Here is a 63,599-nt window from a genome sequence, read left to right on the forward strand (position 1 = left end):
GCTGGGAAACAGCTGTTTGCAGCGAGCGGTAGGCCTTAGGAGGCATTGATTCGCGGGGCCCGCCAGCAGGCGGAAGGTGCTAGGGAGAGTGGAGGGAGCTGATCAGGGGGCTTCCAGTGCTTGCTCAGCACCCATCGTTTTTCCCCTGTGAGTGCTCCCGCCCCAGAGCACGCACCGAGTCAGTGCCTATGTTAACATCACCTACTTTTATTTCTTTGCCTAGGGAGCTTACAATTATAGCATCCGGGTTTATTCCTTGCTTTTTTGCTAATAGCATCAGATTCTACTTCTACTTTTTTCTCCTCCATTGCTTTGTATTCATTCCCCTCTCTAATAGACTTTTCTTCAGTTTCCAGAGTGACCTCACGCAGGGGTCAGAAAATCACCCCCCCTTTCTTCTTCCTGAGACAGCTGGCTCCTCTTATAGGAAGCCCAGGCTGCTATCATCTGACACTTGGTCACCTGACCCAACCACTGGCCCAAATCCATCACCTGGGTCACCGATGACTGCACAGGTGGGACTGAGCCCAACTCCCCTTAAAGGAACAGTCCATCTGTGACAGCCGGCCACTGAAGTCAATGGCAAAGCTTTCATTGATTTCAATGCAAGCAGGGCCATAACCCTATGAAGACTAGAAGGAAACAAAAGACAATTCTCTAGCCAGGCCTGAAGGGAACTTTGCAGTGTGCTTAGCTGGCTGTCAAGGGTGAGGTTGAAGAGTGTCCAGTTTTTGACCAGAACACCTGGTTGAAAAGGGATCCTGGCAGCACCGGTCTGCACTGCTGACCGGGCCATTAAAAGTCTGGTTGGCAACACAGCAGGGCTGGCAGACTCCCTGCCCAGCTCCGCGCAGCTCCCAGGAAGCAGCCAGCATGTCCCTCCAGCTTGGGGGTGGCCCTGGGGCACTGTGATCTGACCCCGCCCTGAGCGCCAGCTCCCATTGGCCAGGAACCGCGGCCAATGGGAGCTGCTGGGGCAGTGCCTGTGTGTGGGGGCAGCGCACAAAGGCCCATGGCCCCTCCACCTAGGAGCTGGAGGGATTTGACACTGCTTCTCAAGAGCTGCCTGAGGTAAGAGCCACCTGGAGCTCCCACCCTGCACTTCCTCCCACGCCCCTGCCTCAGCTTGGAACCCCCTCCCGCACCCAAACTCAGCACAAAGGGGCCCAATTTCCAGAGGGTGGATGCTCAGCATTTCCTACAACACCCCGCCCCCCCCCCAAATAAATCAAAACACATATATAACCCAAGCCAGGTCACAGCTCTTTGTTCAAACAACAGGGTGGCTTTGGAGTGAAAATGACTTCATTTTCACTGAAAATTGATCCTTACCATATTTTGTAGGGGTGGTGGTAGAGGAAATCAACTTGCATGGAAAAAGAGGTACATACTTTCAACATCCCAAACATTTTCACCGGGAGAATGGCCACAGGGCACAAACATTTCACACAAATGACAATTTCTGGGCTGCAAACTGGCCTGGAATTAAATGAGGACTCTTCACAGGTGACACCGCTTTCACACAGCTGTAAGAAATGCCATCAGAGTGTCACTGTACAGTAATGGAATTTAATAGCCTGGGTGAATTTCCCTCTCTGCAGAGAGCATGCAAAGCTTATGCCCCTATTCTGAGGGCCTCAGTGGCATATAGAGCTTCTGCTCCCCTTCTGCATGGTGGCACAGTAACCCTTGCAAAGGTGGTCGGAGCAATATCAATGGGGTTAGCTTATAAATCATACACTTAAAAAAACCCACCCTCCAGTGTTTAAAAAATCCCTTGCAGTTCACCTTGCAATCAGAGCTATGGGGCAGCTTGCCGCATTGTGGAAGTCCTACACCCCCAGGTCAATCACCCCTAAACCTTGTCCAACTCATGCCCTTTTTGTAGCTTTAGGCTATTTATCTTCACTGGAGCTTTATGGGACAGGGTTTTTCATCCTCTGATGGCTCAAGGGGTGACAGTCCTTCTGCTTTAATCCTATCTCCAGCACTCCCTTGCAGAGCTTTGTGGAAGAAAGAACACACAGTCAAAGGGGCTGGGAGAAGCGGTTATAGCAACCACATTTTAAATTAACTTTTCCTTCCTAATAGATGGGCAGGGTGTATATTTCAGCAGCAAGTAGTGTCTGAAGGCACAGTCTCACAAAGAATGTCTGAACAGTCCCCTGGGAATTCCCCCATCAGAATTCTGGGGCACTTTATTCTCTGAATGAGGTACATGCCCATCACGAGTGTCAGGGGTGTCCTGGTTTTGCTATTGCTGACTGAGATGAATGTTTCAGAGTAACAGCCATGTTAGTCTGTATTCGCAAAAAGAAAAGGAGTACTTGTGGCACCTTAGAGACTAACCAATTTATTAGAGCATAAGCTTTCGTGAGCTACAGCTCACTTCAAGTGAAAGCTTATGCTCTAATAAATTGGTTAGTCTCTAAGGTGCCACAAGTACTCCTTTTCTTTTTGAGATGAATGTGTAATCTACTGACTTTGTGAGTAGGAGAGATGCTGGCCTCTAGTGGCAGAAAGATTTTCTTCAGGTCAGGAAATGCCTGTGGTTTTGGAGCTGGAGGAGAAAAATTGCACGTGAAAGACTGGAACCTACCTAGCAATTGTGTCTGATGTCTGCAGAGGCGTCTGCGTGCAGATTTGGTCGTCCCAGCTCAAAAAAGAGATATCAGAATCGGAAAAGGTACAGAGAAGGGCATAAAAAATTCTTAAGGAATGGAACGGCTTCCGTATGAGGAGAGATTAAAAAGACTAGGACTTTTCAGCTTGGAAAAGAGACGACTAAGAGGGAATATATTAGAGGTCTATAAAATCTTGACTGGTGTGGAGAAAGTGAATAACGAAGTGTTATTTACTCCTTCTCCTAACACAAGAACTAGGGGTCACCCAATATATTAATAGGCAGCAGGTTTAAAACAAAAGGAAGTATTTCTTCACACAACACATGGACAACCTGTAGAACTCATTGCCAGGGGATGTTGTGAACGGCAAACCTATAACAGGGTCCAAAAAAGAACTAGATAAGTTCATGGAGGCTAGGTCCATCAATGGCTATTAGCCGGATGGGCAGGGATGCAACCCCATGCTCTGGGTATCCTCAGCCTCTGTTTGCCAGATGCTGGGAATGGGCGATCGGGAGTGGGCCACTTGATGATTACCTGTTCTGTTCATTCCCTCTGAATCACCTGGCCACTGTCAGTAGACAGGATACTGGGCTAGATGGACCATTGCTCTGACCCAGTATGGCTGTTCTTATGTTCTAGAAAGCCATGAGGCTACTGCCTGCCAGACCTCTTGAGGTGGGATGGCCCATGGTCTGTGTCCACATTGGGTCATGGATAGTAGAGGGCAAGCTGGTTGCTGCTGCTTCTGGGTGTCAGTGCGGCGGTGTTGCTATCTAACAGTACTGCAAGCCCAGGTTCAAGCCCTGCTGGCCCTTACATAGACTAGGATACAGGAGGCCTGGCTTGAATGCCTGTCCCAGTCACAGACTCTCCGGGTGACACTGTGCATTTCACTGCTAAGTGGGGATAATATTTCCCTACATCAGAGGGGGTGGAAAGGATAAAATCCATCAGTAACAGTGAGATGGTGTGGTGGTGATGGCTAGATACAAACAGCTTTGTCAAGCTGCTGTTGACATGAAGCCAGCTTGATTGTGGTGTTTACTATTAATGACCCTAACTGTGTAAGCTAGGTTGTCATCCATGAACTCTTTTAGCGGCATCCCAGCCTGGACAAAGCCCTCTCTCCTTTTGTAAGTGTGGTTCATTACATGCATGCAGTGAAAGTTTATTTGTATATACACTGTGGGGAGCGCCTCTCTATTAGGGTCTGAGTGGCTTTTGGCTCAGGCCATAAGAGTGTTCCCACTCTCTGAGCTTCCTGTTCACTTCTGAGTGACTGATCGACTGTAGGGGCAGCTTCTTCTGGGCTGGAAAACACCTAGGGTTACCAACTTTCTACTTGCACAAAACCAAACACACTTGCCCTGCCCCTGCCCTGCCCCTTCTCTGAGGCCCCGCCCCCATGCACTCCATTCCCCCCCCCCCCCCCCATGTCGCTCACTCTCCCCACCCTCACTCACTTGTTCATTTTCACCAGGCTGTCTCAGGAGGTTGGGACGCGGGAGGCGGTGTGGGCTGAGGCAGGGGTTGGGATGCGAGAAGGGATGAGGGCTCTGGGCTGGGGGTGCAGGTTCCGGGATGGGGCCAGAAATGTGGGGTTCAGGAAGGGGCTCCGGGTGGGGGTAGAGGATGGAGTGTGGGGGGGCTTTGGCTGGGGGTGCAGTCTCTGGTGTGGGGTTGGGGATGAGGGATTTGGGGTGCAGGAGGGTGCTCCAGGGTGGCGCCAAGGGGTTCGGAGGGCAGGAGGGGGATCAGGGCTGGGGCAGGGTGTTGGGGCATGGGGGGGGACTCCCTCTGGGAATGAGGGGTTTGGGGTGCAGAAGGGTGCTCCAGGCTGGGACCGAGGGGTTTGGAGGGGGATCAGGGCTGGGACAGAGGGAGTTGAGGCATGGGGGAGTGAGGGCTGCGGCTAGGGGTGCAGATTCTGCAGTGCAGCTGGGTTTGGGGTGCAGGAGGGTGCTCTGGGCTGGGGCCAAGGGGTTTAGAGGGTGGGAGAGGGTCAGGGGTGCAGGCTCCAGGCGGTGCTTACCTCAGGCAGCTCTTGGAAGCAGTGGCATGTCCCCGCTCCAGCTCCTATGCAGAGGCATGGCCAGGCAACTCTGCACTCCACCCTGTCCCCAGGCACTGCCCCAACAGCTCCCATTGGCTGAGGTTCCCAGCCAATGGGAGCTGTGGAGCTGGTGTTTGGGCCTGGGGCAGCGCACGGAGCCCTCTGGTTGCCCCTATGCTGCTGCTTCTGGGAGCCACGTGGAGCCATGGTAGGCAGGGAGCCCGCCTTAGCTCCACTGCACTGCTGACCGGACTTTTAGCAGGCTGGTCAGCAGTGCTGACCGGAGCCGCCAGGGTCCCTTTTCGACTGGGTGTTCCGGTTAAAAACCGGACACCTGGCAACCCTAAAAACACCCCCTCTGTGAGTGTTACACCTCAGTAAGGCCTTCCCTGGCGTGACCTAACCCTGATCTGTGGTAAACCTGCATCAGGCAGCGCTAGACCTGCTACCCAACAACAGGCCTAGGCCAATCTCACTTATTGTTCAAACAAAAATGGCCACCTTGGGCTGTTTGTTCAGCTTGACAGAAGGTCAGGGGTCCGAAGACAGGGAGCCCCCTCAGCATTTCCACAGCAGACATCATTTGTGACTCTCACTCAGAATTTCGGAGGGGCACTGGCTCTGGCTTTGCCAGCAGTGCTATTTGTAGAGTGTATTTCATAATGAATGTTAACTTTGGCTGCACTGCTGCTGTGTCTTCATCTCAGTCTGTGACCCAGACACCAGTCAAAGTCCTCACTGGGTGGGTTTATTGGAGATTACTGGACTGGACATTTGGCAGAAGAGACCGACTGATTCATCAGTTCCGGCTGGTGTGAATGACAGCGGTGAGCGCTTGAAGTTCATGTTATCAGCAGCACGAAGAGCTGGCTCCCGTATTAACGAAAGCTCTGTTGCATGGGGTTACATGCACAGTATTAACCCTCTGTGTAGATATTGTGCTTAGCAGGCTACTGGCTATGTGTTGCTACTGCCCTTTGCTGGACCAAATGCAGGCTGCTCAAGCATGCCCTATTCTGGGTGTAGTTAGCAAAGATTCTCCTTTAGCTTAGGTAATTGAGGCCAGTGCTTTTAGAACAGGAAGAGCTGAGTAATATTCCCATTGTTGTTATGAAGTTCTAGAAGCTAAGGGGTGACATTCAGTGGTTGTCTGGGTGACTATGGATTTTATTAGGGTACTTGCTGCAGTCCAGTGGATCCCAAAGCCCTTCCCAGGCTACAGTCTGATGCATATCACTGAATGTAGCCACTCCCTCAATGAAGCAACCAAAAGAGTACATTCATGGGGGAGGGGAGATTAAAGCCAACAGCAGCAGGGCAAAGATCTAGTCCAGGGGTGGCCAAACTGCGCATTCGGCTCTTTTACAATTAAAGTACAACTTGCGGAGCCACCCATGCCTTCCCCCCATTCTCCACCTACCAGACAGAGTGTGTGTGTGTGTGTGTGTGTGGAGCTTGGGGCTTCTGCCCTGCAGTGGGAAGGTGGTATAGGGGCTTCTGCCCAGCGGGCAGGGGGTCTTGGGGCTTCAGTTCCGTGAGGCGCGTCTGCCGGGGCTCAGGGCTTCAACAGGAACATGGAGCCAGAAACAATAAGCAGGAAGGCAACACACACAGCAGTCAGCACAATTTCCTTCTCTTTTCCCCCAAAGTTCAGTAGTACCTTGCTGGAGGCACCAGGTGAGCCCAGGGCCGTAGGTTATACCTCTGATTCAGCTCAGTGGGTGGATGCACCTTGCTGTGAACAACATATCCAAGATCATGCCGTGAGTATCGAAAGCGCTCCCAGACCCTGGCCTAATAGACGCTGCTTGTGCATGATAGGGCACATGGAGTCTCGCATGGATATGCTTGTTGTAACTCACATTTTCTCGTCATATCAGTTGGCTTTGAGGATGGCGAAGGGGTGGGATGAAGCTTTGCCATCAGCATAGACAAGTTGATCCTCCAAGGTTGGCTGAAGAGCTGACAGAATGGGGTTTCTCCAGTACTTTCATGAGGTGTACTCAAATATCATATAAGCATGACTCAGTACAATAGGAAAGAGTGCATCTCGAAGTTCCTCCAGTATGCGAGCTACACACTTCTTCAGAGTCCTAAACAGTCTCTCCACTGTCCCATTTCCTTGGGGATGGCACATAGCAGACTGATAATGTGCTGCACCGATACGCCTCAGAAAGCCTTCAAACTCTCTTGATACAAAAGGTGTCCCGTTTCCCGAAACAAGCCTCCCTGGTAGGCCAAACATGGCAAAGAAAGTGGTTAGGCACGAAATGAGCTCCTGCGAGGTGCCTTGTGAAACTGAATGCAAAGGGGTAATGTGAGTAATAGTCTGTAACAGTCACCAGCGGGTAGCCATGCAGTGCAGCTGAGGGACCAGCAATACCACTGCACTTCCCTGCCATGGTCTGTCTACGACTTTCGGTTTCAAAGGGGCTGGAACAGCAGTAGTTCTATGCACTGTGCAGGCTGAGCCTGCCTTCACATGATGCTCAGTGTCTGAGTGCAGCCCTGACCACCAAGCATAACTACGCAGCAGTTCCTTCATCTTCATAACTCCCAAATGTCCTTCCTGAGCCACATCATCCACTGCTTCTTGCCACACTGCTCATCCCCCCGAGATGATCACCCCCCAGACCACTTTGCATAGCACGTCTTCACCGTGAGCTCACAACAAATGTAGAGTGCAGACAAAGTTCTCTTGAGGATGGGGTCCATGCAATCCACTTGTACAGCACGGATCACCTTGCACAGTTCAGCACCTTGAAGAGAGGCATCAGTGGTCTGCTCTAAGTCTAGTGGCATGTTGTTCAGTAAAAACCATATGGTGTACTCTGCCATTTCTGCACACGAGGGTGCCAGCCCAGCAGAATTTCTCAAAAGAGCCTTGGCAAGTAAATTACACCTTCCTCTGATAGGTAAAGTCTTGCTGCAGCTGAATAAGCCAGTAAGCCAATGGCTTTATGGTAGAGGTCCCAAATAGGCAATCATCTGTTGCCCATGTGAAATGTTTTCCCACTAAGTAGCATAAAGACATAAAACAAAAAAAACACCGGCAAGTATTCTTGCAGAATCTGGGAATACTTTGCTTCTGTTAGGATGAGAGCACGAGATGCAAATATAACCAGCGATCCCTCCTGGAGCAGAGCTGCACCCAGGCCCCGATCACATGCATCAGTCTGAATCACTGTGGGCTTCCTTGGATCAAAATAAGCATGAGATTGGATCTGACAGAGGGCTTGATGCAGGGTTTCAAACCCTGTTTTGCTTCTTTAGTCTGAACCAACTGTCTCTGGCCCTGGGTTATATCCCAAAGTGACTTGGCAAGGGCACTAAAATGAGGCAGAGCATGGTCACCTATGTATTGAGCTAGGCCAAGGAATGAACATAAATGTCTACGATTAGTGGCTAATGGTAGCGAAGCACCAGCTTGTAGCCATTCAGGTGTTGGTTTCACTCCCTGGACCGACAAAGAACGTCCTAGAAACTCTACATCATCTTTTGCAAAACTGCACTTGGTCACATTAAACTTTATGCCAACTTGTTGGAGTTGGGTTAGCCCTGGTCCAGAATAGCATTATGCTCAGAAAGGGTCTTAGCAAAAAAATGAAAAGGTCATCCAAATAGCTGCACACACCATGGATATTATCAAGGAGCTGAAAGATCACTCTCTGAAACATCTCAGGCTCAGAAACTAAACCAAAAGGGAGTCATTGATAGTAATACCTCCCAAATGGTGTGCTGAAAGTCAACAACAACTGCAAACTTTCAGCCTCAGCTATGTATCAATAACTGGACCAGTAATCTAACACTGAGAAAATCCAAGATCCGTTAACCTGGCACGTCACCTCTTTGAAGGCTGGCAATTGAAATGATCCACTTTTCCCATATTTATTAAGTGCCCTAAAATCTGCATGTGAGGTGGTATAGCCGCGTCGGTCCCATGATATTAGAGAGACAAGGTGGGTGAGGTACTATCTATCAGGCCCAGACCCGAAGAAGAGCTCTGTGTTGATCGAAAGCTTGTCCCTCTCACCAACGGAAGTCGGTCCAATAAGACATTACCTCACCTGCCTTGTCTCTCTAAAATCTGTGCAAAGTCCTATGTCGCCATTCTTCTTGTATACAATCACCATGGGTGAGGGCCAAGCTGCAGGCCCTTCCCGCTCCCCAATGATACCACAATCTTTCATGTGCTTCAATTCTGCATGGATCTTGTCTCCAGGTGCAGGAGGTATGTGGCCTGGGGAGGCAGTGCAAAGGGCTGGGCGTTCAAATCCAACTGTGGAGAGTACACATATCCTGTGGACAGAACACTATCACTGTTGAATAAATCATGATGTCTCCAAATGAAACGTCAAGTATCCCCTTCTATTCTAGCCTATATAACCGCACCCGACTTCCTGAGTAATACCAAGCTGTAAGCACAGACTGTAGGACAATAATGGAACACCATTTGCAGCAGCGTCTTTAACAATGTAAAACTGTGCAGCCAAGGCTAGGCCTTTGTAGAGCACAGAGCACACAGCTTCATCCGCTGTCTGCAAAGTGTACAAATTCCAACCTTTTATAACCACTGTAGTCGAGCAAATTTCGAGATTATGACCTAACTCTGGGAGAGAACGTTAACCTCAGCTCTGTACCCACCATGCACTTCAGGGGTGTACTATTAATTTCTGCAATATGGGATACCAGTTCCAGTGCCTTGCCACATGAGAGATCATACCAAAGGAAACATCGGGGTCCCCTGGTAAAGGTGATCTCATGCAGCTCCACATTTACAGCACGCACTTCTGGCCTCCCATCACTGTGAACCAGTGCACCACGGTGTGCTAACAAAGTGTCCTTCCTTCCCACAAGCCCACACATAGCAGTTCTAGCTGGGCAGACAGCAAAATTGGCCAAGTGGCCCACACCACCACAGTGAAAAGAGTGAGGAGCTGAAGACTTTTGCCGTGGAGGTTGTAGAGCGGGAGTAGGTTGTGTCGTGTGACTCTGGGTGATGGAAGCAGGAGCAGCAGCTGACGGTTTAAATGTAGACACAAAGCTAGCAGCAGGCTGAGACATAGAACCCCTTTCAGCCTGAGCCCTCTCACATGCCTCACTCTTAGCAACCACGGCATCAGAATCATAGAATCATAGAATATCAGGGTTGGAAGGGACCCCAGAAGGTCATCTAGTCCAACCCCCTGCTCGAAGCAGGACCAATTCCCAGTTAAATCATCCCAGCCAGGGCTTTGTCAAGCCTGACCTTAAAAACCTCTAAGGAAGGAGATTCTACCACCTCCCTAGGTAACGCATTCCAGTGTTTCACCACCCTCTTAGTGAAAAAGTTTTTCCTAATATCCAATCTAAACCTCCCCCACTGCAACTTGAGACCATTACTCCTCGTTCTGTCATCTGCTACCATTGAGAACAGTCTAGAGCCATCCTCTTTGGAACCCCCTTTCAGGTAGTTGAAAGCAGCTATCAAATCCCCCCTCATTCTTCTCTTCTGCAGGCTAAACAATCCCAGCTCCCTCAGCCTCTCCTCATAACTCATGTGTTCCAGACCCCTAATCATTTTTGTTGCCCTTCGCTGGACTCTCTCCAATTTATCCACATCCTTCTTGAAGTGTGGGGCCCAAAACTGCACACAGTACTCCAGATGAGGCCTCACCAATGTCGAATAGAGGGGAACGATCACGTCCCTCGATCTGCTCGCTATGCCCCTACTTATACATCCCAAAATGCCATTGGCCTTCTTGGCAACAAGGGCACACTGCTGTCTCATATCCAGCTTCTCGTCCACTGTCACCCCTAGGTCCTTTTCTGCAGAACTGCTGCCTAGCCATTCGGTCCCTAGTCTGTAGCTGTGCATTGGGTTCTTCCGTCCTAAGTGCAGGACCCTGCACTTATCCTTATTGAACCTCATCAGATTCCTTTTGGCCCAATCTTCCAATTGGTCTAGGTCCTTCTGTATCCTATCCCTCCCCTCCAGCGTATCTACCACTCCTCCCAGTTTAGTATCATCCGCAAATTTGCTGAGAGTGCAATCCACACCATCCTCCAGATCATTTATGAAGATATTGAATAAAACCGGCCCCAAGACCGACCCTTGGGGCACTCCACTTGATACCGGCTGCCAACTAGACATGGAGCCATTGATCACTACCCGTTGAGCCCGACAATTTAGCCAGCTTTCTACCCACCTTATAGTGCATTCATCCAGCCCATACTTCCTTAACTTGCTGACAAGAATACTATGGGAGACCGTGTCAAAAGCTTTGCTAAAGTCAAGAAACAATACATCCACTGCTTTCCCTTCATCCACAGAACCAGTAATCTCATCATAAAAGGCGATTAGATTAGTCAGGCATGACCTTCCCTTGGTGAATCCATGCTGGCTGTTCCTGATCACTTTCCTCTCATGCAAGTGCTTCAGGATTGATTCTTTGAGGACCTGCTCCATGATTTTTCCAGGGACTGAGGTGAGGCTGACTGGCCTGTAGTTCCCAGGATCTTCCTTCTTCCCTTTTTTAAAGATTGGCACTACATTAGCCTTTTTCCAGTCATCCGGGACTTCCCCGGTTCGCCACGAGTTTTCAAAGATAATGGCCAGTGGCTCTGCAATCACAGCCGCCAATTCCTTCAGCACTCTCGGATGCAACTCGTCCGGCCCCATGGACTTGTGCACGTCCAGCTTTTCTAAATAGTCCCTAACCGCCTCTATCTCCACAGAGGGCTGGCCATCTCTTCCGCATTTTGTGATGCCCAGCGCAGCAGTCTGGGAGCTGACCTTGTTAGTGAAAACAGAGGCAAAAAAAGCATTGAGTACATTAGCTTTTTCCACATCCTCTGTCACTAGGTTGCCTCCCTCATTCAGTAAGGGGCCCACACATTCCTTGGCTTTCTTCTTGTTGCCAACATACCTGAAGAAACCCTTCTTGTTACTCTTGACATCTCTGGCTAGCTGCAGCTCCAGGTGCGATTTGGCCCTCCTGATAACATTCCTACATGCCCGAAGTTAGAAGTTAGAGTTGTAGCATCTTCAGTCAGTAATCGTTCACCCAGGTGCTCATTAGCTACAGCCATTCACAAAAACATCCCTGAGCATGATCATCATAACATCCCCAAATTTGCAGTCCTGGGGTAACCACCACAAAGGACATGCAAACTCACATGTGGTTTAGTTGGGCTGCTGGCAAGCTTCAAAAAATATTTTCCTCTTTAGCAGGCCGGAATTGCCAGTCCCAAAATACTTGTTGAGCCACAGCAAAGGAGGACTTGGGCTCCAGGAGTCCATCATACATATCAGTGCCATCCCGGTCGAAGCAGCTCTGCAGCAAGGGTAACCTAGCAGCATCGGAGAGTATCACCAGTCAACAGCCAAAGGATGTGCAGGGCCGCATGGGCTGCAGGATAGAAGCAATCGTTGCCATGATGTTACGTTCTCCTGCACCCCGGAACAGCAACCCCAAAACACAGGGAAATGGAAACAAGACACACAGGCAGGTGGTCAATCAAAACATGCAAAACCATGAACCAGTTAAGTCAGCACCAGTCTGAACCAAACATAACAGCAGCCCAAATGGCAGGTATGTAACAGCAGGCCTTGGGGATGGCACGCACCCAGCGCTATGTGCTCACAGAGCCAGGAATAGGAACTGGAACACTGAGTTCAGGGAGCAGGAACCAGGCAACAAACAGGAGCAGGAAGCAATATGCAGGAAGGCAACACACACACACCAGTCATCAGCTTTCATTTAAAAGAGTCAGGTTCTAGCCCTCCTGGGAGCAGAAAAAAGCCTGAAAATGGGACCTGAGTTCATCCTTGAGGCTCAGAAACCAAAAGATGTGAGAATGGAAAAATGATTATTTTCAAAACATAATGATTGTCAAGCCAGTCTCCTGATTTGGGGGCCTGACTCCTGGGAGCTGAAAGCTTTGGGCTGGCCCTTCTCCTTGTCCCTAGGAAGAGTAAAGCAGGAAGAATTGCACTGATGTTACACCAGGGCAAGTGGCAAAGGTGGCCCAGTTGTATCAGCTATGCAAAGATGGAGAGCTAAGTCTTTGATCTGCCTGCCTGGAAAACCCAGACCCGGAGAAGAGCTCTGTGGAAGCTCGAGAGCTTGTCTCTCTCACCAACAGAAGTTGGGCCAATAGAAGATATTACCTCCACCACACTGTCTGTGTGGAAAACCGAAATCTGTGGAGGAAATATGATCTTGAAGGGACAGAGGCTGTGTTCCCAGTCCTTTTCTTCAACCTATTGGGCATAGGACCGTCTCTTCTGGCCTCTAACCTTTGGGGAGTCTCCTAATTTGAGCCCATAGAAACAAGTTTTCAGGAGTGCTGACTTTCAACCAGCAGGCATTTGAATCTGGGACAAGACCCACTTCCGTTAGCCAAGCTGTCACAGGCTCATCAACCCCATCTGTGGCTCCACCACCCCTAGATGGGACTGAGTGCCATCCTGCGCGAGTGCGGGTTACATCTGCTATTTCCGAGTGCCTCAGGCGGGCACCCATCGGGATACAAGCCAGGATGTCAGGAGTCCTGAGCACCTGCAACACCCAGGGCGTTCAGCTGGAATATGGATGCAGCGCCCCTGAAAGTCATGCCCAGGATTCCTCAACTCGAGCAACAGCCAAAAGTCAGTGGGCTCGTCAGAAAGTTTTGGCCAGAGAGCGGGGTGGCAGCTTGGAGCCACACAGGCCTGGCGCGCCCTCTGGTGGCTGCAATAGTGATAGGCATGATAGTAAATATTGACATCCCTTGGGCCAGTTCCTATAAAACCACGGTTCTGAACTAGAGGTGCGTGTAAGCCAGGGGGTACACAGAGGTCTTCCAGGGAGTACATGAGCTCATCTAGATATTTGCCTAGTTTTACAACAGGCTACAGGAAAAGCACTAGCCAAGTCAGTACAAACTGAAATTCTATACAGACAATGACTTGTTTATGCTGCTCTATACACTGACATGGAAGCGCAATATTTATATTCCAATTGATTTATTTTATAATTATATGGTAAAAATGAGAAAGTCAGCAATGTTTCAGTACTAGTGAGCTGTGACACTTCTGTCTTGTTATGTCTGATTTTATAAGCAAGTACTTTAAGTGAGCTGAAACTTGGGGTACGCAAGACAAATCAGCCTCCTGCAAGGGGGACAGTAGTCTGGAAAGGTGGAGAGTCACAGCTGTAGAAATATGAACGTTCACAACAAAAATCCCCAGTCGCAGGCAGGGCTCCTCCACACCACTGCTGTCAGGAGCAAACCCGGCCCCAGATGAAGTTCTGCCCTTCTGTAGTACAAACCCAGCCGCAAACCGAACAGCTCTCCTCACTCTGCACCACAGCTCCCGCTCCTCCAGCCCTGTGGCCCCAGCTGCCCCTTCCTGCCTGGGGCCTAAGCAGCTGGGCCTGGCTGCCTGACACCTCCAGACCCTTCACCCTTCCCGCCCTGGGCCCCAATCCACCAGCAAGCACAGTCGGAAGGGTTGAGTCGGACTCTTCTTGGGTGGCCTCAAGCCCAGTGTCCAGACTCCTCTCAAGACCTAAATGAGGAGTATAGCACATTGCAGACCTATGAGGTGACATTCAGTTTGGTGCTCAGGTCCCAGCGCAGGGTGGTGCCCTACAGTATATTCCCCAGTCTGGTTAAAATGTCCCAGCACCAGGGCTCCTGCCATTCCCTTAAGAAACATTTCCATCTTCTGGTTCATCCGACCATCAACACTGAGGGAGTTTCCTGCTGCTTGGCCTAGAACGTGCCTTTGAGCCATTTTATCCCACCTCTCCCTAGTCGCACCCTGAGCAATTCCTCTCTCTCCCTCAGAGCGCACCTTAGCCTCCATTTCTTAGACCAGCGGTGGCCAACCTGTGGCCACATGTGACTCTTCAGAAGTTAATGTGCGGCTCCTTGTATGGGCACTGACTCCGGGGCTGGAGCGACAGGTGCCAACTTTCCAGTGTGCCGGAGGGTGCTCGCTGCTCAACCCCTGGCTCTGCCCCCACTCCACCCTTTCCCGCGCCCTCCCCTGAGCCTGCCGTGCTCTCGCTCCTCCCCCTTCCCCTCCCCCACGAGCCTCCTGCATGCCATGAAACAACTGATCGGGAGGTGGGGGAGGGAGGGGGGAGGTGCTGATTGGCAGGGCTGCCGGTGGGTGGGAAGCGCTGGGAGCGGAGTGCGGGAGCTGATGGGTGGCTGCTGACGTATTACTGTGGTTCTTTGGCAATGTACCTTGTTAAATTCTGGCTCCTTCTCAGGCTCAGGTTGGCCACCCATCTTAGACAATTCCGATTTGGCCAAAATGGTGGCCAAAACACAACTGGGTCCAAAAAAGAACTGGATAAGTTCATGGAGGATAGGTCCTGCCATGGCTATTAGCCAAAATGGTCAGGGATGGAACCCCCTGCTCGGGGCAGCCCTAAGCCTCTGCCTGCCAGAAGCTGGGAGCAGAAGAGAAGGGTGGAACCCTCCATCACTGCCCAGTTCTGTACAGTCCCCATGAAGCTCTGCTATGGGCTATGGTTGGAGACAGGATACTGGGCAAGACGGTCTATGGTCTGACCCAGTATGGTGGCTCTTCCCCCATCGGCAAATCCTGCCAGGCACATAATGATATCGTGCTACTTTATTTGCCATGATTCTTCAGCAGGTACTGAGCGGAGCAAGGGTCTGACACCAACTTGGGTCCCCTTTCTCCTGAGCTCCTATAATTTCTTTCCCTCTCTCTACTCGCTGCTTCCGTGCTCTGCTCTGGTGGCTCAGTCTGAGAGCCCCACCTGCTTCCTGGACTTTAATCTGGGGGAGAGCGTGGCCGTCCCTCCCTGTCAGTCTCCAAGGGAGGCCACTCCCACTTGCTCTCAGGTCCCTAGCAAGGCAAGGGTTATTGGGGAACTAGCACTCTCTAAGGCCTTGGCCCTCTAGGCAGGGCCAAGCAGCAAGAAGTCCAGGACTCTGGCCTCAGGCACAGCAGAGCAACCAATGGTCTAGTGTGCTCAGGCCCTTGGGTAGGGAGGAGCACCAAACAGTCTAGGACCTGATGTGCTCACTCTAGCAAATGTCAGACAAATGCAGGACTCTTGGCCTAAGGTGGGGGTGGGGCAGCCACAGGGGGTAGGGAGTCCCAGCACAGTACCCTAACAGTGGCAGATGATTCTGCCACTGGGATCCAGCGGGGATCCAGTCGAAACATGCTGACCTGTATTCAGGCAACAACCCAACCAGACTGTAGTCTAGTGTCCCTGGGCTACTTTCCTAGACTCCCCTCACGGTGTACCTGTGTCTCAGGGTCACCTTCCGTCTCCCAGAGGTACACCGCTAATGGCAGTCCCAGAAGCTTCTTGGCGTCCCTGGCAGCAGGCAGCTCTGGCAGCTCCTGCAGGTCCTCAGCGCTGTAGAGGTCTCTGTTGGGCTCAAGCCCCAGCAGTGTGCAGGAGTCATCAGTCTCCTCTGCTGGCTCCAGTCCAACTGAGCTGCAGGGCCCCTTTTATACTTCCTGTCCCACCCCTCTGCTTCCCTCTGCCCTGACTCCGCCAACCAGGGGGTAGGCGAGGGTTCCTCCCCATCAATCTTGGAGGGAGGCCGCACCCCCTCACTACATCATCCTAATCCAAAAGGTTTTCACACAACACAGTTAGCCTGTGGAATTCATTGCCACAACATATCATTGAGGTCAAATGCTCAGCAGGGATTTAACGTTATCGGGATAATATTAACAACCAGAATTATAATGGAAAGGATTAAAAACAACCTAGAGTTTGGGAAGGGATCTAAACCCTCTGGATTGAAGGCAGGAGCTGACCTCTAACTACTGAGGGTCCCTGGGGGCAGGCTACCCCCTAACTTACCCCTGCAGAGGTCTTGTACCTTCCTCAGAAGCAGCTGGTTCTGGCCACAGTCAGTGACAGGATTTGTACAGAACTTGGCTAGACAATGGACCCTAGGGGTAGGGTAATGGTTTGGGACTCGGGAGACCTCAGTTCTATTCCCAGGGCTGCCCTGTACCTGCTCCGTGCCTCAGTTTCCCCATCTGTAAGGAGGTGATGCTTACCTTTGTTATAAAGTGTCTTGAGCTCTGCAGAGGAAAAGTGCTGTATAAGAGCTGGGGTGAGCAGCCAGGGCCTGGCCTGATCCTGCCCTACTGTTGTAAGGTCACTTCCTCAGGCACAGGTTTTCTCCACATGCCCAGTAAGGAAATGAAAACCTGGTTCCAAGTCTGCCTCCCGCCGTCCACAGAGACCCAAGCTTTTCCCCCACAACAAGCGGGCAGCATCACAGTTCCCATGCAATCCATGCCCAATCACGTCAATAACACAGCCTTAGCCAGGGGGCTTGGGACTTTGCCCTTCCCGGCTGCCTAGTCAAATCCAAACCCTGGAAGTAGATATCGTCTGACAGCTGTCTGATGGTCTCTAGATGAAATCCACTTCCTACTGGACAGGTAGATGCCAGAGACACAGAAGACTGAATGGGCTGTGAAGCCTAGACCACCCCTCACCTCTAGAGGGGACTTCTTCCGTAACAGAGCCAAGACCCATGGACCTGTGCTACTGCTGTTTGCTTTGTCCCTCTTAAACCTGGGGTCAGGGAAGCACATCATAATAGATCCACAGAGTCCAAGGCCAGAAGGGAGCACTGTGATCTAGTCCAACCTGCACAGCACAGGCCAGAGAACTGCCACACAATAATTACTGGAGCAGATGTGTTACTAAACCATCCCGTGTTGATTTACGGAGACTGTCTCTTTGTGGAGCACTCCCCTTCCGTTTGCAATGGTGCAAACCCTCCTCACCCCTGGCAGGGGAGATAATGGACATCAGACCACCACCCTGGGGCACTGACAGCAGTTGCTCCCATGGAGAGAACTGGATGCCTTTGGAGTTTCTTTTACTGTGATTTGGCAACTAAAATGCAAGAGGAGAGGAAGCAACCAGCTCCCCACCAGCAAGTGCTCTGCAGAGCGGTGGTGAAACTGAAAGGGCCCAATCCCAGGATGGTGTAAATCAACCTACCGCTGGGGAGCTAGCCCATACACAGAGGAATTCATCTGCACCAAAATTTTACTATGAAGTTTTAAAGGTTTAACATATGGTGAGTGGGGAAGAAAAAACATTAAAGCTGGACTTCATTTAAGGAAAAGCAATCTCTAGGGGACTCCGTAAGGGGAGGAAGAGGCTAGACTGCTGCACTGTCAGGGCTCAGGTGCGTATCTGGGGAAAGACATAACCCATCTCCCAACCCTAGCAGCTGGGCTTATGGGAACTGCCCTGAATGGCCCTGGGAGAAAGGACATGAAAAGGCAGCTAGACCAGCATCAGAGAGCAGACAGACCTGGCTAGCACAAGGCTTTATCCCAGCATCTAGCACCATAGCTTCTGAGCACCTGCCCCATCAAAATTGCTAGCAACAGCAAAGTCCCTGTGGACTTTGTGGGGGTCTCTGGCTGGCACACCTTTCTTTTGGGACACAGGTGCTGCTTTGTGCTTTGCTCTCATTTGCCTCAGACTTGCTGATTGATTTCTGGGAGTTTGGGCCTGTGTGGTCCTGGGGAAGCTGGACACATCAGTGTTGCGAGTGCCACCCTTACTCTAAGGAAAGGAGAGAACTTTGAAAAGTGCCATGTTCTCCCAGCACCTGATCCCATGCCCTCGAGGTCAGGGAGCTTGGATTAGGGCCCTCCCCTATGCAACGGTCACCCTTAAAACTCAGCTTGCTTGTCTTACATAAATGGCCCTGGCTAGCTCCATCTGTGTAGGGTCTCTATGATGTCCTATAACTACTAGGGTCTGCAGGAAATAGTGAGGTCACATTCACTAGCTGAGACCCAGCGGCAGGTTTTAAGGGTGGCTGGTATGTGTGTGTATTACCCATGCACAAGAACTGTGTTAAAGAACATGAAGGTTGCAAAGTCAAGCTCCTGAAAGTTAAGAAATACCAGAACTGAGCTTACCCATGAAACTTTACTTCTCCCCTGGGGTGGGTGACGGTGTCTCCCCCTCCTGTCTTTGTTCTAGACAAAACCTGTGCAGAGACCTCCCTCTGGTCAAACACCCTGTGCCCCTGATTCACAGCATTCTCCCCACCACCACTACCAGTGGGGGCAGCTGTGTACTACTGACAAGCACACAGCTCACTCAGCCCAGGCATGGGGAGACAGAAGGTATCTTCCCCCTGAGAGATCCCTCCTGGCTCTGGTGTTCAAAAGCCAGCTTGCCTCTCTCTGCCCCCCAAGCACGTCCTTCCTGCGCCTTTCTGGGCTAATAGGTTATTAGCCTAGTGGCTCTCCCACCCAGTCCCAATCTATCAGTCAGGCCCAGCTCTGCCCCTCCAGTTTATTCTGTGGCTGTTTAACTCCTTGGTCAGACTGCTGCTGTTGCTAGCGCTCTGTCACAGTGTGTAGGCACCGAGAGAGAGTCTTTAATCACATGATCACATTTTTCCATGGGACCCTTGCCTCATTCACAAAAAGAGAAGGAGGACTTGTGGCACCTTAGAGACTAACAAATTTATTTCAGCACAAGCTTTCGTGGGCTACAGCTCACTTCATTGGATGCATTCAGTGCACCAGAGGGACAGTGCTCACTGTGTCAGTGTTTTGTCTGAGCCTCGTTGTTCAGTGGGTGGCCGTATTCACATAACATAAGGGAGGTATTTGTCCCTAATCTTGTTCTCGGAAATGGCTGACCCATTTTGGCTGAAACTTTCCAAAAGAGCTCTGCCTGAGGCAGACACCCAGTGAGGAAAATTTCAGCCAAAACAGTTGCAGTTTGGCAAAGTTATAAGCAACTGAAAACAGGGTCTTAAAATGGGAAACATTGGGTGACCTTAAATATAGGCAGTTTACATGACCATCTCTGCCTATGATAAATAGTTTATACCTAGGATTGCCAGGCATCTGTTTTTTTACTGGAATGCCCAGTCCAAAAGGGACCCAGGCAGCTCCAGTTAGCACTGCTGACTGGGCCTCTAGAGTCCAATTGGCAGGGCAGCAGAGCTAAGGCAGGCTCCCAGCCTGCCCTGGTTCCACGCGGCTCCTGGAAGGGACCAGCACGTGCAGCTCCTAGGCATAGAGGCGGCCATGGGGGTTCCGTGCACTGCCCCCGCCTCAAGCTGCAGCTCCGCGTCTCCCATTGGCCAGGAACCATGGCCAATGGGAACTGTGCAGGTGGCACCTGCAGATGCAGCCAGTATTCAGAGACCTCTGGCCATCCCTCCACCTAGAAGCCAGAAGGGGGACATGTAGTGCTGTGGACAAAGAGCCACCTGAGGTGAGCACCACCCAGCTGGAGCCTGCACCCCAACTCCCTGCCTCAGCACTGAGCCCCCTCCTGTACCCCAAACCCCTCATCCCCATCCCTACCCCCAGCTGGGGCCCTCTTCCCCTCTTGCACCCCACCCCCCTGCCCCAGGCCAGAACTCCTTCTCACACCCTGAATCCCTCATTTGTGGCTCCACCCCAGACCCCTCACCCCCAGCTGGAGCCCTCAACTTCTCCTGCACCCCAACTCCCTGCCCCAGCCCAGTGAAAGTGAGTGAGGATGAGAGAGAGCAAGCGAGGGAGGGAGGGAGGATGGAGTGAACGGGGCCTCGGAGAAGGGGCGGGTCCTTGGGGCGGGGGTGGGGCAAGGGTGTTCAATTTTGTGCAATAAGAAAGTTGGCACCCCTATTTATACCCCGTATTAAGAGCTGAGTGGCTAATTCACAGTAAGTACACTATTAGACAAACTGCCCCTGTCTATTGCTCTTTGTGATGAGTCTGTGAGCAGGTATATGACACAGCACCTCCATGGCTTGGAGCATTGAAAACTGGACAAAATACAGCTGTGGGGCAGGGCAGGGGTAGGAGAACTCCAGCTGAAGCTCAGCGCCTGTGAAAATCAGTCCCTAAAGGGAAATCCGGTCCTGGGGATAGGTCCATAGCATGTAGCTAGACGGTGTACCCCAGAACATCTGCAAATAGTACTGAAAGAGCCCTGTGAAGCTCCTTCTTGCAGCTGTTTTTAGAACATTTTGATGCTCTTTACACTCATTTTGGATTCCTGACGAGAACATTTTAGTCCCTATTTAGAACATTTTAGAACGCTGTTTGGGCTACTTTTAAACCCGCTCTAGACACTGTTTAGATCATTTGGGGGAACTCCCCCTGCCCTTTGCGAAGTTTTTTTGAATATTTAGGGGGAATTTTTTGGAACACATTTTAGACACTTTGGGTTTGTTTTGGGGAACGTTGTGGACACATTTTGGCACCTCTTTGGCACCTTTCAGGCCCTTTTGTGGTAAAGTTTGGACTCTTTTGGCCCTGGTTCAGGTCAGCAGTAAAGCAATATGCTTAAGTCATTGCAACCTATGAGACTTAAGCACCTGCTTCAGGTTTCGCAGGTGTTTAAGTACTGTCCTGAATTGGAGTCTAAAATGCATCCTGGGAGACCTCTTTCTGATACTTTTAAAACTGAATCTAAGCAATCTTTGGCCTCTTCCTGGGCATATTTTAGGCCTTTTGGAAACTTGTTGGGAACTTTCTGCGCTAATTTAACATTTTTCATCGGTCTGGGTGTATTTTGAGCCTCTTTTTTTTTGACATTTTGAGGCAGCTTTGACACCATGGATCAGATCCTCAGTTGGTGTAGATAGGTGTAGCTCTGCTGGAGTCAAAAGAACTAAGCTGATTTACATCAGCTGTGGATCTTGGCCCCTTTGATTCTTTCTTTGGTACTTTGGGGGTTGTTGGTTTTCACTTTTTACACTACTGGAGTTCATCGGGTCACTTTCAGAACCTTTCTAGAGACATTTGACAGCTGTTGGTGCAATTTCATACCCTGTTGTACCCTTTAAAGGCCCTTTTTAGATAACTTAATGGGAAAATTTTAATCCCTTATGAACAATTTGCTAAGACTTTTGGACCATTTGGGGCACTTTTTAGATCATTTGGGGTCAGTTGTTGACTTTTTAAAGACCTGCACTGGACACTTTTTGGACCCATTTTCCATACTTAGTGGGCACTTTGGGAAGCATTGAGAGCTCACCACTTTTTATCCCTTTTATAAACTGTTTGGGGCACTTTTAGGACTTTTCTGGACCCTGGAAATTCAAAGCAAATTCAAGAAGGCCCAGGTTTTTAACAGTGAGGGTGATTAACCTCTGGAAAATACTACCAAGGGAAGTGATAGATTCTCCATCTCGTGATGTCTTCAGATACTTTTCTGGAAGAGACACTTTAGCCAAATACAAGTTACAGGCTCAATATGGGTAACTGGTGTGACACCCTGACACCCCAATATTCATCACTGTCATGTAATTAGGATATGTTTTGTACAAAGTGTGCCTTGTGAGGTATCATTCTAAAAGTCTTGATCTGCTAGACAGCAATATCTCATTGGATTGTATGTGCTATTATTGTATGTGAAGTTATGAAGTTTGGCTAGGTATGTGTTACTGAAACATGTTGCGAAGTTGAGAACACCCACAAGCAGCCTTTCAGGTACAACAGTAAAAAGGTCAAACAATGTTAATGGCTCATTGAGGAAATGCACACAAGCACAAGGATTATCCCAGGAACTGTGTACGATAGAAACCTCTCAGAGATAGCACTACACAAGGGGAACTCTTTGACCCAGGTCACAGCAAAAGAGCTTTCCAGCAAGTGGGGAGAAGATATAAAAGGGGGAAAAGACATCATGATGGTACCTCACTCTCCCTACAACAACACCTGAGGAACAAAGACTGAATTGGGGGAAGTGATGGTCCCAGGCTAAAGGGATTTTTAGACTGTGAATGGAACACCTGGGGATTCCAAGCTGTAAGCAAGTCCACCTTGTCCATCTGTAGCCTGCTTCTATCATCTCTTTGGCTATGAATAGCAGATTCTCACCCTATCTATTTAGTATATTAAGTTTAGTTTGCATTTTTTGTTTATTTGCAAAGTAATCTGCTTTGATGTGTTTGCTTTTATAGTTAATAGTCTTGTTTTTGCTTTATCTAAACCAGTGTGTGGGAATCATAACTCGGGGGCAAAAGACTGTTGCATATTCCTCTCCACATTGAGGGAGGGGGCAAATTTTATTAACTTACACTGTACGGTTCCAAGTGCAGTGCAAGTTGGTATAATTTTGGGTTTATACTCCAGAAGGGTTGCGTGCCTGAGGAGCTGGTAGTTGCCCTAGCTGTAGCCTTCCTATGCAGGGGCTGGTCAGAGGGCCTGTATGTAACTGCAGCTGGGTGTGTCCCTATCTGTATGAATGCTGGTGATAGTGCAGACTGGAGGGATTTGCAGTTTGTCACAGCAGTACAGTGTAAGAGGGAGCCCAGGCTGGTGGGTCAGAGGCCTCAGTGGTACCCCAGTTCCAGGTGTAATTCTAAGGCCTGTTGTAGCAGAGTGACTCCCCAGCTGACTCCACCCCCTCATGGCTAGGTGTAGCATGCTCTCCCAGTCTGGTGCCCCAGGAAACAGCTGTTTCCACCTGCGGTGGTCTGCCTCTTCTTATGACTCAGCCAGGTCACAGTCAGTCCTGCAAACAATTGCCCCAGGACCTTCTGCTACTCTTCAGCCCTGATATTTTGATGTCCCTTTCCTCTGGGCTTTCAGTAGCACTTACATCTGGGGGCTTGGGTCATGCAACCTTCCTCGGAGCTGGCAGGGGAACCCAACTCACCCTTACCCCGGGTTCCAGCCCAGGGACCCTGCAGTGAGCTCCATCAGACTCCTGGCTGCCTCTCTGCACTACTCCCCATCCTGGCCTGCCTCTAGGCCCTTTCCCCTACCCCCTTCCCAGGCTCTGCAGAGCTCTTCCCAGCTTCTTGTACCAAACAAAGCCTTCCAGGGCTTTCTCCTTTTATCAGGGCTCTCCACAAGAGCTTGCCTCACAGGTTTCCCCTGGCCTGTCTCAGGGCGGATCCCAAGATTCTCTTCAATGCTGTGAGAGCTGGAGCATTTACGAAGAAGGCTCCCTTCCTCCCCAGCAGGGTCTGGTAATGAATCGATTCCCCACTTCCAGTTGCCACCTGGGGGATAATTAGGCTCCCGATAGTCCTCTTGCTGCCAGTGTGGGGCATACACCCCATCACACCTGTGTGATACAGGAGGTCAGACGAGCCCAGTGAATGGTCCCATCTGGTCTTCCACTCTGTGAATCTATCAGTTTTATACCCTTTTGAGCCCTTCTCAGCCACTGTGCAGAGCTTTTTCACACTTTTTTGACAAATTTGCAGCATTTTTAGACCCCCTTGAAAAACTATTTGAACCATGTTCGGTGCCTGGGCCCTCCAGATCCGTTTTGGTTGCTTTTTAAGGCACTTACTGGGCACTTTTCAGAGCTGTTTGCCCCCTTTGAGGGAAATATTTCTATAGGTCTTGGGGCATGGTGGTTTTAGGTTAGTGATTTCAGTGGTGTGACTCCTGATTTACACTGCAGTGAGAGAGAGGAGGTGAGGGCAACATTTCTGGCCATTGGTTTCACCAAATTGTTTTGGTTGAAAGGAAATGTTCTGATTTTTTAAATTTGAAATTACTTTTTGTTTGAAATTTTCATTCAATTTTATTTTTTTAAAAGGGTAGCAAACAGTAAATGAAACAGTGAATGAAATATTTGGCACTTTTTCAGTTCACCAAAAGCGTCAAAAAATTTTCATTTCTGCTCGACCCAAATGTATTGTTGTTGTTTTTGTTTTGCCAAGGAACCAAAACATGAGTTATTCACCCAGCAGCACTACTCAGTGTGCCATATGGCTAACTTCAAACATTCAAAATTCATATGCTGGACCCCCCCAACCATGAGATTGGCTTAATAATCATGAGATTATTACAAATAATAATACATTTGGGGGTGGTTTTCTCTGCTGCTCTGTTTCTGAACCCTTAAGGCACACTTGGGCCAAGTTTTTAGGCTTTTCTTTGCTGCTACATGGGTGAAAAACATACTTCCGTCTTAAACGATAGCTGAGTCTCTCCCCTAATGTCATGACTTCAGGAGCTAGGGCGCTAAGTTACATCATATATCATGAGACCAGTGGAAAAAATTAGGAGAACTTGCAACACTGGCCCAGGGATAAAGATCAAGATCCAGTGACTCTATTGATTGGTTTCTTCCTGGCTGGCTGGCTAAACAGAACTAAGCATATGCTCTCATGCTGTGAGCCAGGGGCTCTTGTGTGACAGCTGGGAGCCGGGCTGCCCCCTGGGCATATGCTGGGAGCTGTAGAGTGTCAGGCTTGCAGGGAGAATTCCACCTGCTGGGGCTGGGAGAGGGAGAGGCAGCATACTGGGATGGGAGCACTGGTCAGTTGGGGTAGGGGAGTGGGAGAAGGGGACAGCAGGATCAGGGGTGTCTGGGCTGGCTGGCCCTCTCAGCTCTGGCACTCTGCATGTCAGGCCCCAAGAGTGCAGAGCCCTACGAGGCTGCACATTCCCCTTGTGCCCATGGGATGCAGGACAGGGATGGTCTCGGGACCAGGAGCTCGGAGCGCCTCTTTGCAGGCTCCCAATCAGCATCATCCTTCTGAAGGGAGATGGAATCTTCCAGTCCATGCAGACGCCAGCAGCCTCAGCCCTGAGGTCGGGGAGGCTGCACGACTGCTATCCAGTGACCTAGGTCAGAGCTTATGTCTCTGTCTGAGATCATGGGACCCAGCCAAGAACGGTTTGTCTGTCTGAAGTGGCACTTAGCAAAATCCAGTTTCCAGCCAGCCTTCTCTGAACAGTCGCCTGCAGCTCTCACGCTCTTGTCGCACTCCTCGCCTCACGGGCACCGCTTCCAATTCTGCCCAGGGCAGTGAGGTGCTGACCGCTGCTGTAGCTACGGAATGAGTTTGACAGGTCCCAGTCCAGCTCCCTGCAGACAAGCCTCACAAAATCCTCCCTTGCAGCAGGGCCAGAGCTAGGGGGTCTGGACTAGCTTCTGGCCCCTAGAGGGGGATCCTCCAGGGTAGGTAAATGAGAGCAACAGTGGATGGGTAAAATGGAGGAAAAATTCTGTCCCCACAGTCGCTGAAAAGTTCAGAGTGGTCGTGGGGGCATAATGACATATGTGATATTCTAGGAGGCCAGGGAATTGTTACAAGTGTTTCAGAGCAGCTACTGAGTGAGCTATTTTGGACTCAGTCAGCCCCTGACATGCAGCTGTCCTTCAGTACTTCAGTAAGGGATCCGTATCTTGCCCGAGCTCTGATGTCTCTGGGTTGTGACATCCCCTCTTGCTGGACTTTGCAGGAAGACGTGAAGAGAAACAAATAGCAGGGAAGAAGGTGAGATGGGTGACTGCCAAGTCTGGTGGTGACCCCCAGGGGACGCCTCCCTGCCAGTCAAAGGAGGGCAGCTCCAAAAGGGGAGCTGGGATAGGCAGATCTGAGGGCAGGTCACCCTGAAAGAGGAAGGCCATCTGGCTCTAGGAATCGGTTCTATTTCCTCCTAGCTTGGCAGGGATATTTTTAATATACCCACATCCCAGCCTGGTCCGCAGACTCAGGGTGCCCCACTCTGACCTCCAGTTGAGTGGCCCCCACTCCCAGAAGCAGAGCACATTCTCTCTCTCCCGTGCACATGCATCTACACAACTCCTGGTTGCAAATGAAGTCTCTAAGGCAGGAGATCAAGGCGTGCAATCCAAGCCCTTCCCCGTTGCCTTTGGGGGGGATGGAGAGGCGGGGTGGTGCTGGTGGAGATTGCATCCAGTGATTATTTTGAGGGATTTGCTTTGTCTCTTTCTTTCTCTCTTTTTATTTTTCCCCCTCTTATCCCTTTCGTGGTGCATTTGTCTTCGAGGAACCTGGGGTGTTCTTTTGATCAGCTCAATCTCTCTCTGGCACTTGTGTCCTGATTGGCTGAAGGACTTAGGGAAAAAAAATCTTTAATTAAGTAGATAATCTCTTCTTCGGCAGTTCTGCAGCTCCATTTCACCACCCCCTTTAGCTCTCACTTTGGGATTGGTCACCCTCCATAGAAGTTGGGACTCAGGGGACATGCAGCTCCTTATTGTACTGGGAGTGCTGGGTGGAAAATAGCCCTATCCCTTCCTTATTTTGTTTTTGATAGCCCAGTATTTTAGGATCTCCTTTCTCCCCTCACCATTTGGATTATGTTTCACATGGACCCTTATCTATGCATCTTCCTTCTCATTTCCTTCCTCTGCTTCTGCCAGGCCTGGTAAGTAGAGCATCTCACTTTGTGCCATGGGCAGGTGGCTGGGACGCACCCCGAGAGACAGCTAATAATGTTCCCTTTTGCCTTCCTGAGAAATCATCCCTTCCTTCCCTGGCATTTTACTAAGGTCTGATACTGACTGAGTCCAAACTTTCTCATTGCCGGGCAGGTTTTATCTAGCAGAGAACGACTCTGTCCCTTTCTAAAACTCACTGGACTGCATTGTCAGCGGGGGTAAAGTAGTGTAGCTCCACTGAGGAGAGTCCAGGGGCACCTAGCCCATCATTTCCAAGTGGGTAGAAGACCTAAGCAGAGAACCAGGGACTTCTTCTTTGCCAGAGATTCACAGTCCGTGTGGTTCTTGTCTTAATCAACCAGGACTTTTCTTCCCCAGTAGAGCAGCCCGGGGCTAAAAGTTCAGGTTCTACACTGCGGTATAAATGCCTAGACAGATACATCGATAGGACCATGATGAAACCCAGATGTGGCTGAGCTGGCTCTGGGTAGGAGGGCTTATGGTCTGAAATGAGCATATTTGGATTGTCTGAGATGAAGATTTCACTGTAGAGCCTGCTGGAGTTTAGCTTTATGGTCTAATTACAGGTTCTGTGTCACTAATCATCCCCCATTGTCTGGACCCGGGCAGCCGAATTAAACCCAATCTCTCCTAACACGAACACGCAATCATTTCACTGGGGCCTAGTGCCCGGTCCTGTCAGTTTGTGTTTAATTTCCAGAAGTGTTCCGAAGAGGGTGCAAAGATTAAAGCTAGACTGGATGCAGCAGCATTCCATAGACAACAGGCACCTGCCTGGCCCTGGCAGGGGGATGGACTCCCATGACCTAGTTCTGGGGGTTCTTGTTCATCTGAAATTCCTATCAGGTGCCAAAGTCTCTGTCGGACCCTCTATTTCTGTTCCCCTTCTGGGGAATATGCTCTGCGAGTTACCGGCTCATTCCTACCCAAAAAGGAAGGCTTCTCCCGTTGATGGGTCAGAACCCACCTTCAGAGCCCTGGGCTCCGGAGCTATTCGTGTATAAATGAAAGAATATCAAACATACAGCCACCAGGACTCAGGAATACACCAAATTAACTGCCTGAGAGTTACTCCCGGTCTGCTGCAAACAAGGAGGGAATCCTCTTTCAGCTCCGACCTTCCCTCCTCCCTCACACACGGCAAACTCACAAATACTTTCCTATGCCAAACTAGAGGTAAATCCTTCCTGGATAGCAGGAAGAGGTATTATTCTGTAGTGACACTTCATAGCAAATCTTCCTATATGGGGCCAATCCCCTCCCCACCCCCCTTCTATATACATATTCCTCATCACCCAGTATGGACAGATTTAGAAGACGTTAAAGAAGAATATCGGAGTTTGTTAGGAAAAGCTCAAGGCACAAATGAGAGTTAAGGGCTCGTACCCCATTGATTTTCATGCCTAAATGCCCTCTGTGTCTTTGGAAACCTTCCACCTGATGGAAAAAGTTGTGGGCCCAGTAACGTCCTGCTTTGCTGAAAGGCTCACTGACAGCCTAAGAGACAGGGATTTTCAGAGACTATTTCCAGTTTAGTTTCTCCTCCCCTCCACCCTCACCCCCATTCCTAGCTGTTCTTCACCTGATCTGGTAGCTTTAAAAATAACAAGATTCCACTTTCTACTCATCAGAGCAGACAGGATATTGGGATTTTGGGGGGGTGGGGGGGGAGGGTTTGTGTCTGTATTTTTTAAAACTGATGCTGTTGCTAAAATGGCTGTGTTGGCTGGTGTTAGAACAAAACATTGGGGTTAAATTATTTTATAAGATATGGTAAGGGAGGGAAAGGAATAAAAAGTGGAAAAGAAAAAAAGTGAATGTAAAGACCCAAATGCTAAGAAGTCGCTTCTCCTTTTGCAGTCTTTGGGAATAATGTATCATTGCAACTTGCTCTTTACTCTTAAATTATGATTTTTGTCACTAATTTTCAGTGTCGCTGGTTTTACATTATTCCGAAGGTGGAAGGGAGGTTTCTTGCGTGTGAGTGGCTTTGGGAGTGAATTGGGTCCATTCTTTATTCTTGCAATAAATAAAATAAGAAATAAATATGAGTCAATCATTTATAGCCATTTTCTAAGCAAGTCCCTTCAGGAGCAGATATCAAAGAAATACCTTAAAACAAGATTGCCTCAGAATCCCCGGGCCCGATTTGCAGCGGGTGTAGCCCCATTAATCTCAATGCTGATTTGCACCACCTGAGGATCTGGGCCTATGTGTCTGGTCAGACAGAGAGTAAACATAATGAAAGCACCGAAGGCTTGTTTGCGTTATAGCCATGTAAAATGCACTGGACCAGATCCTCAGCTGGTGTAAATAGCCATAGGCTTCCACTGAGCAGCATCAGGTCATACCAGCTGAGGAGCTGGACTTCAGACTTATTTATTTTTTAATGTTATTATAATTTTGTAAAATATGATGAAACTAAGCACCATCACCTGCACCTTGTCCTGATTTTGTTTTTTAACCTAAATGAAAAGGAGGGATGCGCATCCGATGAAGTGAGCCGTAGTTCACGAAAGCTCATGCTCAAATAAATTGGTTAGTCTCTAAGGTGCCACAAGTCCTCCTGTTCTTTTTGCGGATACAGACTAACACGGCTGTTACTCTGAAACCTGACCTAAATGAATATGGCAGCATTTAGAGGAACAACTTGTACTAGTCCAGGGGTCAGGCATGGACTGACATCCAAGATCGGACTTTTCTCCTTCTAACTCCTGAGCTCTTTTGATTCTACTTTTTCCATGGCGTGCTCGCCTGGCACTTGAAGGAGGAATGAAAGGAGGAGTGTGAGGTACCTAGAAACAGCGGACAGTTTTGCTGCAGCATGGGAGTGATTACAGGAGCCGGCCTTTCTGTGTACATTGGGCCAGATCTTCAGCTAATGTAAATCGCCATAGCTCCTTTAAAGTCAGAGGAGCTGCGCTAATTTACACCTGCTGAGGATCCGGCCTAGTGCCACATTCTGCTCTCCTTTACAATGGGCGTGGATAAGTAGTAACTGAAGTTAGTGTAACATAGATGTATGCAAACGGGGAATGAGATCTGCAGCAGTTTGCATCTGCAAACAGTGAAGAAATGATTGAATGGGTATTGTCAATATCACATCACATTTCATCACCACTGGCAAATGGACTACATACCTCCCTGTGGTGTGTGGCCAGCACAGAGATGTGGTCTCATTAATCAGATCATACTGGCGAAGAAGAAGCACAAAGAATTTGGCTCTGGTATTAACCTTATTTGCTTCTCTGACTAAGCAATGAAGAGTGTCCAGTTACTCTCCCACCCATAGATTTGTCCATTCTGAAGCAAATCTTCCTCATAACCAAACCGTCTCATAGCCCTGCTACCAAATCCTCCGCAGCTTTAACAGTTACAGCTAGAGGCTGCTGGCACTAGAGAGTATATTATTATAATGGGTCTCTTCCATCCCTGACGGCTATGATCCTGTCCCGAGGCCATTCAAACCACTGAGCAGCCAGCACACACAAAAAATCTATCCCTTTAAATTAATAAAAGCATTTGGACTCTCCTGTTTGCTCAGCTGCAGATGGTGAATGGGAATATACGGCCTTTGTAGCAAACTCTGACTTGTCTCCTTAAAGGGACAGATCCTCAACACCAGTGGAGCTATGTTGATTGATCCAGCTGACGATCTGGTCTTTTATGTTTTAGATAAACTCTGAACTCGTGCATTACCATCCTCCTCTCCCAAAGCCACCTCCACTACAGTTCAGACACAGATGATGGTGGACCCTAAACAGAGATCACTGCAAGTAGCTTGCAAACTGATGACTCTTGAATAGGAAGTGTTTGGGGTTTCCTCCCAAGGAGATGGGAAGCAAAGTATCTAGCAATGCCAGAGAGGAGTTTCAGACTGGAGGCAGCTCTTCTGTTGATCCAAAAGGATGACAGGAGAGGATGGGCTTCCTTCCCTCTCCTAGGTCTGCCTCCACTGGGGAATTTTGTCTAAATATTCCCCCTGTTGCTACCATTGGATCAGCTTCACCCCTGGCAGCCCGGCTGAGTGAGCTGTATTCTATTCCTAGCCAGTGAAATCCTGGCTCAACCAAGTCGGTAAGAGTGTAACTAGCATTTCCCCCATGTCCTCGAGAACTGCGCTGAGCAGGATTAGGTGAGAGGGTGGTGCCCTGTTTACACTCACGCAACCCTGGACCTGAGCTGGTGGTAGGAGATTTTAACACAGCCCTAATCTTGCTCTGGTCTTCAAGAAGTGGGGACAAAGAAAGGGAGGGTGTCGTTTGCCCTGAAGGCCCACTAGGGCTTTCCATTGTGTTTGTATGTCCCCATCTGACGCACAAAACCATGCTGCAACCTCATTCACAATCTATGCCCTACTCTTGCTGAAGGACCATTAGTCCCAGGGGTTTTGTGAAGAGACATAGCCCTCCATACAGTGACGGAGAAGCCATGCTGGCTAGCTGAAAAGTACAGGGCAAGCAGTTTGGCACAGAGCTGTAGCTAGCAAACGTGAACCTGAGTTCAGTCAGACTCACTGCTTGGCAAGACTATACGCTTTAGTTACATTGCAGAAGCAACCAGCAGAGACCAAGCCCCCATTGTGCTCAGTGCTAGACATGCAAGTCATAGAATATCAGGGTTGGAAGGGACCTCAGGAGATCATCTAGTCCAACCCCCTGCTCAGAGCAGGACTAATCCCCAATTTTTGCCCCAGATCCCTAAATGGCCCCCTCAAGGATTGAACTCACAACCCTGGGTTTAACAGGCCAATGCTCAAACCACTGAGCTATCTCTACTTAATGAGTTTACAGACAAGGGTTTACAGACAGGGGTCCCTGCCTTAATGAGTTTACAGGCAAACTGGACAAAGGGCAGCAGAGGGAAAGGACTTGATTCACTCATGCAACAGGTGGAGCTGGGGCTAAACCCCAGGTTGCTGGATTCCCAGACCAGAGTCCTAGTCCTTGGCCTGTGAAATCCGAGTCCAGCTGACAGAGTTCCTGATTTCAGTGGAGGAAATGTCTGTTTCCTGGGGGTTGTTCATCGAGGGCTAGGTGATTGGTTGGGGCAGGACTCCTTGCCCGCTGGCACCAGCCGCGTCCTACTCTGTGGAAGCCAAACTGGTATCCTCCCTGCTCTGTTTGACAGGGGCCCACTCAGGGGCTTGTGCTACTGCCGGGTCCCAGTGCTGCCAAGGCTGGGATAACATTTGTGTTGGTGTTGTTAGGAGGTTGCCCCCAGCTATAATGAATGGCACTGCCTCTTGCGGTGTTTCTCAGGGAGCCTGAGGAGATGCCCAGCCAGGGTGGTCCCCAGCAGGCTCCATTTCCTCCTCACGCCAGGACAGCACCCTATACATTTCCACACGCCCCAAGGCTCACAGCACTAGGCGACCTGAATTGCAAACACACAGCGAGAAAAGACCCGTTGCTCTCACTCTACCCTCCTGGGAGCAGCGTGGCATGGGCAGGCCTGGCTGGGCCACGAGGCTCCAAGCACAGACCACAGGGCCTGTGCCCCTTTAGGACAGATCTCCCTGATCCTGCTGCCCAATGCAGCTCCCTTCACCCAACTGATAAATAGTCTGTATTTCAGACTGGTAAAAAGTGCAGGCTGTTCCCTGGAAGGCCAAGATGCTGGCAAGGGAGCTGCTCTGCCCCTGAGCTTTGTTCACCAGTTCTCCAGGGACCACTTCCCCTCATTGCTGCCAGGGCTTGGGGATCAGTGCTGAGAAGGGGAACTTTGCCAGGTCTCTGGCTAAAGCCCTTTGGATCCTGCATTTAAAAGCTGGGGGGCGAGCAGCTTTCCCGGAGTCCAGGCACAGTGGAAGAACAGAGCCCCTGGATCCCTTACCCCAGCAGCTGCTGAACACCCTCGACACCCACCAGTTCCAGTGGGCGTTAAGGGTGCTCAGCAGCAGGGTTGGCTCAGCACCAAGTACAGGGTGGTGGGGTGAGAGGGGGAGACGGCGACACTTGGCAAGCAGCCCTGTATAGCCGCTTTGCTTCTGTTGGGTCAGTGACGCTGCTGGCTGCACGTAATGCTGATGGAGGAAGTGGAAGCTGGTAGGCCAGAGGAGTGAGGCGCGTCGGCTCCATCTGCACCAGCGCTGGGAGGTTAGGTTCCCAGGTGGCGAAGAGGTACCCGCGCTCGCTCTGCTCCAGCTAGCTCACTAACCACGGCAGCGGGGCTGGGCTTGCATGGATGGTGGCTTGGGCCACCCAAGTATGTGGCCCCGCTGGGATGCGCTCCGCCAGCCAGCCCAAGACACCCCTGTGCTAGCCTGGCTGCAGTGGTACTTTGGTACGTGTATGCCAGTGGGGAACCTTGCCTGCCAGCTCCCCTGCAGACGCAGCCCTAGATCTCTGCAAGCTGCCCTGCGGCATGAGCCCACTCTTGGCTACAGGCAGCTCCTCGCTCCCCTCTGTTACATGGCCCAGATGGGGGGAAATGAATGAGGAGAGAAGGGCCATGGAAGGGCAGTGGGTGGGAAGCCAGCCAAAATTCAGGCTCATCCCCTCACAGCTGCATGATTCCACCCCACAAGCCTTCAGGGCTCCCTGGGTTTTCGAGGGCTAGGGCTGGGACATGCTCCCTGAGGAGCCTCCAACCTGCAATCTGAGCAGGTGCTTATGGCAGCATGAACTGCCAGAGAGCCCTGCTGTGGAATGTAGCATATAACCGGGCTGGGGGAGCACAGGACAGCAGCAGGGCGACCTCTGGATCTGCACGGGTAGAAGAGTTGTGGGGGGATCAGACCACCTGGGCTGTTCTCTGAATCCCTCATGGCTCCTTGGGATCTGATGAGTCCTCATTCTCCTCTGCACTGCTAAAACCACATTGTCCCCAAGAGGCTGATTGATGGGACTGCCACACCTACTACCTCACCGCCTTTTCCAGCTGAGTTCGACCCTCCCACAGGCTTAGCCCATGGAGAGAGGCACACAGCCCTGCTTCATTAGCTGCTAAAATACAGGGTTAGGAGAAAGTGGGGTTGTACGGCCCCTAGCACAATGGGCCCTGATCCATGGTACACAGCATCCACATCATTCATAAAACGGGACTGAGCTCTATTTTAAAAGGAATGGGATCCACGTAGTTAAAGATCATTGGAACAATTTACCAAGGGGTGTGGCAGATTCTCCATCACTGGCAATTTTTAAATCCAGATGGGATGTTTTTCTGGGTCTCTGGCCCGTGTTATATAGGGGGTCTGACATGATCCCAATGCTCCTGTCTGGCCTCGGAATCTAGCAATCTATAAATAATTTGATCGCCTGCCTGCCCAGGGGAGGAGATATGTCCTCTCCTGGGCGACCCAACTGAAGATACAGAAGCAAAGAGGTTGGCCGGAGAGAGATGGCATTTTGGCTTCTCTCCGTGCAAGATGCCACTGTCAGGTTTACTCTGTCACTGACTCATTTTGTGGCCTTGGTCAAGTCAACTGCTCGGTGCCTCAGTTTCCCCACCTGTAAAATGGAGAGTATTATGGCTACCCATCTTTCTAAAGCACTTTGAGATTGGCTGGTGAAAAGGTGACAGTGGTAGGTCTGATTGGGATTATTAGTTTGCAAATCCTTGGGAACAGAACCATTCCAGCCTGGATCAGACCAATGGCCCATGTAGCCCAGTGACTTGTCTCTGATGGCAGCGGGCACCAGCTGCTTTAGTGGAAGGGGCAAGAACCCCCTGCAGCAGGAAGTTCTTGCCCCTGTTATCTGAGGCTGGCTCATGCCCTGGAGCAGGAGAGGTTAGATCCCTTCCAGAAACTCGCCATTAAATCCTCAGCTGGGGTCAATCAGCATTGTTTCGTTGACTTTAATGGAGCCACGTTAGTTCACACAAGCTAAAGATCTGGCCGGATGCACTTAGACTGTCAGCTCTTTGGGGCAGAGACAGTCTTTCTGAGCTGTGTTTGTACAGTGCCTGGCGCAATTGGTCCTGGGCCATGCCGGGGGCTCAGGCGCTACCTCAATAATAATAATTCATTAATCAACAAGTCCCCAGCGGCACCGATATTTCCGCTAGCCAGTGGAGCACGAGCACAGAGAGCACTGAGAGCTCAGCACGGCCTCAGCCCACTAGCCCAGCTGCAACAGCACGTACATAACTTTAATAAAATGGGGCCTGATTCTGATCAGCAACAGAACACTGACTCCACTGGAGTTACGCCTGATTTACACCAGTGCCAGATCTAAACCAGCCCCATAATCCTGGCCAATCTCAGCTGTTTAGGCGGATTTCTTGTATGACAGTCGTTCCCTTGGGCCCCAATCAAGGCCCAGGGCCCAGCCCTGGTGGGCGCTGTACAGACGAGCAATAAGAAAGCAGTCCCTACCCCCGACAGTGCCCGGGCTGAATTTAGGACGAGACCCAGCAAGTGGGTGTGACACAGGTAGTGGTGACACGGGCACATTTTGCAGAGTAGGCTGTCATTTCAGCCTGGGATCAGCTGGCAGAGTCTGTAGGGACCCTGGCAGTCTGAAGGAGGGATGGCAAGCAGAGTAAGGTAGTGACTTTTCTCACACCTCCATGAGAGGCCGGGGGAAAGGGTGCAGGAGACGGCGGGAGAAGCAGACTAGCAGGAGATGGAGGCTGGCACGGCTGGCAGAGCAAAGGGAGGAGTCAGTGGCTGGAACGGCTCGGGTCAGGAAGGTGGGGTGAAAGGAAGGGCCTCCAAGGGGAGGATGGAAGGCCCGTGTTGGAGGCAGTGGAGAAGAGGGAGGCAGAGGGGGGGAGAGCTCAAAGCAGAAGGATGTTCCCAGAAGCAGCCTTTGAATAGACTGGAATGCCAGCCCTGAAAAGGGGAGATGACAGTATTCAAGGCACGAGATGAGAACACTCAGTTGCTCCCTTTCTGTTCACCCTGCCCGATCAGCTCGCCCTCCCCTGCACCCTGGCGCAATGTGCAGTTTGGATGGGGAAGGGGTTTTCAGTCACTTTCCTGCATTCCACCATTTCTCACACAAAGCTCCTTGAGTTCTACAGCACAAACACCGAGAAGGCTGGGGAAATTCAGCCACAATCAGCTACTGCAGCCTGGAAAACCCCCATGCAGCTGGATGCTTCAGGGAGCAGCCAGCCTTTGCTTTTCTCTGTCTCTACAAGGAGCAATTTCTAGTGCTGTATGGCTATTGAGAAGAAGGACAGACTCAGACTCAGAAGATCTGGGTTCAGTGTCTGGCTTTGCTACATGATCCCTCTGTGACCTCAGGCAAATCTCTAACTCTCTGTTTCCCCATCAGCAAAATAGAAATTATACTTCCTTTATCTGTCTCTTATGAAGTGTTTGTACAGCACCTAGCATAAAGGGGCCCTGAGCTCAGCTGAGGCTTGTTGGTGCTCCTAATAAAGCGCATAAAGTTTGCAGTCCAGATGTGAGCCCCTTAGCTCTCCCAAGCAAAGCAAGGGCAGGTTGGGTTGGTACTGAGCTGAAAACCCAGGGTGGTATTACTGATTCAGTAGGCAAGTATCAGAGGGGTAGACATGTCAGTCTGGATCTGTAAAAGCAGCAAAGATTCCTGTGGCACCTTATAGACTAACAGACGTATTGGAGCATAAGCTTTCGTGGGTGAATACGACGACGTGGGTATTCACCCACGAAAGCTTATGCTCCAATACGTCTGTTAGTCTATAAGGTGCCACAGGACTCTTTGCCGCTGATTCAGTAGGGGAGCTCTTCCTAACCGCAACCCGGCATCATGGAGAGCTGTACATTGGAGGTGCTGCCCTCTGGTATGAGACCTAAAGTTAAAATCCTGACTGTGTGTGTTCATTAAAGGTAACATGGAAACTGTTGCAAAATGAAGGGCAAATCTCCCTAATTCCTGGTGAAATCCCAGCTTTCGTCACATTAAAATCCCCCCTGTAGTTTCAGCTGGAAACAGCATTCTTAATTCCCTGTCATAAACCATGGTGTAGTGTGGTCAGGAGCCATTCACCAGCTGCCACGTTCTGCCCCAGAGCTGGCTGCATCTAACGGGAGGGTTAGGTGACTCCTGTGTGTTCGCTGGTTATATTGGTAAAGCACGTTAGGCTCTCTATAAAGGTAAGAAATTACTATCTGTGTTTAGCTAGCTGGAAGCAATAACACAGCAAATTGCAAAGTTGCATTGGATACCTTCTCATCTCAGTGCAATAAGGCAGAACACGAGGCACCATTGTACTGGATGCCTTGCCCATCTGAGGCAGTCACATACAGCAAGGTGCATGATTGTACTGGAAAGCTGCTCCCCTTGAGCAAAATGACACAGAAAGAGTTATGTCATTTTTCCAGGAGGCTAGATTGTAATCATGGGCTATCTTGTGACTATTGAGTACTTAACCATCCAATATTAACATGCATGCTCTTTACAGAGTTTTCTCTATGGAATTTCCTCGGGGAGACTGTTTGGTTTTTTTAATAGGAATTTTTTCCCCCCAAAGTACTTTCACTATTTTTCTAGACAATTTGTTAGCCAGCATCGGAACCCAAACAGCCAAATCCAGTTAGGAGGGCCCTGGACTCGGACAGCTGGATTCAATTTCTGACTCCCGCCATGTGTGGCCTTGGCCAGGTCATCACCTTTCTGTGCCTCAGTGTCCCCATGCTATAAAATGAGGATACTAATGCTTCCTTTCTGCCCCCTCCTCTTTGTCTACTTAGAGCATAAGCTCTTTGGGGCAGGGCCGGTCAATAAATATAGGTCTGTACACTGTCTAGCCCAGGGGGGCCTGGATCTTGATTAGACTGGAATGCAAGCCCTGAAAAGGGGAGATGACAGTATTCAAGGCACAAGATGAGAGGGGCGAACACTCAGTTGCTGCCTTCCTGCCCACCCTGCCCAATCAGCTCGCCCTCCCCTGCACCCTGGCGCAATGAGGCATCTGTCTTTCTACAGTAGAAATAAGGCTAGTGATGTATGTTTGCCTTTTTGATAAGGTAAGAATTGTTAAGCCTGTGAGGCACTTTGTTCTCTTTCTTTGGCTGGTGTAAGGTCTGCATTGAGGCTTAGGCTGTGGGCCTGATTCATTTCTCACTCCCACAGGGTTTCCCCTAAGCTGAAGACACTGTGTATATAGGTCTGTTGTCTTTAATGGCACTGCGCGGCTTGGCACCAGCTGAGGATCTGGCCCTGGGACTGCCAGAGTTGTTCCTGGTTTGCCAGGCTAAGGGAGAGGAGAATCAGACTCTGTCACTCTGAGATGATCACAGTTATTAAATACCAGCACGGGCCAGGCCGAGCGGAGGTTGTGCTGTGCTCAGTTCCTTGGTGTGTGGATTGCGAGTGACGTAATGAGGGTTTCCACTGATGTCGGCAGTAGTCGGATGGGGCTGCTGATTCACGAGGATAAGAGATGGGTTTGCATCGGTCTGTTACATAGTCTCTGTGCCCCTCTGTCTCTTCGCTCTCCCACTATAAAAACCCTACGGTATTTCACAGCCCTGGCCCCCCACCTGAACACCTGACATGGGCTCAGCCTGTGCCTGTAGAATGCACCAGTGTCTAATGGGTGATCTCTTTGTCTGTGGCTTTCACACTGTTTTTGCCTCTCTCACTTTCTCTTGTGTCTCTCTCTCCATTGTGCTGTCACTCCCTCCCTCCCTCCTCTTCAGCGCTCTGCCGTTCATTAACTCCCCGCTCTGTCTCACGTGCTCCCTGAGGGTCCTGTTCTCTTGTGGCCTGGTGGACAATGTGTTGGATTAGCAGCTGAGGACGGGGGTTCTGTTCCTGGAGCTATCCCAGAGCTGCTGTGTGACCCTCGGCAGATTGCTTCTTTTCTTTATTGCCTTATGTGAACTGTAAGCTCTTTGGGGCAGGACTGTCTTGGGGTATGTGTTTGCACAGTGTCTAGCACCATGGGGCCCTGATCTTGGTCTAGAGGCTGCTGTAATACACATCCAAATAGCTAATCCTGTGGGAGTTGGGGCAATGAAGGCAGACATGCCTCCTACTCTCCCCTGCTTCTACTTATGACATGGGAGGAACTGAAGTGTTTCAAAATCATGAGATGCAGTTACCGTATGTCTCCAGAGCAGCCTACTGGTAGGAAGCCCTTGAACCTCTCAAAGCAATGAATGCCTCCAGCCATGTCTTCTGCGATCTGATTAGAGCAGGAACTTCTGCTCTAAACTGTTGAGAGATCTGCTTGTGCATTCCAGGTGGACACCCTCCAGGCTTGTGTTTCTGCCTTCCCATTGCTCTGCTACCACCATCCTGCCAATGAAGGTGAAAGCTCTAGTCCTGCCTCAGTCGTCCCCAAATTCCACTTGCCCAACTTGTTCAAAAATAGGGCATTAGATGCAGGGGCCTGCTAGCTTTTTACTGAGGATTGACAGTGTTATGTTCACAGCATACACAGAGAATTTAAATAAAAACATCAAATACTCTTCCTGGAAGGTTGCAGCATAACACTACTTTACTTCTTAGAATCCAGAACGATAACACACAAGAGCCCCAAAACAGAGAGAGACAAAGCAGGCTGCTCCATAAAAGAGAGAGGCACAACTCACCCCCCCTTATTCTAGGCTGGCTGGCTGCAGACTGACTCTGATCCCATGCTTTCCCAGAGCCCACTAGCCTGCAAGCAGAATCAGGAAAACCCCTGAGAATTTAAAGTGATAGATCACAACTTTTACACAGTTTTCAATACACCATAGCCAGCTCCACAGCAGCAGTCAGACTATATTATAGTCTGTTCCTGGACTGACAGCAGCCAGTATCTGGGGATGCCACTGGGAGAACACCTTTGGGAAGGAGAAAATGTTCAAACCACTAACTCCAGCCCTTGGACCCTTCAGTCAATCAGAGTTCTGGCTATGAGTATTGTCTGTCCAAAGGATATACATGCCAGATTTCAGTAGATACAAAGACAAGACTGAGGTAACACAGGAGTGTTATAAGGCTACATACACTGAAGAAATTGTGAGGTGCTTGGATATGATAGTGATGGGGGCAATCTCTGTACCTTAGCTAGACAGGGTGTGACTGACAGAGTGTGACCGTCTCATTTTGGTTGTTGGATTTAGCGTGCAGGTGCTGGGTGGGGCTGGTGGCTTGTGAGATTAGGGAGGTTAGACTGGATCATCTGGTGGGCCTTTCTGGCCTCAAGCTCTATGACATTAGCAGCTAGGACAAGAGAGCTGGCTTCTATTTCTGGCTCTGGCTGGATCTCCTGTGGCAGGCATTGTGTCTCTGTTTCCGCTCCCACTCTCTGTCTGTCTTGACTGTAAGTGCTGCAGGGTTGTCTCTCACTATGGGTACGTACAGCGCCGAGCACAATGGGGACCTGGTCCTAGTTGCGGCCTCAAGAAGCTATAAATAAAGAGTGAGAAATTAGGTCAGGTTGGAGGAGTGGGTGTAGCAGAGGGAACAGAGCAATGGTGGGAGACTCTTGAAAGGCCTGATGGTTCCATTTGGAAAAGCCAGGCAGGACTTCCCTGAATAATCATTGAATCATGCCTGCCTCAAGTCAGGGAGAGCCAGATGAAAGCCGTATCAGGGCAAAGTGGCTTTATGACATTGAAGCTTCTTTCTACTTCCACATGAGCTGGGAGAATAGCTTTTCTCACGGTCTTTCATCATGTCTGATTCCCGTTCCAGCTAGAAGTGGGAGCCATGATACCAAGCACAGTAAAGCCACCCCTGAGCATTCAAAAAATCGTGAGTCTGGCCCAAGACAGTAAGAGATTAAAAGAAAGCTTATGATTTAAAAAAAACCCCAATATTGACGTTATTTGTATTTGCCTTCTGGCTTCGTAGCCATTGTTTTCAAGCTTTTCTCTGTAACTACAAGGGCTAGAACCTTACTGTTGTCTCACGAGGAGAGCCGAGATTCTCATAGTCACATGCCTCCAGGAGCTGGGGCCTTAAGACAACCCTAAATAGTGTCAGACAGAATAATATATAGAAGTTGACAACACTGCAGCTACTTACCCGGGTTCAAGTTGGATTAGATTAGAGGTAGCAGGGTCCAGCGGAACAAGGAGGTGGTTAGAGCATGAGCCTAGAACATAGGAATCCCTCCTTTCTGTCTGTCTGCTCGTGGAGCTAGATGTGTGCTACCTTCTGGTTTGGCTAGGTGGCGCTGGTGCGCATGGGACCAGATCCTAAGTATGCTGGGGCAGCATCCAGGGGTTGTGCAGTGGGGATGGATGGCTGGTCCCAGGGCAGGGGCTGGGCTCTGTTATGCACAGGAGGGTCATTCCCACCAAGGCCAGCTGGCCAAATGCCTGCAAATGGAAATCAAATGACTGGTAAAAGACTGGACGTGCAAGAAAGAGGGGGGTGGGATGGGAGGGCAGGAGTTGCCCCAGGGTGGGGGTGCGGTGATAAGGGGAGGGGGGCACTGCCCTAGAGTGGGGGCAATTATGAGGAGGGGGAGGAGGGTCCTGCCCCAGGCTGTGAAGAGGAGCGAGGGGGTCACAGCCCAGGATGGGCCAGCAGCGAGCAGGTGATTTCCCGATGTGGAGGGGCTCTTAGGAGGGGGAAGGGGCTTCTCTGCCCCAGGGGGAGGGGCTGGAAGGCCAATGCTGCTCCGAGCTGGTGAGGGCACTGCAGAATTCCTGGCATTCCCGTGGTCGGCATTGCGCTGATTCCTCACCACTGAGGGCCTGTTCTCTCTCTTCCAGGTCAGTGAATAATTTCCTGATGACCGGCCCGAAGGTAAGAGAAATCCCTTTGATCTGCACTTCGGATTCCAGTCAGTCCTCAGGGGCACCTCGTTCCTTTCCTCCACCTCCAGCCGCCTTGCTGGCCTCCCCACACAGCATGCCAGCCAGAGGGAACTTGGGGGAGGGTCGGGAGGAGATAAGGCTGCTTGTCCGGTGCCCATCACTGTGCTCTGGCCTGCGATCGGTTCTGCTCACAGGGAACACGGGCGTCTGTCTGGGGGGCCGGATCCCAGAGCTGTGCCCATGGACTCCAGGCTCTGGGGCCTCTAGCTCCCATGTAACCCAGGTTAGCTGGCTGTTCCCACAGGCCCCCCACTGCCTGGCCGCAGAGACAGGGTCCATTTGTCAACTGTTACAATGCCAGGCTCCCCCCCTGGAGAGCTAAGGGACATCAGGCACAGTCCCACCATGGGGGAGGGGTGGGGTCACCCGTCCTCAGGTGGGGCAGTCCCTTAGGCCTGGGATGAAGGGTGTTGCAATCTGGCCTGTAAGGACATGGGTCCTGGTGACACTAGAGTTACAGCCTGATGACCCACGGCATCACAACAGCATGACGTGAGGGCTTTGCCTTGAGCACAAGGCTCAGCGGGTGGCCCCGGAAGCAGTGTAGGGATGGGGAGAGGTGGATGAGGGTGGAGAAGATGATTCCTTTAGGCCAGACCCCTGCCCGGGCAACCAGTGGGGCGTTTGCACCAAGCAGGTATAAAAAGGTCACATCCGAACTCTCCACTCACTCACACAGGGGGTAGCGTTTCACATTCCCTTTGCACGGATGTAAATGAGGCTAGGGAGAATCAGGCCTTTGACACCAGCGTGAGCGGAGCCATCCCAGTCCGGATCCCTCATGTGAAGTATGGCAGTGTGGTCATTTACACCTCTGCCACGCGCTGAATGTCTGCATTTTGACACCACTTTGCACGTCGCAAGTTACAATACCTAGCTCTTTTCGTCTGCAGATCTCGAAGCACGTTACAAAGGAGGTCGGTATCATGATCCCTCATTTTACATGGAGGGAAACTGAGGCACAGGGAGAGGGATCTGGCTTGCCAAGATCGTATAGCACCCTGCTGGGAATAGAAGCCAGGTCTTCTGAGTCCCAGTGCTGTGCTCTATCCACTAGGCCCCATGGCACTAATGACTGCACATTATGTCAGCCTGTCTTTATGGATATGTCTACACTGCCACATAAACCCAAGGTTCAGATGTTAACCCCTCCTTCCATCCACACACAAATCGTGCTAACCCAGGCCTCAGACCAAGGATCCAAGTCTGAGTCAAGCCGGGACTGAGGGTTCAAGCCCTAATGCCGTGCAGCATAGATTCAGCCCCACTGAACTTGTGCTCTGGGAGTCTGCCAAAACTATCCCACAGACTGACTTCCTTCGTGCTCTGGGCAGTCAAGTTTTCCAACACTGCACCATGAACAGTGGGCTAGAGTGGCCACATCTGGGGAGGGCGCTAGGATGTCTGGGATATGGGTGGTTGACTTGGGCCCGCATAATGTAGTGTAGACAATGGAGCCCCAGCTTGGAACCCAGGTTTCAACAGTTGCTAACCTGGGGCTACAAAGGAGTGTAGACACTCGAGCCCTAGGTTAGCAAACCCAGGGGCTGCTAACTCGAGTTCTGCTAACGCTGGGCTTCCATCGCAGGGCAGCCAGATCCTGTTGGACAGATCCTCAGCTGGGGGACATTAGTGTCGCTCCATGGACTAGACACCAGCTGAGGATCCAGCTGTTCTGTCAGAGCAGAGCCAACGCTGTCTGGTCCCTCTGCTTCTGAGGATCCCTGATCCCTGGGGAGATGGGAAAGTTAGTTCATTGTCAATGCCTTTAGGCTGTGTTTCAGTAACACTGGAGGTGTCCATTGGGGGCAAACCCCATCCTGTGCTGGTCTGGAGAGGGCAAGAGCTGTCCTCTCTGGGGCTGGCCTACCGGTTCTTCCTGCCGCTTAGCTCCTCCCACATAACCCCCAAAGCTGAAATACAGACAACACCCAGCACCACACACTGTCAGCACCCAGTCACGCCACCAGCTGCTTAGCCTTACGACTCCCTGGGAGGCGGGTCAGGGTGATCATCCTCTTGCTACCCCTGGAAAATTCGAGGCACCAGGCACTGGCCCAAGGCCCCACTCATCTGGGAGTAGCACGGTGCAGTTCCTGGCTCCTGATCCTTTGTTCAGAGGGCGCCGCCTCCCGGTGAATATCCAGGTGCAAAACGGAGCTGTGGTTCCCAGGTGCTGCTGGGCTGTGCCGGAGCCCTGCCCGTGGGGGGCACACCTGTGCCAGGTGGTGCAGCCGCCCGAGGACACGTGGCCCTTTGTGACCCACTGCCCTCCCCGTGCAGGCGTATCTCATCTACTCCAGCAGCGTGGCGGCCGGGGCCCAGAGCGGCATTGAGGAGTGCAAATTCCAGTTCGCATGGGACCGCTGGAACTGCCCCGAGAGAGCGCTGCAGCTCTCCAGCCATGGCGGGCTGCGCAGTGGTAAGGAAAGCATTGGCTATAGCTCATGGGACCCCCTCGCCCCAGGTTAGAGCCCACAGGCCCCTGCTTGTCTTGAGGATTTCTTCGTCTCTCCCACTAGGCCCTCCCTCCCTTTTCTCTCGGGGAACATCCTTCCCAGGCCCTTTCCCCCGTGGCTGGCTCTGTCCTCTCTGCTCTCCCCATGGCTTGCCCTGGCATTGCTCTAGCGTGGTGTGTCCGGACCACGGCTGGCACAGTGGCATGGGGACATGGCAAACATCACCACAGCAGGGCTGTGTGCCTGCTGAGCCCCCACTTGGGCAAGGATGGGGTTGGGTTCAACAGACACACACACAGCTGGGGGAGGTTTCTACCCTCGGTGCCTGCCACCCCCTGTGAGGAGGAACTGAGACAAATCAGCTGAAAGCCCCTGTGGGAAGAGATGGCTAGAGCCAGCCCTGGCCTCTGTCCTTGGGACACGCGCAGGGATGGGGAGGTGGCTGGGTGAGTGGATACAGAGACTCAGAACAGGGCTGTGGGAGCTGGCTAAAGAGAAGCTCCTCCATGGCTCTGCTCTGGTGATCAGGCCGACAGGGCGGTCTTCCCCAGCGCAGCTTCCAGGGGGCTGAGGTCCAATCGCTGCCCAGTGCGGCTCTCCTGCCTCAGCACCGCTGCAGGGTAGGCGGGCGGGTTGCTGGGGCCTGCCAGAGCCTCCCATGGTGGGCAGGGAAATGGATCCCCCACTCCACCCCCTTCTCCTTCCCCCCAGCAACCAGCAGGAAATGCCTTTGCCCCAGACCTGACTCTTATAGATACCCACAAAAAGAAAAGGAGGACTTGTGGCACCTTAGAGACTAAAATTTATTTGAGCATAAGCTTTCGTGAGCTACAGCTCACTTCATCGGATGCATTCAGTGGAAAATACAGTAGGGAGATTTATATACGCAGAGAAACCTCATGTCTCTGTGTATATAAATCTCCCCACTGTATTTTCCACTGAATACATCTGATGAAGTGAGCTGTAGCTCACGAAAGCTTATGCTCAAATAAATTTGTTAGTCTCTAAGGTGCCACAAGTCCTCCTTTTATTTTTGCGGATACAGACTAACACGGCTGCTGCTCTGAAACCTGTCATAGATACCCACGTGGCTGCCAGGCCCCAGGGGACTGGGAATGGGCTACAGTAGAGCTGGCTCCTGGGGATTGGCACTAGGCTCACGGTCCAGACCCTGGGGGATCAGCAGCGGTCTAGAGAGCCAGAGCGTGGGGGTGGGGGTGTGGAAAATTGGCAATGAGCTAGCAGGCCTTTCTCTAGCTTGCCAGCTGAAATCCTGCCCCAGCTGGTCCTGGAGATGAGCCACATGTTGTTATCACCTGGGGCCCCCAGGGAAATTAGTTGATCATTTCAGCCCAGGTCCTAGTGCCCTGGTGCCAGCATCATAGTGGGCCCTGACTGGTCACCCTTTGCCATTGGTCCTAGCAGAGGCCATGACTCTGCACGGAAACAACCCTAGCGGTAAGTCCCTCCATCTCAAAGCAGAGGCATACTGGCAGGGCCATACGGGTGAGGCTCGCCCTGCTGGTCCCCATGCTGTGCCCTGTCCTGCAGTGCCCATGCTGTGCCCTGTCTGGGGACAAATGGCAGAGCTGCCGATCCCAGCACGTTTCCCCAGCACGACATCAACTGACGTTATTGTCTACAGTGGGATAGCCCTGGCAGGGCAGCATTTTGCCTTTTACTTTCCAAAGGGCCCCAGACAGGGAGGAAAAGAAACCAGGTTAACCCAATCCACATAGCCTCATCTCAGAGCCACAGCGACCTGCGTTTGGAATATTCTCTTCCCCTATGGCAGCAGCTGGCTCTGCTCCACACAGCCCATAGTGAAACCTTTAGCGCTTTCCCTCCCCGTGTGTTTGTGCCTGGCAGCAAACCGAGAGACAGCCTTTGTCCATGCCATCAGCTCGGCGGGCGTCATGTACACGCTGACACGGAACTGCAGCCTTGGGGACTTCGACAACTGCGGCTGTGATGACTCCCGCAACGGGCAGCTCGGTAAGAAGCAGATCAGCTGCAATTTGTGTGTCTCACCCCCTGGGTGTCTCTCCACTTCTCCCCTAGAGCCTGGAGAAACAGCTTCTTCCCTTGGTCCCCAGTGGCAAAAAGGCTCCAGAAAGAAAGTGTTCCAGGGCTGCACCCTCACCTGGTGCGAGCTGGCTTAGTTCTATGGAAGTCAATGGAGCCAAGTCAGTTCAGACCGGCCGAGGAGCTAGCCCTGAATTTATAGCTTTGTCCAACCCTTCCTTAATTTTCTTAACTCCCCCAAAAGAAAAATAAACACACACACAACCAGACCTGATTTTCCCCTCACATACACTGGTGTAAATCAGGAATAACTTCATTGAAGCCAATGGAGCAAGACCAGTGTAAAAATGAGGAGAGAATCAAGTTCCACAAGTCTAACCAGTCACAAACTCTGAGACCACTCACAAACCAGACACAGACACCTCACACACTCACCATGGTGGCTCAGTCATTGCCAGTTTGGCTTCATTGGCCAATAGATTTAAAAGTGGCCACAGATTTTTAAGTATGTTGGGTTGGTGCTGGTGGGGTGGTAGGACGACCAGCCTTCAGGACCACTGACATCTGAAAATTGACGTACTCAAAATTCAATGGCCACTTTTGAAACTTTTGGCCAAAGTGGCTTGCCAGAAATCACTCAGCATGTCAGAGCAGGGTAGGATATTAATGCTTAAAGCAGAAATTTATTATTAGGGCTGGTTAAAAAAATTTACCCTGAAAATGTTTTTTTGACGGAGAATTGGGTCATTGACAAAATTTGTTTTTTGCAAAGAAAAAGTGTCTGCTTTCCATGGAAAAGTTCAACTTTTTGTTGAAAAAATTGAATGCCTGAAAACTTAAAAAATCCTTTCAATTTTCAACCGAAAACCAAAATATGTCTAGTCTAAATGCTACCACAGTACCTCATGGGAGTTGTAATTTGGAAGCATCATGTTCCCATTCTTCTCTATGGACCAGGGTCCTCAGATAAACTTCATCTCCCATGATGAACCACGCCATGTGACTACCATGATACATGGCTTCCCCTTAACGACAGGGGAAAGTACTGCATCATGGGAGATGTAGTCCCACAAGGGAGTCCAGACCATGGAGGAGAATGGGCATGTGAAGCCCCTGAACTACAATTCCCATGAGGCACTGCAGCAGCATTTCAGAATAAAATATTTCAGTTTTTGATTTTTTTGCTCAGAAAACTCAAAATTTTCCATGGGAAAAATTCTGACCAGCTCTAGTTATCCTCCCCACACAAGGTTAGATGTATTTCTCTCCTTTTATTCTGGACTTTCTCACTCCTGCAGTCACACCATCTCCCTCTGTACATTGCAACTCAACCCTGTTACAAGCACCTTGGATCAATATGGATTCTTCAACCTCCATGTTATTTGCTGCATTAATTGTGACCGTTATTTTGCACTTTGTGGCATTATTTAGAAAGCTCAGTGGGAAAACCCTGCAGGAGAGTCACTCACAGAGGGCTCATGGGAGAGCATCACAGTGGAAGCCAAGCAGTTCCATAGGGAGCCCGTGCTCTATGGATTAACCCTTAGGAAGACACCAGGGTTAACCTCAGAGATTTTGGGAGGATCACACCAGCGAGACTCATGCACCATTCCACACTGAGTTGAGAGGAGCCCATGTTTGCTGAGTGCCCTGGTTGGTCACCAGCTTGGCAGCTGATGGGAATCCTTTCCATTCAATAAGAACCTTCCAGCCAAAACAGTTTCAAAATGCCATGCAAACCATAGGGCTGCTGATCACCCAATGCCAAGTGGCCACAAATCTGAGCCCATAGTCAGAAACTATGGAACTTTCCGCAAGAGGCACCTTCACTTCCACACCCGACTCTGGCCTCCCAGCGTGTGCATCCAGGAGGCTGTGGAAGCATGACTCTGCACTGCATAAAACACATGGTCCTGTGGTTATTAGTGCTCTCAGGGACTCCAGCTCATAGTGGCTTGTTTACAAGCACAACAGTGTTTTTTCAAGCGGGGCTCTCTCCAGCTCCCACACCCCCCCTATCCAAAAGGCTCTGCAGGCCAATTGTGGGCTCAGTGGCACCTGTGCAAGCTGATAGTCTTCAGAGGGTTTGCCCGGCTCTAGCTGAATGGAGTTTAGTAATCAAGCCCCAGCGGGGATTGACTCCAGCTCCCACCCTCTTAGATGTGCTGGCTGTGCAGGGCTGATGGGAGTCACGCTCAGTCATTCTACTCACTGAAGTCAGCAGATGCAATCCCAAACACACAGAGGGAGCAGACTGGCTGAATCAGGAGGCATTTCTGCATCCTTTGCAGAGCAGGATGTCTCAGTACATGGGGTTTGTACTGTTTATTCTAGTGCATTTTGTTTTTAAAAAGTCAAAAATAGTTAAAAGGCAGTAGATAGTCACACCCCTCTCAATAGTTTCTCTTTACTGATTGTTTAGTGGGGTGTCTCCAGACTCTATGCACCACACGTAGAGCCCACTTACTGGTAATGTGATCAGTCCTAGGTGGGGTTCAGACACAGCTAACCCTGGGACAACCAGATCTGTGAATAACTCCTGCTTATTATTGTAATGAGCTGGCAAAGGAGGGAGGGATAGCTCAGTGGTTTGAGCATTGGCTTGCTAAACGCAGGGGTGTGAGCTCAATCCTTGAGGGGGCCATTTAGGGATTTGGGGCAAAAATTGGGGATTGGCCCTGCTTTGAGCAGAGGGTTGGACTAGATGACCTCCTGACGTCCCTTCCAACCCCGAGATTCTATAATTACTGTGCACTATTGGCCCTGCTGGATGGACTCAGAGCTGCTTGATTGTATGTCATAGCCCCAGTACCACTCATGGAGATTCTCTGTAACTTCAGGTGAGAGTAGAAGGTTGTGCTTTTGGAGCTGGGCGTTGGAGTTACTACAAGGAGAAGAGAGGAGGAGGGATGCTCTCAACTAGAGGAGTTGAGTCACTGCCGGAGCAGCGCTTCGCAGTGGTTGTGGTATCGCTGGCCAGGTTCCTGTAGCGCCTCCTGCTGATGGTTGCTCTAGCCCCATCCTCTGCTCTGGGTTCCAGTCCAGGGACCCTGCAGTAAACAGCTATCTCTGCTCCTTCAGACAGGCTGCTATTTGCCTGGGCCGCTTCTTACCATCAAGCCGCATGTGCCAGTTCTCTGCCACCTGTGCTTAACACTGCCTCTCCTCTGGTTCCTGGGCCTCTGGCTTCTCTCTCGGCTCCTTCTTTCTCTCCTGGAAGGCTGCCTCCAAGTACTGCCTCTGTGCACCTGGCCCCCTTTCCAGGGCCCACCATAGGATTAATTCCATCCCTGTGGCCTTCTTCAATCAGCCTTCCCAGGAAGAGGGCGCTCCTGTCTCCTGAGGACCTCCCCTGGATCATACCTTTTGCTAGTTTCCACTGGCTGCTTTTATGAAGACACCCCAGCTCCTCCCCAGCTGGGTCTAATATCAAATCCAGCCTGACACCCCCTCTAGGTGCAGCAAGGTGGCCTGATGGCTCTCCTGCTCCTGAGAACCCCTGTGTGGGGTAGACACCCCATTGCAGACTCGGAGAGGGGAAAAGGGAAGAAGCAGAGAGGGGGCTGAAGGAAGTGAAATGAGGGGCTGGAGTAGCAACGGCCCCAACGGGGAGCTAATTTCCCCACTGCGTGAGGCTGAATGAGACAGTAAGGCACTGAATGAGGAATAATACGGACAAGTTTAGTTACTGCATAAAATCCCTAGTGTGTCCTTGCTTTTTGTGCCCCAGGCATTGGTGGGAGAGATGCTGTAGTAGTGAGGGGAGCCTGGATGCCTATTGTTTGTATCACAGCCACAATTCATAGTAGGACGTGGTGCTCTGTACTGAGGGAGCCTGACGCCTCTGCTCTGACCACCTAGCTGGGCGTTCGGGCTGTGCTCTCCCCTGCGGGACTCCCGATCCCAACCGTTCTGAGGAGATATGGGCCTGTCAAGGCTAGGGTTTGGAAAGTGTCCGCTCCCGCACTAACCAGCCTAGTGTAGACCCGGCAGCATAGGCGCTGACTTTTGGTTTTGCCAGTGGGTGCTTTTTAAAAGGTGTGTGTGCTGGGGTTTGAGGGGGAGGCTATTTTCAGCATATTTATACACTTCTTTCGTATTCTAGTTACTGAATGTGTCTATCATTGGTATCTTTACTATTTTAATAATGATTCAGTTGTTATGACCTACATACTTACATTATCATGAATTACAGTCTATTGAAATCATTGCAATCACCTACAAGCTGTCTTCACTAAATGTTCCAGGTTAAAGACATTATGTCTCTCTGTAGCTTTGTGGATGAAACTGTCAGCAATCTTATTTATATCTAGGTTCCCTGGTATTGTCTTGATGCACGTTAAGGACAGCTACATTATTCAGTTGCGTCTGTCCCATTGATGAGTGGAGATAATTTTTAAGTCTTTTGAAGCTGGAGAATGAGTTCAGGATGATACAGGCACAGTGAGAAGGATTATTATAAATTTGCAGTGTTCTGAAAACATAGTGCTTACAGAGTACTGAAAATGAGCCCAAGATCTCTTTCTTGAGTGGTAACAGCTAATTTAGGTACCATAATTTTGTATGTATAGATGGGATTTTATTTTGCCATATGCATTACTTTGCATTAATTATTGAATTTCATCTGCCATTGTGTTGCCCAGTCACCCAGTTTTGAGAGCTCCCTTTGTAACTCTTCGCAGTCTGCTTTGGACTTAACTATCATGAGTAATTTTGTACCATCTGCAAACTTTTCATCTCACTCTGTACCCCTTTTTTGCAGATCATTTATGAATATGTTGAACAGCACAAGTCCCAGTGCAAGCCCTTCGGGGACCCCACTATTTACTTCTCTTAACTGGGCCAGTTGTAAAGATTTAACACATGTTAAAGGCACGTGGTGACATCTACATTAGGCTGTTTACATATGTTAGCTAACACCTTCCAATTCCCGGGCTAGACAAGGCCAGCGCAACCTCCGGTGCTCGTGGCTGTTTTCCCGAGGGAGATCTCTCTCCATCTCACTTAGCGTCCAAACCTGGATGAAAATGGCGTCAGGCTGTGAGAGGAGAGAATCTGGAAGTGTGACCAGGCTGTGGGCTGGCTATGCCCCAGAGGTGGCACCCCAGCTGCTCCCCATCCCCTGGCAGAGCCATCTCACCCAGGGACCCGTGCCATGCTTTATCTCCCAGGGCCAGGCAGGCAGGGGCTGCCATGTGGGAGGCCCCTGGAACTGCCCATCTCGTGTCTCTCCACAGGGGGACAAGGCTGGCTGTGGGGTGGCTGCAGCGACAACGTGGGCTTTGGGGAGGCCATTTCCAAGCAGTTTGTGGATGCCCTGGAGACGGGACAGGATGCCAGAGCAGCCATGAACCTGCACAACAACGAAGCTGGCCGGAAGGTGAGCCCCCTTCTCTCCAACAGGCCCGTGGGAAGCGAGGGTTTTCCCCAGGCCCTCTGGTACCCGGTCTCTCACTGTGATAGTGATCAGCTGCCCTGGAGAAAGGCAGAAGAATGGATAGCAGGGCTGGGCCTGCGGAGCCAGGAGGGCATGAAGGGATGGCAGCTTTGGGGGGTCTGGGCGTGCAGCTGGAAATAGCCCCTGCTCAGCTGTCGGACGCTAGCGCTCAAGGTAGCTGCACCTCTGTTGAGCTCTAGTGTTGTCCCAGGGTGTGCGGGGCCTTGCACCAGTGAAGTTCAGTCTCACTAGTGATCGCTGGCCACTGATAGCTGGGGCGGCGTGCGCAATGGTTCTGCAGGTCTAAAGAGCCAGTCTCCCCAGCAGCAAAGACTCGACATCCGCCCTGGCCGATGAGCAGCTCGTGCGCCTCTGAGTTATATACTGAGCCACGTTATTGCACTTTTTTGTCCCTGAAGGTGCCAGTGCAACCCAGGTCTTCCCTAGGCAACTCCCAGCTCCCTTGGGTGGCGTCTCTCTCCCTGCCCTGGCCTTGTCTAGCCTGGGAAAACACATGGCGTGAAATCCCGGACCCACTGACATCCATAGCAAACTTCCCATTGGCTTCAGGCAGGTCAGGTTGCCTCTGCTGTGTTTGGCATTGGGGCCCCACCACATCTCGACTAAGATGAGGTTGAGCCAGCATTTTTTTCCCTTAATATGGCGGACAGCCGTGCTTCAAAAAGGTGTTGAGGGCTGGTAGGAAACCCCAAGGACAGCTCCCCCACACCCGGCTGACATGTTTTTAACCCCGACTCGCCTGTGTCTACACTGGGTGCTGCGAGGTGGCGAGCATCAGGCTCGTTAAAATGCACACAGCAACAGGTTTTCTAACAGGATGAGTTTCCCCCCTGGGGCCTCCGGGCACTCCCCAGAGGGTGAGAGAGTTCAGGCACTGGCTCACAACCATCTATTGGGACATGGCGCTGACAGCCCTGGGGGAAGGGGAAGAAGGGTGCCGATTAGGGACCTGATCCTGGCACTTCGTCTGCATGGGCACCACACCCATGTGCCTGCATGGCGCCATGGTGTAGTCAGTGGATGAAGTTACAGGATTAGGGCCTAGTGTAGCTGTGGACACAGAAGATCATCTCCTACTCCGGAGAAGCTCTACTGAGGAAAGCTGAAGAGGGAGTTTCCTTTCTGGAAGCAGCAGCAAAGTGTAGGAGCCATGCCTTCTGCGTTTCAGAAGGATTATCAAGTAATTGAGGTCCAGCCTTTAACCAGAAGAGAGGGAAGGGAGTTAACAAACGCTGATCCATTCAGCTTGGCTCTTTTCCTTGAAATGTAAATCTGCCCTGTCATGTTTGCAACCCAAACACAGCAGCCTGGTGCAGCGCTAGCAGGCAAACGGCCTTGCTAGCTGTAGAGGGAACCTGGCGCAGGCTAGCCTCACCAGCTGCACTGCAGGAAGTGGCGAATTGCCACCATAAAACGTGCAGCAGCGACAGCGACAGTTGCATTCAGCATTTGGTTTTGCAAATCCTTTCGGTCTTAATCCTCTGCTGGCCGGCTGGGGAGGGTTTGCGGTGTGCGTGCACACACACTGCAAATCACTCCATTCAGACACTGGGTGGAGACACGGGTAAATGTGTGTGTGGGGTTTGCTCCATATTTTTATCTCGACAACGCTCCTTTCACTAGAAAATGGCGAGCTCTCCTGGCAGCTGCCTCTGGGCGCAGTGGCTCCGGGGACGGTAATGCACCAGCACGCCAGAGCGTCCTGGCTGATGGGCCATTACATCCTCTCTGTCTCCTAGGCGGTGAAGGGGACCATGAAGCGGACCTGCAAGTGCCACGGTGTGTCGGGCAGCTGCACAACCCAGACCTGCTGGCTGCAGCTGCCCGAGTTCCGGGAGGTGGGCACGTACCTGAAGGAGAAGTACCACAAGGCCCTGAAAGTGGATCTGTTGCAAGGGGTGGGTAACAGTGCGGCCAGTCGGGGGGCCATCGCCGAGACCTTCAGCTCCATCTCCAAGAAGGAGCTGGTCCACTTGGAAGACTCCCCTGACTACTGCCTGGAGAACAAGACCCTGGGGCTGCTGGGGACCGAGGGCCGGGAGTGCCTCAAGCGGGGCAAGGCCCTGAGTCGGTGGGAGAAGCGGAGCTGCCGGCGGCTGTGTGGGGACTGCGGGCTGGCCGTGGAGGAGAGGCGGGCCGAGATGGTGTCCAGCTGCAACTGCAAGTTCCACTGGTGCTGCGCTGTGCGGTGCGAGCAGTGCCGAAAGCGGGTCACCAAGTACTTCTGCGTCCGCAAGGAGAAGCGGGAACGGAGCGGCGGCGGCGGGGCCACTCGCAAGCTCAAGAGGAAACCCTAACGTCATCTTGGTGCCTCGTCTCCTGTCCCCTGGCAGCGTTCCCTCCTGGCTCTGTTCTGTTCCCCAGCACAGCCCCAAGGAAGGCGTCGGCTCTTGGGCACTGTCCAGCCGGTGCGTGAAACAGTGCCTCTGGTGACGATGGCAGGCCACAGGCTGCTGACGGCAGGGCCTTGTCTGCACTGGGAAATGGCCCTCACTTCCAGCAATCTGTGGCCCACACCCCCAGCCCAGACAAAGCCAGCTGGGATTTGCACACCTAAATCCAGAGCCACACCCCTCCGACCTACCGTGTGGCGGGGGTGACTCTGGATTTACACTAGCAACACCAAGAACTAGCTAGTTAACACCAGATGGAAACACTGCTGTTCCAGTCGGTGTCCCGGGGCAAACACAGGGTTGGTATCGGGGAGCCTGAGCGCCCAAAGCTCGCCAGGTATGTGCACCAGACTACTAGATAGAGAGAGTGGCAATCAAAGCTGGGCCTGGGGAACAGTCCTGCAAACCTTGAGCCAATCAAGCCAGGTTGGATTTGGACAGCAGCACCGCAGGCTCGGAAACTGCGGGCCTTGTTTAATATTCCCTGTGGGTGGCTCCCAACGGTCAGAGGCATTTAAAAAAAAATCACTGCCTCTTCCATGTGGGGTGAAGGGAGAGAGAAGGGGTGCAACCATCCCCGGGTGAGAGAGCCCTCTGACGAGAGACCTTCCCGCCCCTGCTCCGCCCCTCCCCCTTTGCTCAGCTCTGCCATTCCTTACAGTGCACCGCAGTGTAAGTAAGCGCCTTAGCGGGGTGAGATTCCAGGGTGCCATTTGACCTGCCTAATCAGCTGCTGTCTGACTGCGTCCAGCCAGGGATCCCATGATTCGCGCTCTCATGCTCACACTCGCGTCAGGGCTCCCCGCCACGCTGGAGCGTTCCTCCCCCCTAAGGCTCTCACATGCTGCCCCAGGGAGGCTCCTCGACTGCTGCTCTCCAGCCCCGCCGCGCCTTCCCAAGGCTCTTCAAAGGAGGGTTTGAGCAGACGAGTGCTCCACCTCCCCGCATTTGCCAAGCACTCTTACGCCTCACACTAACTACTAAACCCTCCCCCCTAGGCTGAGAACACCGGTGGTAACTATTTAATGATGGTGTAAATAGGACAGTTGAGCACTTTGATGTTTAATTTATTGCACAGTGACTGTGATGTATACATAACAGTTTGCCTTGACACTGATTGTACATATGCTCCGGGCAAAGTGCGCCTTGTAAAGAGTTGGCTGATATGTCTCTGGTCCTAGCCAGGGGGTGAGGTGCGCTGAGTCAGCCGTGCAACGTGGGAGTTCACTGCCCCGGCACTGTGATTGAACGCTTTCCCGCAGGGCTGTGCCTTTGTCACCTGTTCTGCTGCAGTGGCCGCTGTTTGAAATCTCTTGTAGACTGATCAGGAGCCAGCCTAGCTAAATTACTGGCCAGTAGCTCTCTCCTGTAGCCATGTTTGTAAACCAATAGTCAATGCAATAAATCAGTAGCCAAGTGCTTGCAAAATGCTGGTGTGTCTAAGTCCTTGTGTTCTTTTCTTTCACTAGCAGCTGGATAGTTAATTGGGTGATTAGAGCTCTGGAGAGCAAAGTCCCTGTCTGGCCCTGCTTAGTGGATAACATGAGCAGCAGATGGACAAGCTTCCTCAGTACTGCTCCACCGCGTTCCCTCAGCCCTGCCCCAGAGAGGGTGAGAAGTCAGGCCGTGACCTCTGTTGTCAGGGAGCCAGACATGTTGTTGGTATTTGCGAGGTGGATACACTGGGATCCAGACTGAGGCCTGACAACTCATTTCACATGTGGGGGCCATTGGGCAGCTGTCTGAGAGTATTGACAGGTTTCAGAGTAGCAGCCGTGTTAGTCTGTATTCGCAAAAAGAAAAGGAGTACTTGTGGCACCTTAGAGACTAACAAATATATTTGAGCATAAGCTTTCGTGAGCTACAGCTCACTTCATCGGTTGCATTCAGTGGAAAATACAGTGGGGAGTTTTATATACACAGAGAACATGAAACAATGGGTGTTACCATACACACTGTAAGGAGAGTGATCAGGTAAGGAGAGCTATTACCAGCAGGAGCCGGGGGGGGGAGGAGAAAACCTTTCGTAGTGATAATCAAGGTGGGCCATATCCAGCAGTTCACAAGAACGTCTGTGGAACAGTGTGTGTGTGTGTGTGGGGGGGAAATAAACATGGGGAAATAGTTTTACTTTGTGTAATGACCCATCCACTCCCAGTCTCTATTCAAGCCTAAGTTAATTATATCCAGTTTGCAAATTAATTCCAATTCAGCAGTCTCTCGTTGGAGTCTGGTTTTGAAGTTTTTTTGTTGTAATATTGCTACTTTTAGGTCTGTAATCGAGTGACCAGGGAGATTGAAGTGTTCTCCGACTGGTTTTTGAATGTTATGATTCTTGATGTCTGATTTGTGTCCATTTATTCTTTTACATAGAGACTATCCGGTTTGATCAATGTACATGGCAGGTTAGTCTCTAAGGTGCCACAAGTACTCCTTTTCTGTTTGAGAGTAAAGACACTTGCTCTCTACCCTGCCAGCGTCTCTCAATCCTCTTCTACTTCAGTCTCCAGTGCCAGGCTCCCCTGCGCTGTGTGTGTGTGTGTGTGCATGGGTGGTGGGGATTAGTGCCCAGGCTGATGGGCATGGCTTGTGGTAGGGACACTTACAAACCGACTGAATCCCTCCACCTTATTTCATGGAACCCCCCCGGCAAATCCCCCAGCTGGGAAACCCAGGAGAGTGGGGCTGAGGATTCTTTGGGGCTAACTTGCCAGCGCACGTTCGTCCCGTTCAGTGCCTAGAGCAGCCCGGGTGCGGTTCAGGGACGGGGCTGGGCAATGGGAGGTTACCTCTGCCTGGACCTGACTGACTCCAGGCGGAGGCACGGGCTCATGTTTCCCGCTGGTGCTCGGGAGACCCTTCTATCATCCACCCTCTGAGGGCAGCAGCCCTGGCTGGGCTGTCGAAGATGCCAGGGAAGATCACAGTACAGCTGCCTGGTCGATGTCACCGTTCCCTGTTGGGTAGCCCTCCGATAGCCCCTCATTCGCCCCTTCTCCAGCATCAGTCTCTCAAGCCAGCGCAGCAGACAGACGGCCTGGGACAGCTGCTGTGGGAGGTGGTGCGAGCAGAGGAGCTCCCGTGCCACCTGTGGCTAGACACTGACAACGGGGCACCTGGCTGAGCGGGAAGCACAAAACGGGTCCTTTGCCTCCAACGCAGCACCTGCCAAGCAGCAATGGACAGACCCTGCCGGGGTGCCTCCAGCTGCTTACAGGTCATGCCGTGAGTGCCCAAGCGACCTCGGAAGAGATCACTTGGATCCAGACCAAGCTCTGCCTCCGTGGCAGCTGTGTTCCCTGGGGCGGGGGGCAAACAAACACCGAGTCTTCCCGGTGTGAGCTGCAGCTGGGCTCACGCGCTGAGCTCTGGAGACGTTGAGGGAGCTTTGAACTGCAGCCTGGGAACTGGCTCAATGTCCTCAGTGCCTGGGGAAGACCCATAGACAGGAACTGCGTCTGGTATTGGAGGAGATTGCCAATGCCATGTGATGGGATGTCAGGGGACAGCCCCTCTTAAAGCAACGGTCAGGCCTCGGTGTAGGAAACCAGCTGCTGAGACGGATGATCTCACCTACTACGGTCCTGTCTCAACTCACTGTTTTGAGGAAAAGTCATTGAGAAGGTTGTGCCAATGCATCTCGGCCAATAGCTGGCATTCCTGGCTGCCAGGCAAGCCGGCCTGAGACCTGGAGACTGGCGCAGTTTTGCTCACAGTGATCTCTCAGGGTGGGGCTACAGAGCAATGCGCAGTGTGACTGCAGTGCGTGTGCACGTCCCCGAGTTAGCTTTGGTGCAGCTCGCTTGAATAACACTAGCGGTGCAGCCGCCCCAGCGCGAGCAGCGACCCAGGCCAGCCGCCCACGTAGGCCCGCCCCAGACGCGAGGCATGGACCCAGGCGGCTAGCGCATGCCACTGCCCGGGCTGCTGCAGCTTCGCCAGCATTGTTAGTGAGCTAGGGTGGGTGTCTCTGCGCGTGCAGGCGTCCCTCGGACTCAGTCCCATTGGGCAGCTGCCTCCCATGCCGCTGACAGCGAAGTAGAGTCGTGTCCAGGGGGCAGGCGGGGCTGCTCAAGTGGCTTGAACCCCTTCCTCCCCCCCCATCCCGAAACAGCTCCAGTGGGAGGGGCTCAGCGTCGGCAGCCTGGGCCTGCTGCTCTTCAAGCCCGGCTGCCGGGCCTAGCTCCTGTCCCAGAGAAGGAGGCGAGGGGGGCAGAGCAAAGGGGATTGTGATGGGCTGGCTAGGGGAGGAGGAGGGTTCGTTCTGCTCCTGGCCCTGCCCCTGGAGCCCAGCGTGGGCGCATTTCAGAACTGGCAACACTGTCTTCGCTCGTTAGGTGCCTCCCCTCAGTGGGAGGGGCCCCAGGGTGTTCTAGACTAGCCGTGGGCAGCGCTCGGCCATCACAAATGCAACCACCTCGCGACAGCAGCCCCACGAGGCATTGTCCTGGGGAGGGAACTGGAGAATATAATTTCTCAGGCACCCGGAGGGAACACTCATCCTGGCCTATAGCACCCTGCAGCGATGAGCACACGGCGGCAAGACCTTGGGCTTAGGCCCAATATGCGAGGAAGCAAGAGTGCCTCTGAGCCATGGGAGCTGGGGGCTGTGAAGTCCCTTCTTGTCTCTCTCCTACATGCTGCAAGCAGGCAGGACCCCAGGAAGCTGTTTTCTCTCCATCAGATGGCCCCATTCACAAGAGGGGTAAACACCTCCATGTACTCCCCTCCAGTACCGTGCAGGGCCCCTACCACGCACAGGCTGACCTAATCTTCAGATATATAGCATGCTCCTCACCATGGTATCCAAATGGCTTCCACCATGCCCCTCCCCTCCTGGGGGTTGGCTGGCTCGGGGGCTGGGACTGGGGCATACAGATGGTCAGGGCCTAGGGTTACCATCTTTGAAATGCAAAAAAAACCTGGCACTCCCCTCCCCCACCAAGGCAAGCCCACTACAACCCCAACCCCCAGTCACAAGGCAACTCCACAACCCCACCTTCAGCAGCCACTGATAGTATCTAGACAGATATCATCTTCCTTTCCAAATGCAAATAGATGGGCATCATACCAAATGGACTGAAGGTGAAAAATCCATGGCTATCTACATACTGTCTAGCCAGAGAACACCCATAGATAAGATTGATAACATCGCACGTCTCCTCACTCTTGCGTGACTCAAACCCTCTCTTTCACATGTGCGGTGCGCTTGCGTGTTGGTAGGCAGCCAGCTGCTGTACGTTCAACGGTTTTGATCTGTTATCTCTTAAACGGTGGCAGTGGGAACACGGCAGGATCTTTATCTGGACACAGACGCTTTTACCATTAGCTACCCCCCTGCCTTGTGGTAATAATGCAAATCTTTAGACCCATGTAACACCCCCATCCTCCTCCGGGCAGATTAAATTAATTTTCTGGACACTGGCAAATCCATAAAAAAAGCTGGCCAGGCCGGTCAAATACCAGTCAGGTGGTAACCCTCAGTACCCAGTCATTGGTTCAAACCCACCCCAGGTCTCTGCTAGCCAAGAGTCACAAGACAAGGGTGGGTTTCAGAGCACCAGCCGTGTTAGCCTGTTAGTCTGACAAGGGTGGTCATTGGTGTAGGCCCTGGCTGGACTGGAAGCCTGGCCAGCAGACCCAGGAGAGCAGGTCCAGTTCCTGGCTCTGCCCCAGACTCCCTGTGTGACAAAGCAACCTCCCCGTGCCTCCATTTATGGCCAGCGTTATGCAGTAGGCCCTTCTGACTTGGGCCTCTCCAGAGCCCCCCCCCCACACACACACACTGGGGTGTTAGCTCACAGAGTAAATGCCTTGGGCCAGCGCCTGAGCTGGTGTCAGTGGCCAGCATCCCACTCACCTCACGGAGCCCTGGCCACTGCCACCAGCTGAGCACCAGGGCCTGTGCATTTCCCATTCCAAAGCCTCAGACAATGCCCTGGATTCCTCCCAGCACCACCACTATATTTCGACCTCCTTCCCAGCCCCGCTTAGACGCAGGGCCCCTGCCCGCTTTGCCGAAGTGTCATTGCTCTGCATTAGCAGCCTCTGCTCCCACCCCCCTCTCCTCAGCAGGTGAGCTCTCCCAGACCCTGCGGGGATGGCCACACAGCCCGCGGCAGCCAGGCCCCGAGCCTGGGGCGATGGACTCGGGCTGCCATGCTGTGCCGACCTCGGGGCTCAGGCTCTCAGGCCTGTGGGAGGGTGGGGGCCAGGGCCTGAGCGCCTGGCAGCAGCATCTCCCCAGCAAGATTTAGCGCAGGAGTCCGACCCCACAAGCCCGAGTCTGGGGCCAGAGGCTTACTGCTGCATGCTGCGTAGGTGCACCCGAAGGAGCTGGAGGGTTCAGGACTAGCCCAAGGGTCTGCAAGCCCCAGAGGGCTGCTTTCCCCCCTCCTGGCTGGAACTCTCTCTACATTTCCTCCGCTGCTCCGCCAGCGAAGGGAGAACGGGGAGCCGCGAGAGCTGCTACGCGCCCCCCTCCCCGCTTGCCTTGGAATGCACCAAGGCCAAGTCCACAGGGAACCGGACCCCTCTTTCACTGGCCGTATTATTCCCCACACAATTGGTGCCTCCAGGCTCTGGCCTTCCCCAGCGACTGCCATTCAGCACAGTGACACCTGTTGGCGAGGGGCAGCCCCATCTCCCCCTCCCCACCAAGGCCGAGCAGGCGGCCTGCTGGGAGCGCCACAGCCGGGGGGTCCAGCCCCCTCCGCCTGCCCCTTTCTGTGGAACGAAACACCAGCCCAGCAGCTGCACAGGGCACTGACCCACACAGCAGGCCTGGGGCGAGTCGGGCACAAGAAGCCCCAGCGGCAAAGGCAGCAGGCCATTGTGCCGCAGTATTGGATGCTTCCCCGTATTCATTGCGTTTTAATGAAGGTGCATTCCTTCGAGGAGAAATATTTACATTCGGCTTCCCAGGTGGTCACCTCTGCCCAGATGACACACAAACAGCTGCCTTCCAGGCCCAACCTCTTAACGGACAGGCACAGACGGGAACCAAATGCTAATAACTCCCCAAGCCAGCCCCTTTCCCCTCCCTTGCCCGGAGTCAATGGAAACCCCATTTCACATGCTAATCCCTGCCGTTCTCCACACAACACCTTTTCCGAAAGTGTTTGGGAAAAGTCCTTGTGGGGCGTTTTCAACTCCCCGCCGCTCGGATTCCTTCTTGTCTTAGGCCGCGGCCTCTGTGTGGGTCTCTCACTCCAGCCGAGCTGCTTACAAAAAATTTAAACAAAGACTTTGGAGTTCATCAGCCTCCCACTGAAATTCACAGCTGCTGAACAAACTAATCCCCTCTCCAGGCCTTTCTTCCTTTCAATGGGTTCTTGGCTTCAAAGACACTTTGGGAAAGGACTTTGCAAGGACTCACACTGCTCCTTCAATAGAAGTTAGTGCAAGTATTATCCTGCAAGCAAGTGGCTTTACAAACAAATACTGCCTAACAATCTCGCCTCCACCGTGCACATACACACAACCCTCGCCTGCAGACATGATGTGATCTACAGTGGGATTAGCATGTTCTGGGCCTTCGGGGCTCACATGCGGCCCCCTACTCTTTGGGAAGGCAGGCGCCCTTCTTTCAGAGTGGAACGCGCACTCCCTGTGCCGGGACGCTGCGGTACAGCCAGTGATGTGGGCGCCCACAGGTGGAGACGTGCAGCCAGGCAGCTGTAAACCCTTGGCCCTCACTACACCATCAGCCAACACCAGGCCAAGGGGAAGACCATAATGGAAACAGTTTAGTAGAGGCAGTGTGGCCCAGGGGCTAGAACACTAGACTTGGACTCTAAAAAACCCGGGTTCTATTACTCGCCTGCTGGGTGACCTTGGGCAAATCACTTTGCCTCACTTTCCCCATCTGTAAACAGAGATAATGATGAAAATGCCTTGAGCGCTCCACCTGGAAAGAGCCAGGTATTACATTATTAGCACAAACATGGCTACCCTGACTTAGAAGGAAAGGCACTAAGTGCTGTGACCAGCCTGCAAACGCTTGGAGGGAGGGGGTAAGTTCATGGGAGATTTGGCCTTTACTCTAGGATCTATGGGAAGAAGGGAAAAATTAAGCTTAATATTGGGGGAATCCCTGACAACAAGGGGTGCTGGGCTGTGGAAGAGCTTCTCCAGGGAAGACCATCACTGAAGCCCCATTGTCAGACTGCTCAGAGAGCCTTAGGAAGGGGCCTGGAGGGAATGCCCCATGGTGGCTCCAGGGGACGGCTGGACAGGCCAGGCCATCACTTTTCACAGCTGGGCAGGTCCCAGGATCTAGTATGTGTAGTTCAGGCTTTTGTGCTCACTTTTCCACTGGCTTGTTTAATGCCTGGGGGAGCCAAGTTGGGAGCTGAATTATTATTTGCATGAAATTAGAGCTAGAAGCACCAACTGAGATATGGCCCCATCTTGTTCTGGTCTTCACACACACAATGGGAGAGGGGGCCTGCTCCAAAGAGCGTCCAGGCTCACTGGCTGAACCAGCCAAAGGCTGGGAAAAAGAAAGGCTTATTCTGGCTCTTTTAGGGACGGGGAATCAGAGACACATGGGATTAAATGACTTGCCCAGGGTCACACACAGCCTCTGTGACAGCCAGGCATGGAACCTAGCTCCCCTGGGTGCCAGTCCACTGCCTTACGGTACAGTGCTTTTCTCTGTTGTTAGGGGGATGAGAGCGTGGGTTACGTCAGCCCCCAAATAGCATTAAAAAAGCCCAGTAAAATGGAAATGCAGATTGCAAACTATTCCCGCCCTTTCTCCACCGACTGCTCCTTTCAGCTTTGGTTAGCGCCCAGCGGCACAGGAATCCACAGCCCTTGTGCCAGCCAGCCTGAGGTGCCTGAAGTGGTTCAGTGCCTTGCAATTCTGTGAAACCCACATGCAAAGTGAACGTGAAGAGCAAAAACCAGTTTTGCAGTAAGAATAGTCTCAGCCGTCCACGTGCGCACACGCACACACACACGCAAACTCTCTCAAGTAAAAGACCCAGGGCTGAGGTTGAGCACCCATGACTCTGCTGCTCAGGCTCAATATGCCGAATCTAGTTCCCAAAATAGGAGACTCAGCTAAAGTGGTCAGGGGGACAAAGATGGTTCTGCTGCCTGCAGGCCGGGCGTATGATTCTGCAGGTGGGTGGAAGTAGGAAAGCCAGCTGGCGAGTCTGACCCAGCGCATAGTATAGCCAAGCTTTGGTTCGAGGGCTTAGTAGCGCCCAGGAAGGAGAAGCCAGGTTGCTAGCATGACTCAAACTCAAAATACTGAGGGAAACTAAAGCAGGGCTGTAAGATGAGAGACTGGTGTTGGTGAGGAATCCACTGAATGGGAGGGTTATTTTGCAGCATGAAAATAAGTGCCATGAAACATCCTGCCCCAGCACCCTTCTGCCCAAGTGCCCAGTGGATAAGCCCTCCCTCGTGGGACACGGGAGCAGGGTCAAAACCTCACTCTGCCTGATTGGGAGCAGAAACTTGTGCTTGAGCCTACTGCCGTGGAGACAAGGGGCCAGATCCTCAGCTGGTGTGACCTGGTGCAGCCCCACCGACACCTGTGAAGCAATGCAGAGGATCTCATACACAAGCTCAAAGCTTGCACAGTAATATACCTGGTGGTGCTCACTAGTGCAAAACCCCAAAGATCACTCTCTGCCCCAAACCAGCCCAGGCCCCCCAGCCTGGTGAGGACAGATGGTTTAATAGTGGAGGAGAGCACTCAGGGGACATGTGTTGTCT

The 63,599-nt window shown here is 51.7% G+C and overlaps 1 protein-coding gene across 1 annotated transcript; it reads left to right on the forward strand.

The window, feature by feature from the left end:
- Positions 1-41,425: 41,425 nt before the first annotated feature.
- On the forward strand, positions 41,426-53,771 carry WNT8B (Wnt family member 8B). Its single transcript, XM_073354883.1, has 5 exons — positions 41,426-41,461; positions 43,816-43,954; positions 45,861-45,986; positions 51,254-51,396; positions 53,214-53,771. The coding sequence occupies exons 1-5, from the start codon at positions 41,447-41,449 to the stop codon at positions 53,769-53,771; spliced, it is 981 nt and encodes a 326-aa protein (XP_073210984.1). The 5' UTR covers positions 41,426-41,446.
- The last annotated feature ends 9,828 nt before the right edge of the window (positions 53,772-63,599 follow it).

This window comes from Lepidochelys kempii, chromosome 7 (genome assembly GCF_965140285.1).
Source record: "Lepidochelys kempii isolate rLepKem1 chromosome 7, rLepKem1.hap1, whole genome shotgun sequence".
Classification (NCBI taxonomy): Eukaryota; Metazoa; Chordata; order Testudines; family Cheloniidae; genus Lepidochelys; species Lepidochelys kempii.

Bases quoted from the DNA above. Each gene is read 5' to 3' on its own strand.
- WNT8B (XM_073354883.1), top strand. The intron at 43,955-45,860 runs GTAAGGAAAGCA...TGTGCCTGGCAG, and splicing joins CCATGGCGGGCTGCGCAGTG to CAAACCGAGAGACAGCCTTT. The intron at 51,397-53,213 runs GTGAGCCCCCTT...TCTGTCTCCTAG, and splicing joins ACAACGAAGCTGGCCGGAAG to GCGGTGAAGGGGACCATGAA.